Below are 67,517 nucleotides of genomic sequence, written 5' to 3' on the forward strand. Positions count from 1 at the left end.
ATGGGAGGCCACATTCCAGGAAAGGGGCCCTAGTACTCCCTGATGCAGAGAAAAAAGTAAATTACTAGGGGAAAAAGTAAGGGGAAAAAAAACCCTCCACAGTCTGGGAGCACTGAAACAGCATTGCTCAGGCAGGGGCCTAGCTGTGCTGTCCTCAAAGAGATGGGCCCTGCTTGTAGCCTTCTGTGTGCTCTCCAAGACACAGTTAGAACCTCTTGAGTAGCCAGCTGAAGATGGTGATCATTAACCATTTAACATTACTTGAGCAGTTGACTGTGTGACAGAAACTATGATAGACATTGGGATATATGGATAATTCAGGCATAATTTCTCTTCACCAGGAGCTCACAGTCCAGGGGGGCGGAAAGCACATAAATACATTACATTTGGGAACTGACTGGAGTTCAGGAAAGAAAAAAATGGGGTGCTAAAATTCTGGACTGCCACTATAAATTGCACAGAGAGGTGCAGTTTATGTTTCCATGCCCTGGTTCTTAGGACAGTTTCCTGAGTTATGTTTGAGAAAAAAGTATGATACTCTCTGTAGGAATGACAATAAAGGATTTTTGTAATTAAAATGTTGAATATGTAGAGAAATCTGGTTTGGTATACACACAAATGGTAGGAGCACATTTGTAGTAACAAGTGGATTCTGTAATATGACTAGCCTGTATATATTGCTACAGGAAAAAAAAACCTTTATAAGAAACCCTAATCTGTATTCTTGGGTATGTGCTGGAGTCTGGCCTTTGAAAACATTTGCAAAAGCAAGAAGTTGTTTAGAAAAAAATCACTTCTGTGAAGGTCAAGGAAAGCAGTGCAACTGGGTGGGAAGAAAGTGCCTTTATCAGCAAAACATAAAATGAGTTCTAGTACCTCATCTAACGTAATCAGATATCTTTGTACAAGGGTATAAAATGAGGTGTTACTGAAGAAGTATAGAAAGTAAAAAAAAAAAAAAAAAAAAAAAAGCTACGTTCTATTGTCCCTGAAATAATTCAGAAGAGTTCTGGGTTTTTCTGTTTTGCTTTTAGTCTTACCTGCTACACACTGTCTACTTCCTACCCTAGCTTTTCTTTGTCTATCCTCGGGCCTCAGAAGGCTGCTGCCAGCCTGGGCAACAGTGAGAAGCCTGGGCAACAATGAGACCTGTCTGTATAAAGAAAAGTTAGCCAGGGGGCGTGATGGCACATACCTGTAGTTCCAGCTACTCTGGAGGCTGAGGCAGGAGGATCGCTTGATCCCCAGGAGTTGGAGGTTGCAGTGAGCTATGATGATGCCACTGCTGCCCCTCATCTGTTCTCTCCCTTTTCCGTCCCACTTTTGCTCTCTTATGCTTGTTTTTAGTCAAGATTGAAAACTGTTGTCAATGCTGTTTTCACCAACTCCAGGCTCATCTGCTGTTGTTATACTAATCTGTTTCTTTTCTGCTTCCTGATAACCCTGTGTCACTCTCTGAGAACCCAACAAGGAAAACTTGAAACAAAATGAAACTGACTGCAAGAAATGTCATAATCCAAGAAAGGGAATGGAGCAGATGGAAAACTGCAGATGGAGCTCCCCTTAGCATGTGCTGGGTGTGGTGGTTTGGCCTTACTTAGAAGGCACTGCTCAATTATCTCAAGTAAAAGAGTAGGAATCCAAATAATCCAGAAGTGCAAACAATACTGAAATAACTTACTCAGGGATATGTTAGGAAAGGGATTCTGGAGTCAATTCAGCAAACCACAAAATGTCAGTCCTTAAGGGAGTCTTAAAAACATATAGTCAAGTGGTTTCTAAAACCACAAAAATCTAATTACCTAGAGAGCTTTTTCTTAAACTAATACATATGTGATAAACAAAGGACATACCATGAAATAGAAGTCTTCCTTCCTCCCATTCCAGATCCTACTATCATTTCCCCCAAATATCCCCATCAACACTTTCTTGTATATCCTTCCAAAATTGTTACAAATATATCTATGACCAAAAAACAAAAGAAAAACCTGGGATCATTCTCTTAGACCCTATTCTGTATCTTGCTTTTTTAAAATATAACCAAATGTTTAAGAGTATTATAGTATTACAGTCTTTAGTATAGTTCTTTGGTTTTAAGCAACAGAAACTTATTCTGGTTAACCAGAATAAAGCGATTTTATAGGGAGGATAAGGATTGAAGAGAAGATTGAAGAACCACCAGGCGTGGAAAGATAGGAATGAGGAAACTCCAGGGGGTTTTATTAGGTGGAAATCCTTAAAAGTCTTGCCCCAAATCTACTTTCTCCCATCATCACTCTGCTTAAAATTCAAAATCCCAGACAAGTTTAGTGTCTCATACCCCCTCCCAATGGAGAGATTAACTCTCTTAGAGTTGAAAAGATCTTCCAAAGACCCTTTCAACTTAACTATTGGGAGGGAAAGCATTTGGATTTGACATTCCCCCTAGCCACCTCTGACAGTACATAACAAGGAAGAGATGGTTCACAAGAGGAATGGGATACTATTAGGAAAATGGGAATGGATGTTAGCAGGCAAAAAAATGAAAAACATTCACCACTGAGATTTCAGGACTTGAAGACCTCTACCACTGTGCATAGTTGCACAGACTTCCATAATTTATTTATCCATTCCCTAATGATGGATAACTGAAGTGGCCAAGAAGAAGGAAAACAGAGCCATATGAGGACAGGCTAAAAAGAGTAAGATTCTTGAGGCTGTAAATGGCAATGCCTCATTCTCATTCATTAACTTCACTTTTAAGAAAAAAAATCCTGTACCTTTCCCAGTGCTCGGGCAAATGTTCAATGCTCAGTAACCACATAGTCAGTCAGTGAACAATTGTTTGGTTGAAGAGGACTACATCTCTTTTTCTCTGGGTCTGGTGCAGCAATGGCTTTGGCACTGAGAATAAGTACTCTCCTAGCACCACCTGCTGGCAGTGGAAAACCATTTCCTGAGTCCAGGCCACCAATCGCATTTGCTAGTATTGTTAACCCTAAAATTCCTCCTCCCCTTAACATTGTCGGTACCACAGAATCTACCTTTTATTCACTGGCGAGAGAAATCACAAAATTGACTTTTGTTTTTTGCTTACTATCTAACGGATGCTTTACACTTTGGTGACCCTTCTGTTCTGCCTCTTTAAAAATAAGACACGTGGTGAGGTGCTTAAAGAGTGAGAATGAGCCTCCCTTTTAGAGTGTAACCCTGAAGATTGTATTGCCCTTTTGTTACTGAAAGCTTGGCACTTGTCTTCGAGGCCACATCAGAGGAACAAGGACAAGCGGTTTGAGAATGAAAGAGGAGTTTATTAATTTGCTGGCAAATGAGGATGGAGACTCCTGTCTAAAATACCATCATCCTCCTAATAAGCAGAAATACGGAGCTTTTTAAAGGGAGGCCATTCAGCTTCAGGCAATTGCTGTTCAACTACAGTTGATGATTCTGATCCTCCCATCTCTTTCCCATTTCTCCCAAAGACAAGACCTCCGCCCAGGACCTCTGCTCGGACAGTTCCATTGACCCATCTCCAGTAGCACAAAGAACATTCCTTTGCCCCTCCTGACCAGTGGCCTAAGGCAGGGATGCAGGTTTTAGCTCTCCAAAAAGAGTGGAGGATATTTTAAAATGACAGAAAATATTTTTGCCAATTTTTTCAGGTCATTTCTTCTGTTACATATTCCCCACTGTCAGTATTACCCTTGCATAGCCATGGGAGGAGGGGTGACTACTCTGTTACACTGCCATTTATTCATCAGGTAGCGAGCTCTGTCCATGGCACTCTTTTTTGTTGGACTAGTTACATAGCACATAACAATATGATGCCTTCAGCCGCTGACCCTTAGATCACTGATCCTAAAGGTCACTGATCCTATGACTCTTAGGATTAGTGATGAACAAGGTAAGCATAGTCCCTGCCTTCCCAGTATTAATATAACGCGGAAAAAATATTTAAAATATAATAATGTGCTGAAGGAATTAGGTGAAAGGAAAGAGACTAGAGTCTTGCTAGTCAAAGTGCAGCCCATAGACCAGCAGCACCAGCATCACTTTGAAACCCGTTAAAAATACATAATACCCAAAACACCGCACCCCCTCCCCCGCACCTTCTGAATAAAAAAATCTGTATTTTAATGAGATCCTCAGGTGACTCCTATTCATATTAGTATTAGCTTGAGAAGCGCTACTCTGGAAGTTTCCAGAAAGGACAAGACTTGAGTTGTTTTTGAGGGTTTTATGCAGACCGGGAGAGAAAGAAGCATATCCCAGGCCGTGAGGGCGCCAAGGGAAGGTTCTGAGATGGCAAGAATGCATTTCGGGTTTGCAGTCCAGCAGTAATGATAACCCGTGTTGACTGCTTACTATCGGACACGGTGCTAAGCGCTTTATACAGGCACTCTCATATCATCCTCGTAAGGCTGTTAAGCAGGTGCATTATTACTGTACATCCATTTTATGGGTAAGGAAACCGAGGTATGGAGGGGTTAAAAAACTTGCTCAAAGGACTCACTGACAGAGCCGAGCAGACGGAATCGCAGCCACCTTCTTTACCACTCTAAGTCGTCCACAAACACCTCCACTCACACAAAAAAGCCAAAGCCATAGCTTCCAGGTCTCTCCAACGAGTGAAAACGCTGTACTGAGGTTAGACAGTCGCGCAGCACAGCGCGCGCCGGAAGTGCGGCGCCAAAGCTACAGCGGAAGCCGTAGGGGCATTGTGGGAAGCCTTCCATTGTTTACAGCCAAGCTACCAGCGGGATGAGAAAATAGCTTAAATGAAAAGGGCTGGATTTTGAAAATGACACACGCTCTGAAAAGTTTGGAAGGGGTGCAAAGGAAGCTTTGTGCAACTTGTGGTAGAAATCAGGGTTAGCAAGACCCCAAGCGGTTCACTGCTGCCAAGTAGGCTCTGGTTGTCTGGGTCCTCCAACGTGAGCTAGAACGGACGCCTCTATGGTCAAGTAAACAGAACGATTCCTCTCGTCCCCGTGTGGTGCGAGTGCGCATGATCAGTAGCTGCAACCCTAGGAAAATGGCGGAGCAAGAGTGAGTGCGTGGGTCTTTGACTTTCTGGAGTGGGGCCTTGAATATCTGTTGCCATCCACAGCGTTTATGTCTCGGTGGCGGAAAATAGGGATACTTGTGGACTGTAGGAAGAGAAAAGAAAAGGGTCCAGATTACAGAGGGTAGGGGTGAGAAGCCATAGGGCTGGGGGGCGGAGAGGACCGCGGTCAAGTTCGGATAATCTCGAAAATTGCCTTCAGGCAGCGGGCTGGAGTACCGGAGTCTGGGTTCACACAGCCTAACTTCAGCATTCTTCCTGCAGCTGAATCTGCAGCCGCCCGAACCCCCCGAGGTTTTACTAGACAGTCGTCGCTACTAGCGCCCATGAAAGGCTGTGACAGGAAAAGCTCTATTAACGTATTCGAACCCAGTGGCTGAGGGGTTCATAACTTTTTGAGGCTTTGGGGACAGGCGAATATTAGAGCTCCATTTTGAGGACGAGTCAGAGACCACAGGTTTCAGGAGAATATCAGTCCTCAGGAATTTGAAGATAAGTAATGTTATCTAAAGCCCAGGGTATTGAATTGGTTTGGAAATCCATTGAATGTTCGTTTCCTAAATATCGTTGTCACTGATCTATTTTCTGTATCAGGGAAAGGAAAAAAATCCCTTTGGTTCCAGAAAATCTCCTGAAAAAGAGGAAGGCTTACCAAGCCCTTAAAGCCACCCAGGCAAAGCAAGCACTTTTGGCAAAGAAAGAGGTAATGGTGGGGATCAAAAAGGAATGGATTAGATTTGTATTTGGTGAGTTGTATCCAGCCTGTATTGAACTAGATTGGTATCGATGAGCCTTCGCCTGTCGGTTTGATATACCAGGTATATAGTCATCTCTCAGGTATCCTCGGGGGATTGGTCCCAGGACCCCCATAAATACCACAATCTGAGGATGTTCAAATCCTTTATATAAAGTGGTACAGTATTTACATATAACCTATACTCCTCGCATATACTTTATGTCTAGATTACTTACAATATCTAACATAATCTAAATGCTATGTATTTTTTAAATTTGTATTGTTTTTTATTGTTGTATTATTCTTTTTTACTGTATCCGCCCTCAGCCCTGAATATTTTCCATCCAAGGTTGGTTGAATCCACGGGTGAGGATGATTAACTATATGTGGTTCTCGTCTTCATTTAGCAAATATTTGTCTATCTAACACCTTTTGCAGGCAAAATGCTGGAGTAGAGTTTGTTAAGGAAAAGTGGGGTGGAGATACCTTCTCGGTTCATGTTGAGTAATTTGAGAGACTATACCTGACAGAAAGCAGTTTTTTAAAAAAGTGTGCTGAACAATTTTTGCTTTCTGCTAAATTTCTTTGGAGAAAAATAATGTAAATATTTTGGTGACAGGAAACAAACTCATGCTTTTTTGTACTTTATAGTACCTAGCACAGTGTTAGGTTCCATAAACACTGGTTGATATGAATTAACAGTATGAAAACTAATTTTTTGTTTATTTAGAGACTTTTATGAGTTATTCCCAAGTTTTCTCAACTGTACCTTTGGTTGGGTTTCTCACTTTTTCCTTACATAGAAATAGAACATGCTCATTTTCTCCCCTTCTATCAGTAGTCACTCATGAATTACTGTTCTGGAAGTAAAAATGAATGGAGGTAGAAAATGGTGATAATGGTCTGTCTTCTCTATAGCAGAGGAAAGGAAAAGGACCCAGGTTTAAGCGACTGGAATCATTTCTACATGATTCCTGGCGGCAGCAACGCGACAGGGTGCGTCTCAGACGACTAGAAGTGAAACCTCATGCCTTGGAATTGCCAGATAAACATTCCTTGGCCTTTGTTGTACGCATCCAAAGGTAGGGAACTGGTGTCTTTCGGGTTCCATGAGGCTGAGGCAAAATGGTGATTCAGCTTTAGATCTCCGTCTAGGGGGATGAGATAGTAGGCCCTAAGCCACTAACACAAGTTGCGGGAATTCGGGGTTGAGCACAACAAACATAATTTTGTCTGCAAGGTTAGGAAGACCAACTCTGTAGATAGACTTGCAAATAGGTGCTATGAGGATGAGGGGGGTGGGTGGTGAGGGTGGCCACTGTGTGAGGACACCCTCTCTAAAGCGGGAGCTTCAATCTGAAACCTGAAAGACATCAAAGGAGTTCACCAGTGTAGGGAGAGGGTTTTCCAGGCATATATGCTAAAGTCCTAAAGTGGGGCAGAGGCGTCTTTCTGGGAACTGAAAACAAGGTCAAATGGATGAGGTGTATTCAGTGCAGGGGAGACATTTTTCCACATTTAGTGGTATTTTCCTTTAGCTGTCCCCACCCTCACATACAACTCTGCTTCTTGCTGTTTCCCTTACCCAAACCAGAAACCTGTGGCTTTTAAATACTTACAAGCTCTGTCCTCTAGCTTTTCTGCCACTACCTGTGATCTTTTTGCTGGACTATTGCATTAGCTTTCTAACTGGATTCCCCTGCCAATGATGTCACGTTCTGAGATCTGTCCTATGCACTGCCCTTGGTGATTGTCAGGAAGAAATCTGATCACGGCTCTTTTACTTAAAATCATCAGTAGCTTTTACTGCCCATAGAAGCAAGTGCAGCTACCTTAGTGGGACATGCATAGCCCTACATATCCCCCCACCCCCCACACAACAAAAATCCAGGGACCATCTCTGTGTTCCCGTAAGTATAGTCTGTGTCTTACTCTCTGGATACCCAGTATAGTGGGTATCCCAGTATTTGTGCTTGCTAGACTTGACATAAATTGAGGGGCTGACTTCTGTTACTGTTCATTTCAGGATTAATGGGGTGAGTTCACTGGTGCAAAAGACCATCGCAAGACTTCGCCTAAAGAAAATTTTCAGTGGTGTCTTTGTTAGAGTCACCCCGCAGAGCCTAAAATTGCTGCGTATGGTGGAACCTTATGTGACCTGGGGGTGAGTAAGGTTTTCCATGTGAATTCACGTTAGATTATATCGAAATGTGTTAGGGTGCACAGGGTATTTATTTGTTCTCCAAGGCTTGTATTGCTGTGACCATGTCAACCAGAAATCATCTGGTCATGATAACCTTGGGACGTGGGGATAGGCAGAGGGGGAGGGCTGCTAATGATGGTCTGAACAGTACCGTAGGGCTCCTTCAGTTGTAGGCTAAGGCTGAGTAAGATGGGTCAAGGAGAGATTAATTCCTGGAGTCTTGAAGTGGAGCTAGGGGCAGGGCTGTGTAAGTGTAGTATTCCTCAAACATTAAAACCCAACAAAGACTTGGATTTAATTTCCAACTCTTGGACTATCTTGAGTAGAGGGTCACATAAGGCCAGAGTCCTAGACTCCAAGCCAAGACATGGTTTTTATTTTGTGTTGGTTTTGCCTGGGAAATAAATTTTTTTGCCTGGTGAACATTTATATCCACAAATTTAAATTTCTAATTACATAGCCAGGACCACTTTGGTTCTTTATCTCCTCCTTCACTCAAGTATTCTCAAGCATCCCAGCTGGAATGTGATGACAGGACACTTCCTGGGTGTGGGAAGGGGTGCATAGGAGGGAGAACCTCTTCTCCTCACCAGGCTGTAGGAGTGTTTCGTAGTGTGCCACGTGCTGGTGAAGGCTGTACTTCATTTTGCTTCACACAGATTTCCAAATCTGAAGTCCGTCCGTGAACTCATCTTGAAACGTGGACAAGCCAAGGTCAAGAATAAGACCATCCCTCTGACAGATAACACAGTGATTGAAGAGCACCTGGGTGAGTGCTGCAGCTTAGGGGTCAGTTGGGACAGGGAGCAAAGGTCTTTGCAGTGTTGCTGTGGGATGCAGGTTGTGTCCTTGTCGGTGTCCCAAGAACCTGCCAGAGTGCCCTGCTCTGGCATAAAAGAGCTTCTCAGTAGATGCTGGATAAATGATTGAATAAAGCAATCGGTCTGTGCCCTTATGTTTCTTAGGGAAGTTTGGTGTCATTTGCTTGGAAGACCTCATTCATGAAATTGCCTTCCCGGGAAAACATTTCCAGGAGATCTCATGGTTCTTGCGTCCTTTCCAACTCTCAGTGGCCCGTCATGCTACCAAGAATAAAGTGGGCTTCCTCAAGGAGATGGGCTCACCTGGCTATCGAGGTGAACGCATCAATCAGCTCATCCGCCAGCTGAACTAGACCCAGGTGAGACAAGGCTGAAAACTGCCCTTGGGCCGACTTTAGAGGGGCCATGCCTTGACACTTACAAGTTCTTTTAGCATTTATTAGTATTTAGTAGTAACCATGAGATTGGGAGGAAAGAGAAGGGCTGTACAGGTCTGATGGATAGAGTCCTGCTTGGAACAATGAATGCCTGATTAGGGTATGGAGCTATGTATATCTTAACAGTTACCAGCTAGAAAATGTTAGTAATAAAACTTTTGCATCGCTGTGGTCATTTAAGGTGGAAATGGGAAAGGAATAATACTAATAACTAATTTCAAAAAGGATTTGGTAATCTCATCCATTTTGTAGAAGGAATCTTAACTCTTTTTGAAATTACTTTGTACTGCCACTGTTGTCACTCTTAGGTACCAGATTGTAGTAAATTGTATTAATGCAATTGTGTTTTTCTTCCTCAGAATATCTGAAAGCACAGTGCATTGGAGCATGTGTTTTTGGGTTTTGGAATTATCAAGTATCTTCAGAGAAGATTATTTTCTGCTCTATCTTCAAAAACGAAGGGAAGGGTCAGGGAAAAGACAGTCGGTTATGCTCATGGCAGGAACGTCTCTTCACAGTCCAGTTCCAAGGAAAAATTCCAGTGTTTTCCACTTTGGCTGCTGCCACCTCTGAAATCACATGCCATGGAGAAAGCAGTCCTGCTTTGTCAGATCTTGCTTTGTCAGATCTTCTATCCTGCAGTTAAACGTGAATGAATGACTCAAGCATGTGTATGAGGATCTTTGAGACTCCTGTAACAGTGGACCAAGCCCAGGGGCATACTTGAATCTGGGTATTCCCTGGGCTTTGTTTTGAAGATTTGAAATACAATTAGAAAGGAGAATGCAAAACCAAGTGCTCATCTTTGAATCCATGTTCCAAGTTTTCAGTGATGGCTTTGAGAACTCTCAGACTTGGCTGGCTCTAAGTGCATCTGGTGGCTTTTGTATCCTAGTCTGCAACTGGTTTAGTCCCTTTCTCTAATTCAGGATTTGAGGATGAAGGACCACTTTGACCGGTACATGCATATACTCAAAATTTTGCTTACAATTTTAGGGTGTTCATAGACTCTTCTCCCCATGGACTGTAGCACTTCCTGTGAAGAAGTCCTCCTTTTCCCAGGATTGGTCACCCAAGCCCTGATCTTGCTAGTCTCTGGTTCCATTATCTTGTGGAAGACCAAAGCTGACCGAGATAGCTTTTCCCCTTCACAGTGGCAGACTGTGTTGCCCCTGCACCTTGAAATCTGGGAAATGCCCACCATTCCTCCCCCTCCCCCTAGGGTTCAGGATGGAATTTCCTGGTTTCTGTGATGATCATCTCCTTAAAACCAAGATCAGGAAGGAATGAACCATTTTCTTGGTTTGGCATGGATGAACTTAGCGGTATTTGGTTTTTTGGGCATCTGGCAGGCAGCTTAATTGACCTTTATCTTGCATATTCGGGACTCCAGAAGTATTGCCCTTTGTCCTGGTGGTAATGTAGACACCAGCAATAGGCTTTCTGAGGATGTTCACCTTAAAGAAGTCAGTCTGATTCTCCTTGTGTTTTTTCATCAGTGTCCACTTCTAAACGGGCCTTCACTTGGTTGCCTCAATTGGTGAGGATGTGCCAGGCCTAGGTTAAATTTGGAAATAGGCTTGACCATTGTGTTCCTGGTCCTTTCAGGTCAGCTTTGCTGCAATTTTGGCTCATGGGGCCCTCAAATATAGCTGTGAAATTGAGTTAGATGTATAACAGTGCCTGAAATGTGCCAGGTTATGAGGTAATTAATTAGGTTGGTTGGCTCCAGAGTTAACCTGCCAGCAATAGATGTTATAGATGTTACTCTTATGTTTTAAAGCATTGTGAAATCAGATTACTTTAAAATGATGTATCACAAAGTCATGAGAAAAAAGCTGTTGTGAGAATGGAAACTCAGGGCTTAAATCCCAGCTGTCTCATATAAATATGGGAACAGTATTTCCATTCTTGCCTGTGAAATGGAGATAATACCCTCTAGCGTGTGTGCCTCATGTCGTGGTTAAAAGGTTTGAGCAAAATAATAGTCTGTAATTTACAATTCTATATAAATAAAAGGTTATCACAAAAACTGTACTTTTGTATAATGTTGTTATCCAAACAAGTTGTGGGACTATCATTATTTCTTAGAAATAAGAAAAACTAGGCATAATGTATACTCTGTGGGTTGGGATATGCTAATGTGGATTGGTCATGCCAGTCAGCACACACCAGGTATGTTCTAGATTTTGTAAGGAGAGTAAAATACAGTTTTAGGGAGCAAGAGTGTCTAATGAACCACATGGCCTAGTAAAAGGACTGACTTCAGAATGTGGGCTGTGGGAACTTTGCCTCTGCTCTGACCTGTCCCTGCAGTTGGCTAGGGACTGGGTGACAGAACTTTGCCAACAGCCATTCCCCCACCACCACAGCCCTCCCCTCCACACACAAGTGTGTTGGTGGGGGGATTGTCTTCCCTGAAACTTAAGAACCAGGGGGCTGCACAGCAGGAGGTATATCTGTATTTACAGCCACTCCCCATCACTTCCATCACCACCTGAGCTCTACCTCCCCCCCAGGACTCCCCTCCATCCCAGGAAAAATTGTCTTCATGAAACTGGTGCCTCATGCCAAAAAGGTGGGGGACTGCTGCTCTAGCCCCTTGCTTGACCCAGCTGGTTCCAGGAGCCAAGGTTTCAAGGGTTTTTGTTAATTGGTGCTTTTTTTTTTTTTTTTTTTTTTTTTTTTTTTGTGGTTCTGAAACAGGGTCTTAGCTCTGTAGCCCAAGATACAGTGCAGTGGCGTGATCATAGTTCATGGTAACTTCAAACTGGAGGGCTCAAGCAATCCTGCCTCAGCCTCCAGACCATGCCTGGCTAATTTATTTTTTGTGGAGACTGGGTCTCTTGCTCAGGCTAGTCTCCAACTCCTGGCTTCAAGCAATCCTCCCTCCTCGGCCTCCCAGAGTGCTGATTACAGGCATAAGCCTTTTTTAAATGCTTTGGATTTCTTTTGTGTAGTATATCTTCAAAGTCGTTCTCGGGGGAAGTTTTTATCATCGAATCTTTTATTAACTGCCCATTTGGAAAATGGCTGTATAAAAGGAAAATGCCATTTGGATTGCAGACTCACTTTTCCACTACCACCAGAATAAACTGACGTTCTCAGGAATTGTTCCCAGTGGGTCAGACCCCCTTAGTGCAGCCTACTTAGCATTTTTTAAATGAAAACATACTGACGCATAGCAGGTAGTAAAAGTATGAGATTTATTTCAATTACACATCACAACTGAAGCAGGATTTTTCTTTTTCCTGAGAATCATGGTCCTGAAATACGAATACAGAACAATCCGGACTGTTGCAGGAGGATTAAGTCCAGATGAGACAGGTCACACAGCGAATGCCCGAAAGATGATTTAGAGTGGTGGGTATCCAGGGTCCTGCAGCCACGCCCTCCAAATCTCCCCTACAAGGAACCCCAGGAACCCACTGTGTGCCATTTAAGAAGGCGTAGTCGCTGCCTCCGCCGGGGCCATTCCTTTCTTGAGGGTCGGCGATGCCTGTGGTCCCGGATCTAGGGCTACAGCGCGGAAGGACTCGGCCAAAGCCGCGGCCTCCCAAGGCTTGGGCCTCCGCGGGAGCCGGGACGTCGTGGGTTCGCCATGGGTCGCCGCGATGTGGCGTCTTTCCAGGCCCGGGATTTCCCGGCCCTCCTGGACCAGCTGCAGGAGCTGCGCCAGCGTCACCGAGGCCGGGGCTGCGTCCGTGAGCGCGGTAGCCCGGCCGGGACTGCGGGGCTGCTCCATGTCGGGCTGCGAACCCGACCGGCGTGCGGGAAGCGAGAGCGAGCACTTCCGGGTGAGGTGGGTGCAACCACCACCGGCGGAAAGGAAGGGGAGGCCATAGGCCGCGCCACGCCGCCCGGGACTGCGGGGAGCGCTTGGCAACCCTGAGCGGCTCCGCGCAGAAACGCTTCAGACGCATACAAAATTCAGCCCACGCCAGAGCTCCCAACGTGGAATGTTTGTTTTAGAAGAAAAGGGACGGACACGCCAAAACTTGAAGGCTTGCACAGAATGGAACGTGCATGGGAACGCGGTGTTGCGGGCAAAAAGACCCAGGTTTGCGTACCGCGCAGTACCTACTTCCATGCATGCGGACAGGGAGTCGTTTATAACACACGGCAGGGGAGAATCCCCATGCCGGGCTGTGCAGCACCCGAAGGAAAATAGCTGTAGAGCTGTCGCCAGGGCCTCAAGAGAGAAACACCGCAGAGCTTAGCCACTCTCTTTCCATTTCCTGCCATCCCCGGTTCCCCAGTGCTTGGAGAGAGGATGCGAGAAGGTGAAGGCAGGGCAGGTGTGCTATAGCTACTCAGGCCACTTGGAAAGTCAGCGCCAATAATTTTCAGGTTTCTAAGTTATCAAAAGCTAGCCTGATCTAGCAAACACCACCCTACTCAAGGAACCAAAGCTTAATTCGTATTAATAGGACAAACTGGCATCATGTGCCTCTTAATGTGATGCACTGAGAAGGACACAGCATCTCTTATGTAGTATCCCTGCCAAAAATGTTTACTCTGAATCTAATCTTGAGGAAATAAGAGACCAACGTGAGAAGCAGTCTGCAAAATGATTGACAGAGACACTTTACAGATGTCATTGTCATAAAAAGAAAAAGAAAAGGCTGAGAACTATCCCAGATTAAAGGAGATACAAAAAATTAATGCAGTACTCACTTTGGCAGCACACATACTATAAAAAATAAATGCAGAGCTGGGTCTGGGCGTGGTGGCTCATGCTGTAATCTCAGCACTTTGGGAGGCAGAGGCAGGAGGATCACTTGAGGCCAGGAGTTTGAGACCAGCCTAGGCAACATGACACAGTTGCTACAAAAAACAAACAGCTGAGCATGTTGGCGCACACTTAGTACTAGCTACTTGGGAGGCTGAGATAGGAGGATCTCTGGAGCCCAGGAGTTCAAGGCTGCAGTGAGTTATGATGATGCCACTGCACTCTAGCCCAGGCCACAGAGTGAGACCCTGTCTATAAATAAATAAATGCAATGTGTGATCCTGGATTGGATCCAAGATGGGGAGAAAATCATCTATAAAGGACATTTTACTCTTGGGGAAATTTGCATATGATCTGTATATTAGATGATGGTATTATATCAATGTTAAATTTCTCAAATGTGATAATTGTATTGTGGTTATATATGAGAAGGAACTTGTTCATAGCAGATACATTGTGAAGTATTTAGGGGTGAAGTGTCATGATGAGAAAGAAAGCACATGTGACAAAATTGCTAAGAATCAGTGAATCCAGATGAAAATTTGAAACTTGTCAAAATTAAAAGTTGGGGTTGGCCGGGCGCGGTGGCTCACGCCTGTAATCCTAACACTCTGGGAGGCCGAGGCGGGTGGATCGCTCGAGGTCAAGAGTTCGAGACCAGCCTGAGCAAGAGTGAGACCCCCGTCTCTACTAAAAATAGAAAGAAATTATATGGACAACTAAAATATATATATATACAAAAAAAATAGCCGGGCATGGTGACGCATGCCTGTAGTCCCAGCTACTCGGGAGGCTGAGGCAGTAGGATCGCCTGAGCCCAGGAGTCTGAGGTTGCTGTGAGCTAGACTGACGCCACGGCACTCACTCTAGCCCGGGCAACAGAGTGAGACTCTGTCTCAAAAAAAAAAAAAAAAGAAAAGTTGGGGTTGACGGGTTGATGAGAAGTCAGTCTGGAGGAAACTGACCACACTGAGTATAATATAATAAAGTGTTTGACCTTTGTCCCTGGTGCTTCAGAGGGAGATTAAATCTTTGGAATTTCTCAAGTATTAAAAGTGATAATTCATAGGGGCCCCAATAGTGTGTGCTAATGAGGTGACTCATGGCAGCCCCTCAATAGTTTCAGGATGGAAGTTGACCATGCCAGAAAGACCAACCACGTGATTGGAGAGTTGGGGCTTTAAGCTACATGAGGTCTAGGGAGGGAAGATGGAACTCAGTCTGCAGCCAATGATCTAATCAATCGTGTCTATGCAATAAAGCCCAGATTTAAAAAAAAAAAAAAAAAAAAAAAAAAACCTCTGGACACAAAAGTCAGGGGAACTTCCTGGTTGATGAACCCCAGAGTGTCGGAGGGTGACAGGATGACATAACCTGATTCCATGGGGTTATGGAGCTTCCATGGGAGCTTGCATTCGGGATCCTCCCAGACCTAGCCCTATGCGTCTCTTCATTTGGCTGGTCATGCTGATTAGTATCCTCCTTAATAAAACTGTAATCATAAGAATAGCAATTTCCTGAGTTCTGTGAGTTGTTTCAGTGAAATTTTGAATCTGAAGGGGATCATCGGAACCCCCCAAATTTGTGGCCAGTCAATCACAACTGTGGGTGGCCTGGGTATCCCCTGAACTTGCAACTGGCATCTGAAGTGAAAGCAGTCTTGTGGGGCACTGTGCTCTTTAACTGATGGGGTCTGTACTAACTCCTAATGGTGAATGCCAGAATTGCATTACAGTACACAGTACACCAGCTGGTATTTAACAGAACATTGAATGAAGGAAGAACTCATCCTCTCTGGAGCCTGGGCCAGTTCCCTGGCCAGACTCCTGCAGGTCTTGCCCTAAGGATTCCCTCCTAACTCACCAGGTTCACTTTATTTTTCGGATGTCCTTGTCCCTAGTTCTACTCCCAGCATCCTCACTGGGGGGCTTTGGTTTTCTGCTCCAACATTGCCCTCTTTCCTGCCAGCGAAGTGCAAGATGAAAGCGTCTCTGTGAGGTCAAAACCAACCTTGTGCGTCCTCCCAGGCACAGGAAGGACCAAATTTGCTCAGAATTTGGGAGACTAACAGATATGTGTTTGGGAAGTGCCAAGTCAACTCAGTGTCATTCTTCTTCTCTCACATTCTTTCATTTTGTCCCCAGCACAACCCCATAAGATGGGCAGGACAAGCTTAGGAATTAGGGATTGTCAGGAAGGACCTCAAACACCACTGAGTCCAACACCCTTTATACAGTTAACCAAGCCCATGAAAGGGAGTGACAGAGCTGGGGGTGGAACCTAGGCCTCCTGACCCCTAACTCTATACCAGGCTGCCTCCGCCTTGATGGGGCCCAGAGGCCCCTGCGCTGTGGGAAGCCATCTGAGCCCTGTGCACTGCCATGAATGTGCATGTGGAAGGCAGGGAGGCAAAAGAAGGAAAACTGAATAAATGCAAAGACAGAGGCAAAACTACTTCCCACCTAGGTGTATCCAAAGCCTCTCCCTGAGCCAGCCAGGACCCTGGAGGCCAAGAGGTTGTTTCAGCAGGGGTGGCCAGGCCAAGTGTCAACCTCTAAGTCTAGAGATAGGCTGCAAACACCCCTAAGCTCATTTATAACTCATTAGACATCTTTTATCCGTGATTTAATTTTGTTTGTTTAGAGACAGGGTCTCACTGTGTTGCCCAGGCTGGAGTGCAGTGGCCTGATCATAGCTCACTGTAACTTCAAACACCGGGCCTCAAGTGGTCTTCCCCCCTCAGCCTTCCAAAGTGTTAGGATCATAGGTATGAGCCACTGCACCTGGCCATGATTTAATTTTTTAAAAAAATCCTATCTTGGAAGGAAATGCCCTTCCCTCTTCCCCAATTATTGAAACTCAATTCATACTTCAAAGAATTCTCCTCAGTGAGCCCACTGCCTCCATCGTTGCCATCAGAATTAATTGGTCCTTTTTCTGTGCTCCCACAGTCCCTGGTTCGTCTCAGTGTGCACATGCAGTCTCGTAGATTAGACCATGAGCCTTATTCGTCTAATAGCCATGTGCTTAGACCAGCACCTATAGAGACCTAGTAGTGCTCAGAGAATGTTAACTAAGTGACTGACTGACTGACTGAATCTATCCTTACAAACTCAAAAGAGGAAAGACTGAATTCAATCAATACAAGCACTGAATGAGAGCATTTGGCCGTGCACGGTGCCAAATGCTGGCACACAGATCTCTGTCCTGTCTGTAAGGGGCTCATGGCCTCCCCAGGGAAAAGGTCACTGAAGTAAGTTTTTATGATATAGACGTATCATATACTTTATTACATAAATAATCTAGTGTGGTACCTGGTACAGTAATAGTGTTTTGTGCCAAGTGAAATGAGGAGCCCACACATTATACTGGTTTTTAAGTGTATTTGAGCTGCTCTCATGGTCACCTTCTGAGCCTGCAGGGCTGGCCCACGCCTGGCTCTGGCGCCAGGCTGAGTCCAGGTCCTAATCCCGCCTTGGCACTTAGAAGCTGTGAGACTTTGGAGCAAGTTATTTCACTTACTTCCACTTCAGATGTCCTATCTGTAAAATGAGGGTGACGACAGTGCCCGCCTCACGGGATTGTCCAGCAGATTAAATGGGACGGTGCGGGATGCTCAACAGAGGCAGACATTGAGATTCTGATCAGCTGGTGGTCATGCTGGATCTCTTCCGCCGGCCCTCCAGGTCGTCTGTCCACCCTGTCCACATAGATCCCCGGACGCTGATATTTACACACGCCTTCAATCGGCTCCCTTGCCCTCTGGCTTTTGGGTTGGGTCCATGGCGGGAGGGGAGCAGAGGAAGCGAGGGGAAGTAGGTCAGAGTATTTCTTCCTCAGTTTCTCTCCCTGGCTTTGGGTCTGCCAGTGCCCCCTCCCCTCTCCCCTTCACACTTGTTACTGGTCCCAGCATGCACCGCCCCTGGGATTTCCCTTCACCCTGTCCACACCACTTCTGTAAGCAGACCCTTTATTAAATTCCCCTCAAATTACCCGATACCAGTGTGTCATCTGTTTCCTGCCCGTACTCACCAATAAAGAAGCTGGTTCCAGGAGCCCCAAACAGGATACTGGGATTAGGTTGATCATAAATTCAAAGAGTGCAGGGGATGCCTCTTTGCAGAGGGGAAATGTCCCATGTAGTCTACAGCATGCAGGGGTATCGCCGTAACCCAAATTATCTTTTGGGGCGGCATGGGATGAAGCATGGGGGAGAGCGGGGGCTCTTCATCACCATGGCATGGGGTCATTTGGCTTTTTCTGATGTCCACAGGGAATGCTTAGGGGAAAGGAGAACTGGAAGTTATCAATGTCTGGCAGGGAGTGTGAGTGAGCAATCAGAACACCCTGATGGCAGCTAGAAGGAGTCCCTCCCCTCCGATACGCACAGGGCACATGTGGCTGGGGACTGGCCCCAGGATGCCAGTGTAAAGGTTGCGAAGTTGCAGTGCTAATTAATTGCTTAGCCTTCCAGGTCTCCTTATGCTAAGGTAAGGGCCTTGATGGGTGAGGACTGGGACCCTGAAGTGGCATGGAGACATTTGGACAGACACAAACAAGGCTGAGGACTTTGAACTCCCAAATTCCCTTGACATTCTCCTGTCTGTGGAGACAGCCCCTCTTGTACCACTCCTTCCTCCCTCCCAGGATATAGCCTTAGAGCCCTCCCTGCCCCCATCCCTCCTTGGCCCCAGGCCCTTCATGAGTTAGATCCCAGCATAGCCCGATGGAGAAGCACAAGGCCCACGCTGAGAGGAGAACGCCCAGGCTGAGTTACAGGCCTTGCCAACCTGCCTTGGCAGGAGCTGCAGAGCAGGTGTGGGAGTGGGTTCTGAGGGAACTAGACCAAGGAGGGTGGAATGTAAGGCTCAGTTTGGCCAAACTCATTGCCTTGGATGCTCATCCAGGATTTGGGATTTAATGTGTTGGCCCAAGCACCTGGGAGGGTGTTAATAGACTGCTAGGTTGGTTAATTAAGGCCTGGATTTAATGGTAGCCTACAGTTAATAAGTTTGAAATGCCAGAACTTCCCTGGCATACTGTAGAAGAAGGAATCACAAGTCTCCAGGGAGATGGGAATGCTGGACTGGATTTATTATGTGCAACTTTCTTAGCCACCGCTAGCTACATATTTGAAGGGGGTCTGGAAAGCACTCCCTTTACCAAAGCATTAAGAAATGTGTTGGTGGCCTGGCCCGGTGGCTCATGCGTATAATCCTAGCACTCTGGGAGGCCGAGGAGGGAAGATTGCTTGAGCTCAGGAGTTGGAGTCCAGCCTGAGCAAGAGTGAGACCCCGCCAATACCAAAAAGAAAAGGAAAAAAAAAAAAAAAACCAGCCAGGCACTGGGGCATGTGCCTGTAGTCCCAGCTATCTTGGAGGCTGAGGCAGAAAGATCGCTTAGAACCCAGGGGTCAGAGGTTGCGATGAGCTACAATGACGCCACTGCACTCTACCCAAGGCAGCAGAGTGAGACTCTGTCTCAAAAGATGAACAAGGAAACTGAGCACCCCTCCTTCCCCAAAAAAAAAAAAAATGTGTTGGTGAGGACCACCAGCATGCTCACCTTGCTCTCATGACTGTCCTCTAGAGACTTGAGAGCTATCGTGGGGTGCTGGATGGATGAGTGGATTTGGATTCTCCGAACTCAGTAAGAATAATGGCACCCTGGTGGTACCTGCTGGTGCAAAGGCCAAGCGGTGATGTCTAACAGTCAAAGGCAAGCTGCTAACAATGGTCCACAATACAACAAAGGGACAAAGTGATCATCAAATGGACAAGATGACAGCCCTGTGGATGATGGTCAACTTCTTTCCCCAGCACCCCCAGGGCTTGTTCAGCAAACCTAGGTATAAAATGGCCTGGTGGCGGGGAGGGAAGCTATGTTTTGGCTCAGAAACATAGTCTTTCTCTCTCTGAGGTTGATCCGCCAGTGGCCAGTGCTGAGTATTCAACCTCCTTACAGCCAGTGCTGAGTCCCTGATTGGGCACCATTCTTGCCTGGTTGTAGGTTGATCTAATTGTACCCTCCCATCATGGAGGGGCTGTACTTTATCCTCACAAGGATAAACACATATTTCAGGCATGAATTTGCTTTGTCCACATACAATGCTTCTGTCAGCATCGCCACGCATGGACTTACAGAATGCCATATCCATCAGCATGGCATTCCACATAATATAGCCTCCACCCAGGGCATACATGTTACAGCCAAGGAAATGTACAAGTGAGCTCACACTCAGGGAATTCACTGGCCTTACCGTGTGCCCTGTGACCCAGAGGCAGCTGGCTTGGTAGAATGGTGGATTAACCTGTTAGAGCACGGCTGGGAAACTACACCCTGCCAGGCGGGGGTGCCACATTGCAGGATGCAGTATACTTTTAAAAATCATAACCAGAATCATATGTAACACCAAGAGGTAGCGGTAGCAGGTGCCTCCACACTATTATACCTAAAGTCTATAACACACTGGTAGAATTTTTGCTGCCCATTGTCATAACCTTGGGCCTAGGGGGTTTGGAGCTCCCACTGTCCAAGGAAGAAATATTTCCACCATGGGACAATAGCCTGGAAGCTGAGATAGCGCCTAGCCATTTTGGTTTCTCATGCTACTGAACCAACAGGCAGAGAAAGTGGTCACTGTAATATCTGGGCTGATTAATCCCAATTTCCAGAGGAAATTAAGTTGCTATCATATAACAGAGGTAGAAACTAGAACTGGAACCAAAGGGATTCACTGAAGTACCTCTTAATAATCCTTTATCCATAATCCTGGTCAATAATTAATTTCAGCAACCCAACAAATTCAGGACCACCAATGACTCAGATCCTACAGGAATAAAGGTTTGAGTTACCCACCAGGTAAAGAACCTTGTCCAACCAAGGAACCGGCAAAGAGTAAGGAGATTGTGTCATTGGCGGGTGAAAGGGGGCAGCTCTGACCATGAACTTAGGCCTCATAACCCCCATTTTCCTCTGCTAACTTATGTGAAGAACACTGGTGGTAGCTAACATTTTAGGCTTCAGTGGGAGTATGATCAAACTGACATTACCTCCCAGTGATACAGTAGCTGATGGGACACTGTGCATCTCTGTGCTGGGGACATGGGTTTTCACGTGGACAAAGGACATGAGGGGATGAACGATAAAGAACAGCTTCCCTGTGCCCCTCCAAATCCAGTCCCTCACCGCAGGCCCAGTGCCCTGGGAGGCTGAGCTGCGGCCAGCCCAGGCACCAGCCGGGATCAAAAGTTGGGCGGATGGTGAAATCAGGGAATTTATTCTCCTGCTTCCCTCGTTGCAGGATCACCACTGAAGGTCACAGCTACTGTCAGGCACCCTCTTCACACAGCTCCCTCTGGCTCTGGGTTCCTGTTGTTGCTCCCGCTCTGTCCTCTTCAGCCCTGGGTGCTGACACCACCATTACCAGCCCCTGTTGCAGCCTCTGGTTTCCCAGTACCCTGCCACACTGCTGTAAACGTCCCTTAATTAAACTTTCTTCCATCTGCTTTCCCACTAGCACCTTGGAACATACACTACGTGTTTTGTAATAGTTAGGATTAGTTTTGGCAGTGAGCAACAGGGAACCCAAAATAACAGTAGCCTACACAAGATAAAAGTTTATGCCTTTCTCATGTGAATTAAATTCAGTGTTAAGCAATCCAAGGCTGGTGTGATGGCCCCGGCAGCTCCATGAACATCACATCACACTACAGATACATTTCTTGTCCTTTCTTTTGTTTTGAGACAGAGTCTTGCTCTGTCACCCTGGCTAGAGTGCAGTGGCATCATCGTAGCTCACTGCAACCTCACACTCCTGCGCTGAAGCAATCCTCCTGTTTCAGCCTTCCCAGTAGCTGGGACTACAGGCATGAGCCACGACACCCGGCTAATTTTCTGTTTTTAGTAGAGATGAGGTCTTGCTCTTGCTCAGGCTGGTCCCAAACTCCTGAGCACAAGCAATCCCCCTACCTCAGCTTCCCAGAGTGCTAGATTACAGACGTGAGCCTCCACGCCCAGCCCATTTTTTATCCTGTTTAAAATTCACATTCACCCAAACATTTTTTCTACGTCATTACAAACGCTTCAGAAAGAATCAAGACTGGGTCAGCACAGTGGTGCACAGTTGTAGTCCTAGCTGCTTGGGGAGGCTGAGGCAGGAGGATCTCTAGAGCCCAGGAGTTGGAGGCTGCAGTGAGCTATGGTCACACCACTGCACTCCAGCTGGGGGACAGAGTGAGACCTTGTCTCAAAAAAACACAAAAAACCAAGACTGGGCTCAAGTATCACCTTCTAAAGCACTTTTCCTGATCCCCCTCCCAGGACCCACTTTCTACCTCTACACATGTGTGCACACGCACACACAGACACACACACACACACACACACGCTTGGTTATAGCTTGTTTTACACTCCTGGTCCCCTTCCTGTCTGTCTCCCTGCTTGACTGCTGAAAGCATTTCTTTTCTGTCTTATCATCCTCAGCCCCAATTCCTGGCATAAAGCAGAGACCAATAAATGGTTCTATATGAAAGAATGAATGGACATTTTAAGGCCTGCATAATGTTTCATCCTACAGATGCACCATAGTTTATTTAGCTACTTCCTTATCACTGAACATTTAGATGATTTTTTATTTTTTTATTATAAGTAACACTATAGAATTTTCATTTCACCTATTCCATAGAATGGAATAGGTGCCCCTGTCAGGATTCCCCGAAAAGACTTCGTTTGCTATTTCAGTGCACCCACATGCTGGGCCCCTAGTCGCCCCTCTGTTTACAGTCTTCTCATTGAATATGTAAGATTTACAATCAATAATTATTTGGTAATATCAGCAATCTTCTCTAATATGTACTGAAACTTTTTCTTAATTTTTTCACATCCTATGTGGCTCATCTCAGCTTAACAAGGGCCCCCAGTTTTCCATCTGTACATATGAAAAAAGGGGGGAGCATAAATTAGAGGGAGCACCTGCTGTGCGCTGGGCTGGGCGCTCAGACTGGTACTCGCATTTGCTTGAACTCTCCCAGCAGCTTTGTGAAAAGCGCCTTGGAGGGAGACAGACCTATAGACACATCCCGAACTCCCATCCCACTGCTTGCCTGCTGGAGGGTCTTCAGCTGTGCAACTTAGTTTTTCTGAGCTTGTTTCCTCAGCTGCCAAACAGGGATGATAACACCTGCCGGGGTGGTTGTGAGGATTAAATGAGATGTCTACGCACAGGGCCTGGCTCTCAGTGATGGACCAGCACATGGTAGGTGCAGCCAAAGCCAAGGTGAACAGCTCAAAGGCCATTGTGCCAGGGCATCCTCACCTTGGGCAAGGTGTCTTCAGGACCGACAAGACTGTGAGCTGCCAGGGAGATTCTTGGAGCTCCTAGAAGGAGGGAACCCGACGTGAAGAGCAGGCAAGAAAAGCTTCCAAGCTGACCCGTGGCAAGGGACACCTGACCTGACACGGGAGCTGGGAGCCAGTAGGTGGAAGGGTTAGGGTTAGGGTTAGGGTTAGGAATGGCAGGCTGAGGTGGCCAAGCGGGCAGCCGCTGAGGGGGTCTTCCTCCTTCCCTTCCCTGGGAAGATCCTGAAACCTAAAAGAGGCCAGAGAGCTCGCTCCCCATGTGTAATGTGGTAACAGCACCGGTGCCCGCACTTCCCCAGGCTGGAGGGCGGGAGAGTCGTTAGGGACACCTGCCTCCCTCCCTCCCCCTCCCGGCGGGAACCCACCAAGACCGAGCCACTGAGTGCACCTGGCGCCAGCTGTGCCTGGGAACACGTGGAGCCCACGGCCTCCAGGCGGCCCTTGGGAGTGAAGGGGCTTCCCTTTGGACAGCCAGGCCAGTGCAATCAACATGATTATTAAATAACCACCCAGACGGAAATTGGATGAGGCTGGCACCAGAATAAAGAAGTGGAGGAGCCAGGAAGAAATAAACCTGCCTATATAAAAGTCGTTAACTTGTAATAACGTCTCTCTGTTCTGGGAACAAGAAAAAGAAACAAAAAAAATAATAACAACAAAAAAAAATGCAATAAGGAACGTTTGACAAACAATGAGGTCAAGAGGGATTATTCAATAAATACTGCAATCCCAGGATAAGTGCTTAGCTCTTTGGACAAACTATGTAATTTAGAGGCACATCTTCTACCATACACCAAAATTAATTCCTGATAGAGTTTAAGGGGGGTGCTGGAATTAAACCACACAAGCACAAAAAGCGAGTGAAGTGCGAATGTATCAATTCTCTAAGGGGGGAGAACTTTCTAGGCTTAAAAGGGATGTGAGGCCGGGCGCGGTAGCTCACGCCTGTAATCCTAGCACTCTGGGAGGCCAAAGCAGGAGAATCCCATGAGGTGAGGAGTTTAAGACCAGCCTGAGCAAGAGCAAGACCCCATCTCTACTAAAAACAAAAAGAAATTAGCCAGTTATTTCTTAATTTATTATAAAAAATTTTTAAAAATTTAAAAAAGACCCCAATGGCAATCACAGCAAGAATAAAAATAAATAAATGGGATTTGATTAAATTAAAAAACATCTGCACAGCTAAGAAAATAATCAGCAGAGCAAATAGACAATCTACAGAATGGGAGAGAATATTCGCAAGCTATACCTCCAATAAAGGGCTAATAACCAAAATCTACAAAGAACTCAAGCAAATCAGCAAGAAAAAAAAAAAAAACAGCCCCATTAAAAAATTGGCAAAAGTTGAACAGAAGCTTTTCAAAAGAAGATAGACAAATGCTTAATGTCACTAATTATCAGGAAAATGCAAATTAAAACCACAATGAGATATTACCTTATCCCAGTTAGAAGAGCTTTTATTAAAAAGTCCAAAAACACGGGAGGCTGAGGCAGGAGGATCGCTTGAGCCCAGGAGTTTGAGGTTGCTGTGAGCTAGGCTGACTCCATGGCACTTTAGCCCAGGTGACAGAGTGAGACTCTGTCTCAAAAAATAAATAAATAAATAAATAAAAAGTCCAAAATCAATAGATGCTGGCGTGGATGCAGAGAGAAAGGAACACTTATACACTGATGGTGGGGCTGCAAATTAATACAACTTCTATGGAAAACAGTGTGGAGATTCCTCAAAGAACTAAAAGGAGACCTACCATTTGATCCAGCAATCCCACTGCTGCGTATTTACCCAAAGGAAAAGAAGTCAATTTATCAAAATGACCCCTGCACTTGAATGTTTATTGCAGCACAATTTACAATTGCAAAGATGTAGAATCAACCTAAGTGCCCATCAATTCGTGAGTGGATTAACAAGATGTGGTAGGCCAGGCAAGGGGGCTCACACCTGTAATCCTAGCACTCTGGGAATCTAAGGCAGGAGGATCGCTTGAGGCCAGTAATCTGAGACCAGCCTGAGCAAGAGTGAGACCCTGTCTCTGTAAAAAAAAAAGAAATTAACAAAACAAAACAAAATGTGGTATATGTATACTATGGAATACTACTCAGCCATGAAGAAGGATGAATTAAGGCCTTTGTAACAATTTGGGTGGAACTGGAGGCCATTATCTTAACTATCCTATCCTATCTATAGAATGGAAAAACAAGCAGCACATGTACTCACTATCAAATTGGAACTAACCAATGGGCACACATGTGCACAGAGGGAAGTAAAACTCGGTGGAAACTCAAGGCGGGGGGACGGGATGGGCAAAAACCTACCTAACGGGTACAGTGAACACTATTTGGGTGATGGGCACACTTGTAACCCTGACTCAAGCATAACAAAATTTATATCTGTAACCAAAATCATTTGTACTCCCGTAATATTTTGGGGAAAAAAAAGATGGTAAATTTTATGTTAAGAGTATTTTACCACAATTTAAAACATTCTAAAAAGTTGAACAAACAACAAACAAAAAATTACAGAGGGCTTTTAGCCAATAATTTTAATGAAATAAATGTAAATTTGGAAAAGACTTTATGAATAAAGATATGCATTGCCCCAAACTGGAAAACCCAAATGTCTACATAAACTACAGTATACCTATAATTTTATTTTGTAATACTGTTTATTTTCCTGATTTTTAAAATAACACAAGTTCCTGCAGAAAATTTGAGAAATAAACAATTATAAATATATAAATAAAAACTATCCAAAATCCTAGTGTACAGTGATAACCATTGTTAGCATTTGGTCTGCTTCCTCCAGAAATATTTATATGTTTCTTATACAAAATTGAGTGTATATTTTTTATTTAGATATGTATCTTATTTGTTTAAACTTTCTGCTGTATGTTACAATGTATACACATTCAAAAAAGAACATTTATTGACTTTTTACTCTGTATAAAGAACTGTGCTAAACCTTGTTATGAATAATCTTGTTTAAAAATCACAGGACCTCTTTGAGGTCTCATCCTCATTTACAGATGAGGAAATTAATGATTAGGGAAGTAATTTGCTGAAAGTCCCATAACTACTAAATGACGCAGTCAGGATTGAAACACAGGTGTTGTGGCTTCACTGTCCACCCTCTGAACCAAACTCTATTCTACATCCCATGTCATTACATAGTCTTTGAAAACAGAATTTTAAAAGGACAATTCGGTTTTTTCCAATGTTTTATTTTTATTTTATTTTATTTTGATTTATTTATTTATTTATTTGAGACAGAGTCTCACTCTGTTGCCCAGGCTAGAGTGCTGTGGCTACATCACAGCTCACTGCAACCTCAAATTCCTGGGTTTAAGCAATCCTCCTGCCTCAGCCTCCCAAGTAGCTGGGACTACTGGCCCATACCACCATGCCCGGCTAATTTTTGTATTTTTTGTAGAGACAGGGTCTCACTATGTTGCTCAGGCTGGTCTCGAACTCCTGGCCTCAAGCAATCGTCCCACCTCTGCCTCCCAGAATGCTAGGATTACAAGGGTGAGCCACCGTGCCCGACCTGTCTTGCTTTTTAAATATGACACTTAGAAGAACATCTTTGTGCATAAATCTTTGTCTAATCATGACTGAACAACTTATTATTTCATTAGAATATATGCCTAGATGTGAAATTTCAGGGTCAAAACAACAGCTATAGCTATAATTTAATGGAGTCACTGAAAATGAGTTATAAAGTTTATTTTGGCCAGGGGCAGTGGCTCACGCCTACAATCCTAGCACTTTGGGAGGCTGGGTTGGGAGGATTGCTTGAGGACAGGAGTTTGAGGTTGCAGTGAGCTATGGTGACACCACTGCATTCTAGCCCAGGCAACAGAGTGAGGCTCTGTCTCAAAAAAACAAAAAAATGTTTATTTTAGAAAGAGGTTTTGTAAGAAGTTATTGGACAACTTTTTGCCTATAAGGCCCACCACAGGAAACAGTTTAAGCCCTGGCTCTGCTACCTGCCAGATGTGTGGCCTAAGGCAGGTCATTCAATGTCTATGAGCCTCAGTTGCCATACCTGTGAAATGGAATTCACAGTGGTTGGATGGATCAAATAAAGTGCTGTGTGCCAAGCCCTTGACATGCAGCCACCTGGTGCTCTGTGTCCTGCGGATGACAGTTGCCCTCTAGCGAGGCCAGTGACTGGGAAAAGGCTTTGCAGACTGAATTGCTATTCAGACGGGAGGGAATGTGGGCATCTGGGTCCTGGTGTGGGAGTGGCACCCTGAGCTCCCTGGCCCGTGAGAGAGGATTGGGTTTGGGGACCAGGGTGGGTGCGGGAGGGGCCCGTCACCCAGGGAAACGGCTCTGCGGTGGAGCAGCTGAGGCGCAGCTGGGCCTGTGGCCTGGGAGGCAGCCTTGTGGGTGCCTCCTCCCCCAGCCCACACCTCAGGTCTGCAGCTGGGTCCTGCCTCCTTCTGGGTGGGCCATGGCTGGGACATGGCTGCTGCTTCTCCTGGCCCTGGGGTGTCCAGCCCTGCCCACAGGTGAGCCCCCTCTTTTCATCCCTCTCTGTCCCCCTTGGTCTGCCCAAGCCCACCCTTCACTCTGGGCCTCCCTGGGTATTGATGGGATTCAGGGAGGCAGGATAGGAGCCATTTAGGGACCCCTGGGGAAGATCTCACCAGAAGCTCACTGTCCCCTTCTCCTTGTACTCTACCTCCAGCCACCTTGCTCTGGGGCCCCCAAGTCCTCCTGCCCTGGAGTCCACAGTGTTGGTAGGAAAGGCAGTTCCTCTTGGAGAGGTACAGAAATAAGAGCAAACGGATGGGTATCCGTAGAAGTTGGGGGTAAGGGTAACCAGGACTCTGTTATGTGACATGGAGGGATGGGACATGGGCAACATTGTGAGGTCCCCTCTTTCCTGCACTCAGGGTGCCCCAACAGGACTCAGGGTGTCTCAAATTTACTCCCAGCCCCCCCTTATTAGTGGGCTCAGGAAAGGTCCCAAGATCCCTTCCCAGGGTATTTATCCCTAGCCCTCCAAAGAGCAAGGCTGGGGCCAAAGGACTTAAGTTTTGAGGGGAGATTTCCAGCTTCCTCTAGAAACACATGCATGTTTGCATGTGTGTGGTGGGGGAAGGCCCTTGACTTTTGAGTCAGGGAGTCTCCTTGACAAAGCTGGCCCCCAGTATGTTACAGGCGCACTCTCGCTAGGGAGATAAACCACACCCATGTGGAACAGGGAGAGCCCATGGCTCCAGGGTGAGGAGGAACAATCCTGGGAGGCTTCATGGAGGAGGTGGAACCTGAACTTAACTTGGAGGGTGTCTCTATCTGTATAACAGAAAAGGCTCACGAGGTTGAGGGTCCTGGATCTCACTCCCAGCCTTCTTTACTCCTTTCATTTGCAAAGCCTTATGAATATTAATATCGATAATAGCACTAATGCTTACCTGCCAGGTCACTTTACATTTATGATCTTTACTCTTCACAGCAATTTTACTGGGCTAATGTTATTAACCCCTTTATTCTGATGAGACCATTGAGACTCAGAAAATTAAGTGAATGAGTCTGGAGTCAACCGTAGCTTGGTCATGTCCTAGCCTGTGTCACAGGGCAAAATCTTAGTCATTTTTCAAGGTGAGGTGATCTATGGGATTTGGAGTCAGAGATCTGAGTTCAAATCCTGACTGGACAACTTATCATCCATGTGTTCCCAGGCTAGTTATTTGACCTCTAAGAAATTGGCCAGGCACAATGGCTCATGCCCGTAGTCCTAACTACTCAGGAGGCTGAAGCAGGAGGATCACTTGAGCCTGGGAGTTTGAGGTTGCAGTGAGCTCTGCTGATGCCACTGCACTGTAGCCCAGGTGACAGACCAAGACCCGAAAGAAAGAAAGAAAGAGAGAGAGAGAGAGGGGAAAAAAGGAGGGCTGAGTGAGGTGGCTCGTGCCTGTAATCCTAACACTGTGGGAGGCTGAGGCAGGAGGATTGCTTGAGCTCAGGAGTTCAAGAGCAGACTGAGCAAAAGCAAAACCCCATCTCTACCAAAAATAGAAAAAATTAGCCCGGCATGGTGGCATGTGCCTGTAGTCCCAGCTACTCGGGAGGCTGAGGCAGGAGGATCGCTTGAGCCCAGGAGTTAGAGGTTGCAGTGACCTATGATGATGACACTGCACTCTACCTAGGACTCTTCACCCCTACTTCCCTATAGGATTCTCTGGCCCCCTTCCCTGCACTCTAGGGTACTTCTTTAGCCTGGCTGCATCTAACTCATGGTGTGAATATGTTTGTAGGTTTTAACATTGGAGATTTATTTATTATGAAAAAAACCCAAATATTCAGAAATAACAATTTGTTATATATTAAATGAATCATATTTAATGAAAAGATTGTTGAAAATCAGGACCATGATGGAAAATATGGGACAAATGTTTGCAGTACGTGTATGACATAGTTTTTAAGATAATTAAATAACAGACCTGTACTTTAAGTGAGTGAATTGTATGGTATGTAAATTATATCTAAACAAAGCTGTTTTTTTTAAAAAAAAAACCACTTATAGACCTACAGAAAAGAGCTAAGAATAATACAACAAATACCCATTGCAGATTCTACCTAGAGTAACAAATGCTTAACATTTGCCATATTTGAATCAGGCCTTTTTTTTTTTTTGATACAGAGTCTCACTCTGTTGCCCAGGCTAGAGTGCCATGGTGTCAGCCTAGCTCACAGCAACCTCAAACTCCTGGGCTCAAGCGATCCTCCTGCCTCAGCCTCCCGAGTAGCTGAGACTACAGGCGGGTGCCACCACGCCCAGCTAATATTTTTATTTTTAGTAGAGACGAGGTTTCTTGGTCAGTCTGGCCTTGAACTCCTGACCTCAAGCAATCCTCCCACCTCGGCCTCCCAGAGTACTAGGATTACAAGCATGAGCCACCGTGCCTGGCCAAGGCCTTTTTTTAAAGAAACAAAAAGTTTCAGATATATTTGAAGCCCCCTTTGATCTCATTCTGGGTCCTATTTCCTTCCCTTCCTCACTCTTCTGAGGCTGGCACAACATCATATTATAAGTGTTTGTTTATGTATTTGCCATCTTTCTTATGGGACTGAGTTCCTTGACTTACCCAGTGTTATATCCCTAGTGCCTAGCACAGAAAGGGGCTCAGAAATGATAGACAGATGGACAGAAGGACAGAAGGATAGATGAGTAGATGAATAGACATATAGATGGAAGGTAGAAAGAACAGATGGAGGATAGATGGTTGATGGAAGAAAGGTTGGATAAATAGATGAGTGAATGAAAGGAAGGGAGGGTGGTTAGATGGGTAAGTGCAAGTGGGGAGGGATGGGTAAGTGGGTGGAAGGTAGGTAGATGGATGATGGAAGGATAGATGTAAAGATAGAAACCTAGAACCCTAGCCTGCAATGAGATGCTGGCCTGGGAGGGCACAGACCGGGCTAGCACCCATAGGTGCATACTCTTTTGCAGGTGTGGGCAGCATGCCCTTCCCTTCCTTGGCCCCACCAATCACGCTACTGGTGGATGGGAAGCAGCAGATGCTGGTGGTCTGCCTGGTCCTTGATGTTGCACCCCCCGGCCTTCACAGCCCCATCTGGTTCTCAGCTGGCAATGGCAGTGCACTGGATGCCTTCACCTACGGCCCTTCCCCAGCAACGGATGGCACCTGGACTAGCTTGGCCCAGCTCTCCCTGCCCTCTGAGGAGCTGGCAGCGTGGGAGCCCTTGGTCTGCCACACTGGGCCTGGGCGCCACAGCAGGAGCACACAGCCCCTACAGCTGTCAGGTGAGGATGGAGCCTGGGACCCTATGGATGCTCCCTGTCCCCTTCCACACACTCTAGAACCAGGATATGGTTCCACGGAGGGCAGACTTCAGTCCACAAAAGCATGATGAAGGGTGTCCAAGTGCTGACCATCCAGGTGAGGTAACACCTGGGCTCAGGGCAGAGTAGCCTCAGGGCCATGAATCCTGGGATTTGCAGCTGTAATATCTGGTTTAAACCCAGGCTCTGCTGCATGACTTCTAAGAGATGATGATGCCTCCTTCCACCTGGGGTTGATGATACACACACATATATATCACCCTACATGTATATATTCTGTAAAGACCAAACACTAATTAAATAACAGATCACTATCATTTACTCTGTTTATTCTGTGCCAGGCAATTGCTCTAAACATTTTACATTTATGAGGTAGCTCATATTATTTCCCCAATTTTACAGGCACTGGGAGTTAAGTAACATGTCCGAAGTCAGCTATTATTGGCACTGACCAGACAACTTACTTCCTCTTTCTGGATTATCTCAGTTTTGTCATCTTCCAAATGGGAATGTTTGTCGAATGAATGCGCTGACTTCCAAAGAATGTTGCTAAGAGAGTCAGTTCCTTATGTGAAAGTGCTGAGCCACCTCAGCCTCCCAGGGCTCAGAATAGGGGACAGTGGAGAGTGAGGGATATTTGGGTCCCTCAGAGGACTTACAGCAAATGGGCTCAGGGTTTCTGCTGCTGGCTCTTTTGCCCATTTATCCAACATGCCTTGAAAGCCGCCCTGTGCCAGGGCCTGGGCATAGCACTGGGGATGTGGGGACACAGTGGCCTGGCCCTGCCCTCCAGAGTGCATGGCCCATCCCAAAAGACTCACTCCCTTATCTTTGGCCCACAGGAGAGGCTTCTACAGCCAGGACTTGCCCCCAGGTGCCTCTCAGGGGTGAGTACTTGGGATGAGGGGTGGGGAATAAGAGCCTGGGGACCAGGACCTTGGGCCTAGAGGGTGGGGCATTCAGCCTGACCTGATGGGTCCCATGCAGGGGGTTGACTTGTATCCCATGCAGAGGCTGCCTTGCTAGGTTGGGGCACCGGATAGCCTGGACCTCAGTCTACCCTAGGACAAGATGGGGTAGATCCTCTGATCCCAGCCTAATTCCTGGACATCAGTTGAGAAGCACAGGTGACAGCTAACAGGAGGGTCTTTTAATTTAATTTTTAAAAAATCCAGTCAAAGTTAGCAATGAGGGGTTGTAAACCAATTTTAGTGACACTAATGTTCATAAGTTCTGATAACCCACTACCATCAGACCAGCCCAGCAGGGTCTTTGAAGCCCTCCTTGTGCAGCCCAGGTAGATGTCAGCATTAGAGCCTGTGTAGATGGGAGACTGTCTGGGGTGGTGGAAAGAGCACTGGAAGGAGAGACATGAAGCCAGTTTCCATCCAGCTCTGTTTCCTGACCAAATAGAGAATTTTAATCAGACGCTAATTCCTGCCTGCCTCCCACCCCTCCGCCCCTGATTGTTGGGGAATAAAATAAGATGAAGGCTAGGAAGGTACTTATTAGCAGTAAGAACTGAGGTTAGACACCAGGAAGGACTTTCCCTGGAAGAGGGAGGCGATGGGGAGAGGGCGGGGAGAGGGCAGGGCAAGGGCAGACAAGGCCCCTCTCTGGGGGACACTCTTCCCTGTCTGGGCCTGGGACCTCCTGCAGGCTCCTAACCGGCTCCTTCTGGCGCAGGGATGCCAGGCCAGGCGCTGCGGCTGGGGGCGCTGCGGGTGCTGCTGTTCAAGCTGCTGCTGTTTGACGTGCTCCTGACCTGCAGCCGCCTCCGCGCCTGCCCGCCGCCTTCTCCTCCCGCGGCGGCCCCCCGCCTGCGAGCCCTCCGTCCCCACCGGCTGCGCCCGGCCACGGTGACCGAGGGACGAGGGGCCGCCGGCTCACCCAGCCCGCTGTGGGCGCTGCAGCCCCGCGGCCGCCGCGGCGATCACACCCGTCCGGGTCTGCAGCCCCGGAGCTCAGTCTGGCAGGAGGGGACGTTCTCTACCAGCCGAGCTTGGGGCTGTTGCACGTGATCCCTCACGACTCCTTCCTCAAGTCTAGGAGCATTTTTTATACTTGACCTGCCTCCTCCTGCAGACCCGAGCTTCCTGGGGGCTGGGCTCTGCCTCCCCGCAAGACGGAGGGCTTTCCGAGGAAAAAGGCTGTGTCTCTCCCATCAGACTGGGAGCCCCTCGAGGGTGGGGATCCACCCAGGTACTGGGGCATTTGGGGTGCAGAAACTGAGAACAATTAAAGAAGAACGTAAATGACACAAGCAAATGAAAAATACTTGAATTCACATCTGCCCTGGGAGGAAGAATTTGGCAGTCAGAGGACGCAGAAATCGAGAAGGCTGCCGTGAAGAAGAGGGCTTCCTGAGAGTGAGAACTAGGGAACTGTGGAGTGGGCTGGCAGCTGGGGAGGAAACTGTCCCATCTCTGACTCCTTCCCCCAGAGCCAGGCCCTGGACAAGGCCCTCTCTCTGTCTCCTCACCCTGGCCCAACCTCCGTGAAAGGTCAAGGCAGGGAGCCCAGGAAGCCAGGAAGGTGGGTGCCGGGCCTGATTGTGAAGTCTTGTACGGACTTGACAGAAGTGAATAGGGCCAGGATTCCCAGGTAACAGGATTGTTTCTAATGCCAAAAGCATGAGATGGTAATTCCAAACTGACAGGTTATTAATCAACTAAGGGTCATTATTCATTTGACAAATATTCGTTGAGCATCAATTCTGATCCAGGTACTAAAGAGTTTGGCTTTTTGGTTTTGTTTCTTTTCTTAAACAAGATTCTTGCGAGGATAGAACATGAGGCTCCCACAGTAGACTGTAACCTGTGCGTCCCAAGCGCTGGCAGGAAATCCAACCTTTCCCCAGGGTTCCTCTCCAGTAATTATCCCAAGAATCTCTGGGTGCTCTCGTGTGAATCCAGTTCTCCCCTGGGTACCACAGGACAGTCTGCTGGATCAGTGGCACCACCTTAGTACCTTCCCCCAAGATGGGGGACTCAGACTTTCTCCAGCCATGTCCCTTCCCAGCAGTCAGCCCAGATGCTGAGCCCAGGCCTCCTGCCAAGCTAATTCTTGCCTCCATAACTGTCCTCTCAGAGGCCCATTTGTCCATTCCAGAAGCAGGGCTTCCCTCTTTCCCCATCATGCCCAAATTCCCCAGCCGTACTCTACCCCAGCCTCTCCATCCCCACTGTGGCTAGCTTAATGTTATTTTCCAGGAGGGCTTCTGAGCCTAGGTAAATCAAGGGCCATGGACAGGCTTTGGGCCTATCCAAGTCTTATCAAGCCTAGAGAACACGAGGGCCTCAGGAGGGTGTTCTGATTCTGGATGCTGTGGAATTCCACATGCCACAGCCCCTGCCTATCCAATATGCCTTGTTTCCAACACAGTTGTTTTGAGCAAGAAGCTAAGATCAGAAAATAATAAGTCATGGCATAGGCCTCAGTCCTTTGAAGTCTTCATAAGATAGCATAAATGTCCAACCTCTGGGAAGGAAACATAGGTGTTGGGGAACAAAGTTTTATGAGCAATTTGCAGACAACTTCCCAGAGAAGCAGCCTTGGTCTATGTGTGTCCACAGGACACTAAGCTCAGGCAGCCTGAAGCAGCCGCAAAGACCCAGAGAGTGCTCCTCTTTTTTTGAGACAGAGTCCCACTCTGTCACCCTGGCTAGAGTGCAGTGGCATGGACACAGCTCACCAAAAGTTCAAACTCCTGGGCTCAAGCAATCCTCCTGCCTCAGCCTCCTGAGTAGCTGGGACTACAGGTGCACGCCACCACGCCCAGCTAATTTTTTCTATTTTCAGTAGAGATAGGATCTCGCTCTTGCTCAGGCTGGTCTCAAACTCCTGCCCTCAAGTGATCCTCCTGACTCGGCCTCCCAGAGTGCTAGGATTGCAGGCATGAGCCACTGTGCCTGGCCGAGAGTGCTCCTCTTAATGACACAGCAGATGGGAGTCTTACTGGGTGTCTCCTGTGCCAGGCAAACTGTTGTTGCTCGGGAGGTGGAAGGGAAATACAATCGTTTATCAGCCAAGTTCCTGCCTTCTGGGAACTCAGTATCCAAAGAAATAAATAATAGAGCAGTAAAAGGGACTTGGATTATATACTAAAAAGAAAATTAGGGCCGGGTGCAAAGCAGTTAGGAGGATCACTTTGTCATCGTACAAATAAAAACTGGAGCTTTTAGAGTAAATTATTTGTTCTAGTTCTCATTAGGACGAATCTAGGGTTACTAGGCTCTGAGAAAGCTTGAAGGCTGGGGACTGAGTTGTCCTCCTCTCACTCTAAGCGCCTACTAGAATGACTGGGTGTAACAACAATACAATAATAATAAAATTTAAAAACAGGTGTTCAGTAAATGTTGCCGCGTTATGACCCCAGGAGGGAAGTGACGTTCAAGGAGGCGGCCTTACCCCCTATCTTCCAGGAGCAGGGCCCCTAAACCCATCCCGATCAGGCCAGACCCGGGCTTTCCCCTGGCTCCTGCTCCTCCATCCTCTCCGTTAGTGGGTGGGAAAAGATGTTGCCATAGGTCGCCGAGGCCACCATCCGTTCTCTTACTGGCCGAGGCTGAAAAAAGATCGCCTTCCCATTCGCTAGAGGGCAAACCCCGAGAAAGCCTATTGGCTGCGTCTCCCGCAGCCCTTCGTCCGCTTTGAAGGCGGGCTGAGGCCGCGAGAGGAGGGGGCGGGCTAGGGGCTCGCTGTTGCCCTGGTTACGTGGAGGCACGTGTGCAGTCCCGGAAGCGCATCGGGGAAGCTGCTCAGCGCGCGCGGCCGGAGGAAGCGCCGCCTGGTCCGCTCGGGTCGGGGCCGGCTGGGCCATGGAGTGGCTGCCTGAGCCCGCGCCCCGCTGTCTTCTGCTTCTCCCCTTGCTGCTGATGCTGCTACTACTGCCGGCCCCGGAGCTGGGCCCGAGCCAGGCCCGAGCCGAGGAGAACGACTGGGTCCGACTGCCCAGCAAATGCGAAGGTGAGGGGGCGGGGCCGCGGGGCGTATCCTGCCTGAGGGGCGGGGCTTGCGGAGAAGCGTTGGAGGATGGTGGGTCCTGAACTCTGGAGTCTTTTCGTTCATTGAACCTGCTGTGTGCTTGGCTCTGTGCTGGGCGCTAGGACACCAGGGTGGGCAAGGGATCCCGTCTCGGTACATCTGGAGTTCACAAATCTGTAGAAACGAGCAATTATAATCCAGGGTAGCAGATGCCGTGATAGGGGAGGTACTAGGCTCTGGGAGCCTGGAGTGGAGGGTAGCGAAGGCTGTGTGTGGACGGAGTCAGGGAAGGCTTCATATAGGAGGCCTGAAGAGTAAGTAGGAGTTAGCTGGTGAAGAGAAGTGGAAAGAGAGGGCCTACTCAGAGGAAGCTACAGATGTAGTTCCTGCAAGTAGGGCTTGCAGGCTAAGAAGCAAAGGATGAGTTTGAGGAACTGAAAAGGTCCATATGACTCATCTTGAGGCAAGAAGAACCCGAGGCTCTTCCGCTTGTGCCCTCACGGCAACCTAATCAGTGTAGTTGTCTGTTGCCCTCACTGACAGCTCCTTGAGAACAGGGACTTTGTCTCAGATAGTTATTCCCAGAGTATCCAGTAGGCACTCAATACATGTTTTTGCAATAAATATGATTAAGTGGGGGCTATGGGTGTGTGTGGAGAAGGGGGAGGGCCTGAGGCCTAAGGGGTCACTTTGGGAGAAGAATAGACCTGGGGCGAACTTGGTGAAGGAGGAAGATTTTAGGATTATGGAGTCCCAACATAGGCGTTGAAGTGAGGAACTTCAGAGAGAGAAACGGAGCTCACCAGTGATCGAAGGGCCTACTTCTTTTTCCTCTCTTCCATTTCTCCTTCCTTCCCACCTCCCACACATTTGGCTATGAATCCATTTCATCTGAATTCAAAGTTTACATCAGGCCAGATGTTCCCTAAACACTGGGAATTATGTGGTTGGAGACACATAATCCTTCCATTAGAGAGATTAAAAGTGAGCTGCTCCAGCGATAAGCTACTTCACTGGTAGAGCACCCAGTATGGGTTCTAGCTGTGCTTGCTCCCTTGCTTTCTCACATAGACAGATGCTTTTCTTCAATTCATCCTCTAGTCTTAACTGATATCCTTTGGGCATTCTGCTTCCTCTTCTTTTTGTTTTCTATCTTGTTCTGATACCAAAGCACCCATACTATGTCTCTTATTGTTCTCATAGCCTAAGAAGCTCACGTTTTCTTTTCCTTAGGAGGCATTCACAGACTCATAGAAGCGTAGAGCTGGCCAGGATCTTACAGATCATTCTAGTCTAACCTCATTTTGTAATTGATGAAGATTAATTTAAAAGCGATTTTCAGTCACAGGATGGCTTGGCAAGCTCCAACACTTAGGCACCTCTTAATATTTGTTTATATTTATTATTATTACACCTTTGTTATTAAGTGCTGACTGTGTCTGGCCCACAAAGCTTGCCTCCTGGCTCAGTAGCTGAGTGAAACAGGCCTCAGCACAGAGAAGGAGGACTTGCCCAAAAAAAAGTGTGGGTGGATGTCCATGAGGGTCTGGGGTCTGTGCCATGAGTCTCCTCCAAGTCTGGTTCTGGGCGGGATCCCCAGAGGAGGTCTTGAAGAGGTAATGTGTGGAAGAGTTGGAAAGCAAGGTTGTGGTTGATGGCTAAAAGAGAGAAACAGTGTTCTAAATCTTCTCTTTCCCCCCTCCTAGAGTACTACATGTTTGAGGGCATGGGAGAAGGGGGCGAAGGAGCTAGAAAAATGATGAGCTTGCAGAGTACAGGACAGAAGAGGGAAGGGAGCCCAGATGGTTCTGGATGGAGAGCCAGGGAGGTGAGACGTCCTCAATTCATTGCAGACTCTGAGATCAGCAGCTTATGACTTGGAATTTTCGTGTTCCAAGTTCTCCAAGCCTTCAATTAATGTATATGTTAAAAAATTTCACCAAGTGAGCCTTCAGGGCATAAATAAATACATTTTTGTGGTAAATTGGTTTTCTACCATACTCTGCTGTTAGTGTTAAAACTGCTGGCCTGGTGCGGTGGCTCACGCCTGTAGTCCTAGCACTCTGGGAGGCCGAAGCAGGTGGATCGCTCAAGGTCAGGAGTTCGAGACCAGCCTGAGCAAGAGTGAGATCCCGTCTCTACTAAAAATAGAAAGAAATTATATAGACAGCTAAAAATATATATAGAAAAATTAGCCGGGCACGGTGGCACATGCTTGTAGTCCCATCTACTCGGGAGGCTGAGGCAGGAGGATTGCTTGAGCCCAGGATTTTGAGGTTGCTGTGAGCTAGGCTGATGCCACGGCACTCTAGCCTGGGCAACAGAGTGAGACTTTGTCTCAAAAATAAATAAATAAAATAAAACTGCTGATGGCATTTAGCCTGCAGACCATATTTCATTCAGAGGCATCAGAAGCTGCTTGGCTGCAAACTCAGTCTCTGTCAGCATTATTTATCAAGTGTCCAAAATATATAGAGTCTCAGACTAGGGCAATACAGAAAAAAAGTCTAATACATGAGGCACACTTTGGGGACCCTTACAGTCTAGGTGGAGAGACACAGGAGATGACTGAAGGCCCTTAGGGAGAGCATGGATCCAGCAGAGGCCCAGAATGAAACCAAGAGCAAGCGGGATTAGTCCAGAATAGCTTTCTGGGCGAGAGGCTTTTAATGTACAGTTGGGAGAATGGGCAGAGAAGCCCCTAGAGGGCATTAAGCACTTTGCTAGGGCCTCAGGCACTTCACACCCTCAGTGGTGGCACTGTATTAATTGTTTACAGTTTTGTCTTCTCCCTTAAACTGAGTGTCTGGAAGGAAAGGACCTTGTTTTCATCTCTGTATCCCCAGGCAGTGCCTGACACATAGGAGTTGCTTAACTGTTTGAGGAAGAGTAAGAGGAAATGAGAGTGAGAGTACAGAAACAGCAGGAGCAAGACTTCTCCGGAGGGACCCGAGCAAATTAACTTGGTGGGAGTAGAGAGCTGGGGTTGGAACACATATGAAATCAAGTGAGAAAACAGCCATGAAAGACGGTTTGGGGACAGTAAGGGAAATTTGAATATGGACTATTAGATGATGTTGGAATTGTTAATTTTCTAAGTATCATGGTTGTCTTATGGTTATGTAGGAGAAGGTCCTCGTCCTCAGGGGATGCATGGTGACATATTTAGGGGTGAAAGATCATATTTGCAACTTACTTTCAAGATGGTTTAGCAAAAACAATGTATATATTGTTGAGATATATTATTATATATTATGTCTCGGAGAGATTGTAGCAAATCATTAACAACTGTTGAATACAAGTGGAAGGTATATAGTTATTCATGGTACTCTTTCAGCTTTTCTGTGTACATGAAATATTTTAAAGTCAAATGACAGGGTTGAGAGTGATGGGGGGGCGTGTGGTGGAAGAAATGAAGTCAGTGGGATAAGGGCCAAGAGTAGACGTGGGGGAGTGGGTCGTGGAGCCACGGTTTCACATAGTGGACTGCATTTGGTGGTCTGGTACTAACTCCTTCCTTACCGCGAGTAGTGGCTCGGCCCAGCGTAGGAAAGGATGCCCCACCTGGGTCTGTTTTGCTGAGCGCTTGCCTCCCATTAGACTCACGCGCACTCAGTAGACTGTGCCGTGTATCCCTCCTCCAGTGTGTAAGTATGTTGCTGTGGAGCTGAAGTCAGCTTTTGAGGAAACCGGCAAGACCAAGGAGGTGATCGGCACAGGCTATGGCATCCTGGACCAGAAGGCGTCTGGAGTCAAATACACCAAGTCGTAAGTGAATGGGGGCTCACTGGCCTGGCCTGCTGTGTTCCTGGAGGCTTTGGCGTTTCCTCCTCCCGTCCTGCTGGGCAAACCCACCGCAGGGGAGTCAGCTCCAACAGAGACCCACCTTTGCCTGCTGGTTCCTCCCCACCAACTAATTGTGTGACCTGCGTAAATTCCTTAACTTCTTGGGGCTTAAGATTTTCCATCTGTAAAAACAAGACTGTTGGGCTATATCAGTGATTCCCAGACTCTTGGATTTCTTGGACCAATGCAATTTTTAAAAATATTGGTAACGTATGAGTACCAACTTTTTATTTTGCCAGTTATAAATATTAAAAACAAACCAAAAAAAACCCTGTCAACTGTGATCATCCTTTCAAAATGAGCCGGGCGCGGTGGCTCATGCCTGTAATCCTAGCACCTGGGAGGCCGAGGCGGGTGGATCGCTCAAGGTCAGGAGTTCGAGACCAGCCTGAGCGAGACCCCGTCTCTACTAAAAAAAATAGAAAGACATTATATGGACAACTAAAAATCTATATAGAAAAAATTAGCCGGGCATGGTGGCGCATGCCTGTAGTCCCAGCTACTCGGGAGGCTGAGGCAGTAGGATCGCTTAAGCCGAGGAGTCTGAGGTTGCTGTGAGCTAAGCTGATGCCACGGCACTCACTCTAGCCTGGGCAACAAAGTGAGACTCTGTCTCAACAAAAAAAAAAAAAAAAAAAAAAAAAAATGAAATGATGTTTTACCATCAAAATTTAATATATTTTGCTTTATAAAAAAATCTAAATGCTCCCGGGTACAGTGGCTCCCACCTGTAATCCCAGCATTATGGGAGGCCAACTCAAGCATCACCTGAGGCCAAGAGTTTGAGACCAGCCTGGGCAATATATTGAGACCCTGTCACTACAAAAAAACAAACTTAAAAAAAAATCTAAATACTAGGCAGGAGGATTGCCTGAGCCCACGAGTTTGAGGTTGCAGTGAGCTATGATCATGCCACTGCACTCTAGCCTGGGCAACAGAGCCAGACCCTGTCTCAAAAAAAAAAAAAAAAAAAAAAATCTAAATACTGTATCATTTATCTTTTTTTTTTTTTTTTGGAGACAGAGTCTCACTTTGTTGCCCAGGCTAGAGTGAGTGCCGTGGCATCAGTCTAGCTCACAGCAACCTCAAACTCCTGGGCTTAAGCGATCCTACTGCCTCAGCCTCCCGGGTAGCTGGGACTACAGGCATGTGCCACCATGCCCGGCTAATTTTTTCTATATATATTTTTTAGTTGGCCAGATAATTTCTTTCTATTTTTTTAGTAGAGACGGGGTCTCGCTCTTGCTAAGGCTGGTCTCGAACTCCTGATCTTGAGCGATCCACCCGCCTCGGCCTCCCAGAGTGCTAGGATTACAGGCTTGAGCCACCGCGCCCGGCCTGAATCATTTGTCTTTATAAAAAATTCCTTCCCTTAGAGCTGTTAAAATATTGTCTCTCTGGTCTGCATTTCAGAGCCCCCAGACCAGATGCCCTATCTTCCTTCCAGCTCTGACTTCTCGTTGGTGAGATGCACAGGTGTTGGGGCAGCAGGGCTGGAGGGACAGACCACTAAGCCACTGGGTCTAGGAGAGGAACTCAGTTCCTCTCGTGCTGCTGTCTTGGCAGGGACTTACGGTTAATTGAAGTCACTGAGACCATTTGCAAGAGGCTCCTGGACTACAGCCTGCACAAGGAGAGGACCGGCAGCAACCGATTTGCCAAGGTTGGATTTGTGCTTGCCCTTCATCCCGTCTGCGGCCAGGCCTGCATGTGTCTGAGTGTGTCTGCTGGTGAGAGTGTGATGTGAAAACCATGCCCTGGGACCTTCCCTCCTTGCCTCTTCCCATTCTTTGATTACCGTTTGCACTCTTCCCCTCCTGAGTGGCCTGACGTTTCAGTGGCAGTAGACACATTCATGCTGGCGAGAGCCTGTCCCTGAGGGTCCTGCCTTAATCTCAGACACATGCAGAAATGCTCCAGGACGGCAACCCCCATGGGGACTTGAATGGGGAGAATTCAGCAAAGTCCAGGATGTGCAGAAATGTGGAGGTTTAAGGGAGATGTCAGAAGACACGCAGGGGCAATGATTGCCCCGTCCCTCATCTAGGCCCACAGGGCTCCTCGCTACATGCCTGCCACGGTGTCTGTGTGACATAGTGCACTCACTGTGCGCACGAATGCTTCTCTCCCTGGAGAATAAGCTGCTTACAGCAAGGCCATATTTCTTTATCTCTGTCAGTGCCTGGCACATGGTAAGATAGTTGCCACCTGCATTTTTCTTCTACCTGAGTTTCCTTCTGGCAGGGGAGATCAGTCATAAAACCCCTAGGATACCTAAGGCTATAGTATCAAGCAGCAGAAATTCATATGAATTTTGTACTGAATAATAAATCTGTATTTGCTTTAATAAAAAGTATTTAAGATCTTTTTCCACACTCTGGGAGGCCAAGGCGGGAGGATTGCTCAAGGTCAGTAGTTCAAGACCAGCCTGAGCAAGAGCAAGACCCCGTCTCTACTAAAAATAGAAAGAAATTATATGGACAGCTAAAAATATATAGAAAAAATTTGCCGGGCATGATGGCGCATGCCTGTAGTCCCAGGTACACAGGAGGCTGAGGCAGAAGGATCGCTTGAGCCCAGGATTTTGAGGTTGCTGTGAGCTAGGCTGATGCCACAGCCTCTAGCCCAGGCAACAGAGTGAGACTCTGTCTCAAAAAAAAAAAAAAAATCTTTTTCCATAGCAAAAAAAATTGGAAACAATCGAATGTCTACCAGTAGGAGAGTGGTTAAATACATTGATGTGGCCATTTGGGGGATTAGTATGCAGCTGGAAGACAAAGAATGAGGTCGTTCTTTATGAACTGAATTAAACTGATCTTCAAGGCGGAGTGTGTCCAGCCACAGTGAGCCAGGAGAGCGAAGAGAAACTTACTTCCTGGAAAAGGAGTATAAATTCAAAGTGCTCGGTGGCTCACGCCTGTAATCCTAACACTCTGGGAGGCTGAGGCGGGAGGATTGCTTGATGTCAGAAGTTCGAGACCAGCTTGAGCAAGAATTAGACCCCATCTCTACTAAAAATAGAAAAAATTAGCTGGCATGGTGGCGTGCGCCTGTAATCTCAGCTACTTGGGAGGCTGAGGCAGGAGGATCGCCTGAGCCCAAGAGTTTGAGGTTGCAGTGAGCTGTGATGATGCCATTGCACTGTAGCCAGGGTGACACAGTTGAGACCCTGTCTCAAAAAAAAAAAAAAAAAAAAAGATCAAAGGGCCTGAAGGCAACAGCTGATCTGTGTGAAAGGATGAAGTGTGGGGAGGCAGGTCAGCATGTGTATGTGTAGGGGTTATGGGAAACAGGCCAAAAATGGGAGAGGACGGTAAGGTCAAGGATGAGAAGCTTTAGAGGGTCGTGACTTCTCAGAGCTAGGTCCTCAGACACCACTGGGAGAGGAGGGCAGGAGGTAAAGAAGTTAGCTACGCCTCCCATATCTGGTCGCTTCTTCCAGGGCATGTCAGAGACCTTTGAGACGCTACACAACCTGGTACACAAAGGGGTCAAGGTGGTGATGGACATCCCCTATGAGCTGTGGAACGAGACTTCTGCAGAGGTGGCTGACCTCAAGAAGCAGGTACAGGCCCTTCAGCCCTTGGGGGCTGTTATGCCCAATGGGGAGGGAAGACGAGTGGGGATTGGTCTGCTCTGAGGAAGGCCATCAAAGGCTGGGTGACTTTAATCAAGTCACTTCACCTCCCCGTCTTCAGTTCCCTTGGGTGAATCACAGCCGCCTGCCTATCTTGCGGAGGGTCGTGAAACTTCTCTGAGCTCCTCTAGGAGCAAGTCAGGTGCTGGGGCTTTGCCAATATGGGGTGTTGTGGTTAACAGTGCGACGTGCTGGTGGAAGAGTTTGAGGAGGTGATCGAGGACTGGTACAGGAACCACCAGGAGGAGGACCTGACGGAATTCCTCTGCGCCAACCACGTGCTGAAGGGAAAGGACACCAGTGAGTCCAAGGGTTTGGGGAAGGCAGGGCAGAGACTTCATTGTTTGTTCTCCCTCTGGGGAGTGGGTCAGAGAGGATTGAGAGGGCATGGGAGGATCTGTGCCCCCGGGCCTGGGTGAGACGAGACGAGGTGAGGTAAGAGGCCCTGAGCCCGGTGCAGCGTACCATGCGGATAAGCCAGGGGCCCCAGGGGGCCTGGCGGCCACAGTGAGCAGGAAAGTAGGGATGTTGATGTCAGGCACCAGTTCCAGTTGCTGTTCCCTGTGGCACCCTGATCGGTGCCCCTCACCCAGCAAACCAGTCCTGAGGCACCTGTGTTGAGAGTATCTCTCCTCCTCACGCAGGCTGCCTTGCAGAGCAGTGGTCCGGCAAGAAGGGAGACACAGCCGCCCTCGGAGGGAAGAAGTCCAAGAAGAAGAGCAGCAGGGCCAAGGCATCAGGCAGCAGGAGCAGCAGCAGCAAACAAAGGAAGGAGCTGGGTGGCCTTGAGGAAGACCCCAGCCCAGAGGAGGATGAGGGCATTCAGAAGGCATCCCCCCTCACACACAGCCCCCCCGATGAGCTCTGAGCCTAATCCAGTGTCCCCTGTACCGAGACCCTTGACTTTGAAGCTGAAGCATCTGGGGCATGGCTCTAGCAGGCAAACATGGCTCTGCCACCTTGGCTGTGCCCTCTTCTGCCAAGGAAAGACACAAGCCCCAGGAAGAAATCAGAGCAGCCATGCTCAGCCCATGCCGGCCTTTACCCTCCGCCAAGCATTGCTCTCCTGACGCAGGCTTCAGGCAGGCCATGTGGTTTCCGGACTTCAAGGACTTCGGTGTGAGGCCGGGCGCGGTGGCTCATGCCTGTGATCCTAGCACTCTGGGAGGCCGAGGCAGGAGGATCGCTCGAGGTCAGGAGTTTGAGACCAGCCTGAGCAAGAGTGAGACCCCATCTCAACTAAAAGAAAAATAGAAAGAAATTAACTGGAAAACGAAAAATATATAGAAAAATTTAGCTGGGCATGGTGGCGCATGCCTGTAGTCCCAGCTACTCAGGAGGCTGAGGCAGCAGGATTGCTTGAGCCCAGGAGTTTGAGGTTGCTGTGAGCTAGGCTGACGCCACGGCACTCTAGCCCGGGCAACAGAGCGAGACTCTGTCTCAAAAAAAAAGGACTCTGGTGTGAACTCAGGATGGGCAGGGGTCAGAACTGGGCACCAGGACTGGAGTCCTTCCAGAGCCCGTGAGCCCATGCCGGGCCTCCACCTGCCCTCACTGCCACCCTCACAGGGAAGCAAGACTGCAGCACCCCATAGCTCGTCCTCCGTGCTCGCCCCTCCGTGGACACCTTGCACTCTGCCCGGCGTCTGCAGGGCTCACAGAGTAAAACCCTTCTGGCCTTTTGGTTCCTATTTCTGAGTCTTCAACCCTCAGAGGTACCTGGGAGCCCCTGTTGCTCTTCCCTGCCCCTCACCTTCCAGCCTTTGGGGCCGAAGAGGGGGAGGCTGCTCCCATCTTCCTCTAATTGAGGCTGACCCTGCCAACTGTTGGGAACAGCAAGTGCGGGGAAGGCCCAGTGTTGTTTAGGGTGAGGCCCAGCACAGTGCACTGACCCTGGCTCATGTTACTCCCTTGTGTCCTGGGCACCTGGCTGCCCTCCTTTCCTCCCTCTCTCCTGCCTCTCCTCTCTCCCTGAGGCCTCCCATTTGTTGTGTGAAGTGTTTACTGGGTGTCTGCCCCTCCCTGCTGCCTCCATCTGACCCTGCCTGTTGGTCTTGAACCTTGTTCTCTGATGACCACACTTGATCACTCTGCTCTTCCCAACTGTTGTACCTGGAACCCAGAGAAGAGGACATCCCAATCTCCCAACACCTGGCTACACCCTGTTCTTCAGGGACAGGGGAGGAATAGGAAGGCTGGCCTCTAGGGAGAGGGGTGGGAGGTTCAGGCCCCTCCCCAGGTTGTCCTGAGGGCAGGGATCAAGGCAGTTGGTAGCAATAGTGATGACAGTTGTATGTATTCACAGGACTTTAACCCTTACAACACACTGGTGAGGTGGATGCTGGTCATAGAGGAGAAAACAGGCTCAAGTCAAGTGATGTGCCCAAGGTCCTGCTAGGTTTTTTTCTTTTTTTTGTTTTCTTTCTTTCTTTTCTGTCTTGATATGATCTTACTCTGTTGCCCAGGTTGGAATGTAGTAGCGCAGTCATAGCTCACTATAACCTCGAACTCCTGGGCTCAAGGGATCCTCCCACCTCAGCCTCCTGAATATTTGGGACTATAGGCACGTGCTGCCACACCTGGCTACTTTTTAAGTTTTTTGTAGAGACGGGGTCTCATGTTGCCCAGGCTGTTCTCGAACTCCTGGTGTCAAGCGATCCTCCTGCCTTGGCCTCCCAGAGTGCAGGGATTACAGGCGTGAGCCACGGCGCCCGGCCGTCCTACTGTTAATATGTGGTATAGCTGGGACTCAGACTCTGGTTTCCAGATTCCAAGTCCATTGTATTTTTACTGTCTGTGGCTGCCAGCACCTCTTCCCCAACACCTGGCACTGACGGTATAGTTCACGTCGAACTGGTTTGTTTTCCTGGCCTTAATCCACCACCACCACCGAGACTCTTTTAAAAGGAAAATGGGAAGCAGCAGGTGCTTCTTGGAAGGAGAGAACGCCACACAGTTCCACCAGAGCTGCGCCCTCTTTGAGCACCCACACTGAGACTCCACACTTCCCTGGGCTGGGCCTGGTGGGTGGAAGTGGATCTACTGCTCAAGGCTCCCTGAGCCTAGTGCAGGGGCTCTGGGGTCCAAACTCGTGGGAGCGAGGGTCCCCCCTCATAGCGTGGGCCCAGCCCCCCTGTTCCCCCAGGTTAGGGCAGCCAAGGCCATAGAGTGGAGTGAAGCAAAGTGGAAGCTTTTTCTCCTCTGGCTGTTGAGGCTTAGAACAGGTCCTTGGAGGATAGTGTTTTGGTCTAGCCCCCATCTCAAATCCAGGACTGATGTCCCCCCTGTTAAAGGGGCTGACAGGCCGTCCTGTCCTGGACTTTGTTCTGAGCATGGCTGGGGGTTGGGGAGTGGGGAAGGGGTGGGACCCGGGACAGGGATCTGTTTTCAGCCCCCTGGGCTCTAGGAGTCTGATTCCCCCAACCTGTCACTAACCCACAGGACTTCGGTGCCTGGCTTACCTCTGTCCCCAGAGCTTCATTGATTCTTAACATAGGAAGAGGCAAAGACCCAACCCCTTAGTGGGGTGTTGGCCCGGTGGCCCAATCCCAGGCCCAGGCCCAGACCTGAGGGCAGGCAGCGCTGTGACTGCTCTGCTCTTTGGCCTATGGCTGCTGCATGACGAGCCCACCACCTGCTCCCGAGGGCCGGGCTGGTGCACACTCACTAGCTCTCCACGCAGCCCACCCCAGCAGGCAGCTTCTCCTGGCCCAGCCTAGAAAAGGCAGAATACAGGATCCGTCTTCCTAGGGTTTTCTGTTTCTCTTCCCACCACACATAAAAGCCTTCTTGACTTTGGGTATTGCCTCTGACTTTCCCACACCCCTCCCCGTCCATAAGGTAAGGGACTGTCTGAGCCCAAGTTAACCTGATTTCACTGCCCCCATCAGAAACCTTTTAGAACAAGATTTCCCAAACTCACCTGGACATGAGAGTCACCTGGAATGTTGGTTTGCTGCTTGTTTCTTGTTTGTTTTTTTTTTTTTTAAACTCCCATGACAGATTATGGAAGGATGTCTGGGCCCACCTCAGACCTGCTGGGTTGGGACCTGGGAAGCTGCATGCTTGACAGACATCTCTCATGGTTCCTAAGATGAGGGCAGCTGAAACCCACTTCACCTTTTAGGACAACCCAGGGAGTTGTCCTAAAAGGAGGCAGGACTTCAATAGAGTCAGATTGGATCAGGGTCTTGTCCTCAGAAACATGACTTTTCAGAACCCCAGAGTGGATCCATCTCTGTTGGAGACTTCCATCAACCAGAGCCACAAGAGCTGATGGACAAACCACAAGGCCAGTTTGTTCCAGTCCAACAATGAAAAGAAGCACGGGCTCAGAGGGAAATCGCAGGGGTTATCTCAGAGGAGGCTGCACCGGGGCCTCTATTTATTTTAAAGGCAGCTCCTGGAAGGCAGGCTCCTTATCTCCACGTTCCTAGGTATTATTTCCACACAACATCTTTGTGCAAATTAGAAAAATGTGCTCTTCACACCTTTGACTTTCATCTGTCAGAACGTTATTTTAATATACATAAGTTTTGTTAGAATAAGACACTTGACTGAATACCTGCCAGAAAGTTGTCGTAATAAACGTACAAACCAATGAGGTTTGTTGTGTGAATGGCAGTCCCTTAAATGCGGAGTCTCGGTTGCCCAAATGTTCCCAGCAGCCCTGCATCACTGTAGTTCCCAAGTATGACCAAAATTCCCCTTCTTACTTTTTATTCTTGAAAGAAAAGAAAGCCCATTTTTCACAGCAGATATATGGTCCGTGTTAAGACTCCTGTTTCAGTGAACGGGGCCCACCTCTCCTCTTCCTCCTCCTCGGCCTACTCAATGTGAAGACAATGAGGATAGAGACCTTTATGATGATCCACTTCCACTTAATGAATAGCAAATATGGCCGGGCGCGGTGGCTCACGCCTGTAATCCTAGCACTCTGGGAGGCCGAGGTGGGCGGATCGTTTGAGCTCAGGAGTTCGAGACCAGCCTGAGCAAGAGCGAGACCCCATCTCTACTAAAAATAGAAAGAAATTATATGGACAGCTAAAAATATATATAGAAAAAAATTAGCCGGGCATGGTGGTGCATGCCTGTAGTCCCAGCTACTCGGGAGGCTGAGACAGAAGGATCGCTTGAGCTCAGGAGTTTGAGGTTGCTGTGAGCTAGGCTGACGCCACGGCACTCACTCTAGCCTGGGCAACAGAGTGAGACTCTGTCTCAAAAAAAAAAAAAAAAAAAAAGAATAGCAAATATATTTTGTCTTCTCTATGATTTCCTTAATAACTTTCTTTTCTCTAGCTTACTTTATTGTGAGAATACAGTATATAATACATATAACATTCAAAACATGTTAATCGACTTTATGTTATCAGTAAGCCTTCTGGCAATAGTAAGGCTATTAGTATTTAAGTTTTGGAGGAGTCAAAAGTTATACACACATTTCTGACTTAGGGATAGATCCCCTAACCCCCAGGTTGTTCAAGGTTCAGCTGTCCTCACCAATGCTGTCTTAGTGTTTTGGATGTGATGGCATATGCTAAGTCACCTGTTTCAATGAGCAATGCTTAGCCTGTTATCAGGGCCCAAATAGGGTATAATTTTTATGTTGAAGAATAGCTCAGTGCGCAGATCTGTGTATACTGAAGATCTGAAGATACCTTACTGGACATTAACACTCCTTAAAACTGCTTTTAACAAAGTATGCAGGCCGGGCGTGGTGGCTCACGCCTGTAATCCTAGCTCTCTGGGAGGCCGAGGTGGGCGGATCGTTTGAGCTCAGGGGTTCGAGACCAGCCTGAGCAAGAGCGAGACCCCACCTCTACTAAAAATAGAAAGAAATTATATGGACAGCTAAAAATATATACAGAAAAAATTAGCCGGGCATGGTGGTGCATGTCTGTAGTCCCAGCTACTCGGAAGGCTGAGACAGGAGGATCGCTTGAGCCCAGGAGTTTGAGGTTGCTGTGAGCTAGGCTGACGCCACGGCACTCACTCTAGCCTGGGCAACAGAGTGAGACTCTGTCTCAAAAAAAAAAAAAAAAAAAAAACAAAGTATGCAATGATGGAAAAGAATCTTCTTACACATCACTGGAATTCTCATTGGTGCACTACTTAATAGTAATGTAGCCACCATTGTTAGTGTTACAACTTACTGATATAGAGACCTATTTTACACTGACTCAACAAGAGTTTCTTAAAAGAAAGATCAAAAAGGGACCCATTGTGATAATTCTGCTAGCAGAATCCAAGCAGGTAGGTGGCTTCCCACCTCTCCCTCAGTGTCCCAGTGTTCAGTATGGGGTAGATACAGTTAGCAGAGAAGAGTTTTATTCAGTACCTTGGTCTAGAGTTTGGCATTTGGCATCCATCAACTGAAAAATGAATTTCTACTTCTTATGAATCAAAACAAAAACAAACTGGGTGCAATGTTCACCTGTAGTCCCAGCTACTTGAGAGGCTGAGGTGGGAAAATCACTTGAGTACAGAATTTCAAATCCAGCCTGGGCAACAGAGCAAGACCCTGTCTCAAAATAAAGAAATAAACAAGGAAGATTATAAGAATTAGATACAATATTCTACCTAATGAAATGTCAATGAATAACATCATGTAAAGAAGAGTTGAGGGCCGGGCGCGGTGGCTCACGCCTGTAATCCTAGCACTCTGGGAGGCTGAGGTGGGCGGATCGTTTGAGCTCAGGAGTTCGAGACCAGCCTGAGCAAGAGCGAGACCCCACCTCTACTAAAAATAGAAAGAAATTATATAGACAGCTAAAATATATATAGAAAAAATTAGCCGGGCATGGTGGCACATGCCTGTAGTCCCAGCTACCTGGGAGGCTGAGGCGGTAGGATCGCTTGAGCTCAGGAGTTTGAGGTTGCTGTGAGCTAGGCTGACGCCACGGCACTCACTCTAGCCTGGGCAACAAAGTGAGACTCTGTCTCAAAAAAAAAAAAAAAAAAAAGAAGAGTTGAGGCTAGGCTTGGTAGCTCACACCTATAATCTTAAGCACTTTGAGAGGCCAAGGTGGGAGGATCGCTTGAGGCCAGGAACTTGAGACCAATCTGGGCAACATAGGGAGATTTTGTCTCTACAAAAAGTTAGAAAAATTAGCTGGGCATGGTGGCATGTGCCGGTAGTCCTAGCTATTTGGGAGACTGAGACAAGAGGATCTCTTGAGTCCAGGAAGAGTTCAAGGTTGCAATGAGCTATGATGATGCCACTCCACTCCCGCTTGGGAGACAGTGAGACCCTGTCAAAAAAAAAAAAAAAAAAAAAAAAAAAAAAGTTTCTGGATGAGAAAGAAATCAAACAACTACTAACTTGGGAACAAAAATCTTGTTTTTGAAATGGAAAGTATGTACATTTAGAAGTTACTCACACTGTTTTTAATGGAATGCTTCGCAAATTTGCATGTCATCCTCGAAGAGGGACCATGCTAATCTTCTCTGTATAGTTCCAATTTTTGTACTGGTCCATGGCCTGTTAGGAATTATGCTGCACAGTAGGCGGTGAGTGGCAGGCGAGTGAGTAAGCTTCATCTGTATTTACAGCCACTCCTCATTGCTCCCTTGCGTCACCACCTGGGCTCCGCCTCCCGTCAGATCAGCGGCAGCATTAGATTCTCATAGGAGCATGAACCACACTGTAAACTGAGCACGGAGGGATCCAGGTTGTGGCTTCTTATGAGAATCTAATGCCTGATGATCTGAGGTGGAGCTGAGGTGGTGATGCTAGTGCTGGGGAGCAGCTGCAAATACAGATTATCAGCAGAGAGGTTTGACTGCACAGAGACCATAATATATCAATTGCTTGCAGACTTATATCAAAACCCTATCAGTGAGTGGCAAGTGACAATTAAGCTGCCTCTCGTGGCAGACTGTATAGTGGCAAGCGAGTTGATGTACTTCAGTTGTACAGCTGCATCTGCTGGCAGGCTTTACATCAGAATCCAACAGTTGTTTTAGTCTGAGCGTGGCCCGCCCATTATTTTATTTACCACTTCTGTCCGTGCCTCTTTCCCACACTGTGCACTTGTCTCAGTCACAGTTTTGTTAAGCCCACAAGCTAACCCTAGCAAAAATGAGTAAAAAATCAAATGTCACTGAAGAGCTTCTTTGAAAAGGGGGGAAGACCCAATGATGAGACAGCAGGAGACTCTAAGACTGCCAACAAAAGAAAGCTGCATTTAAAAGAAAATACCAAGAGTCCTACTTAAATTACAGGTTCATTGCAACAGGTGATTCACATTCTCCAAGCCCACTTTGCATAATATGTGGCCACCGGCTATCCAACAAAGCCATGAAACCTTCAAAACTGCCTTACCACATGGAGACAAAACACCCTGCATTAAAAGACAAGCTTCTGGAGTTTTTCAAAAGAAAAAAAAGTGAACATGAAGAACAGAAGCCATTATTGAAGGCCACCACTTCATCAACTGTGTCTGCACTGAGAGCGTCATTCTTAGTGGCTAACCGCATTGCTGAAGCTAAGAAGCCCCTTACTATTGATGAAGAGTTGATCTTGCCTGCTGCTTAGGACATTTGCTGTGAACTTCTAGGAGAAGCTACAGTTTAAAAAGTGGCACATGTTCCTCTTTTGGCTAGCACCATAACTAGATGAACTGACAAAATAGCAGAGGATATTGAGGCACAATTGTTAGAATTAATGAGTCACTATGGCACACAGCCAGGTTGACTAGTCTACCGATGTAGAAAAAAAGGCAAAGATGCTTGTTTTTGTGCAATATATTTTTCAGGAGGATGTCCATGAGGATATGTTATGTGCACTTTTGTTGCCAACCAACACCGCAGCTGCAGAACTGTTCAAGTCTTTGAATGATTACACATCAGGAAAATTAAATTGGTCATTTTGTGTTGGTATGTGCACGGATGGCTGCATGACTGGACGGCTTTCTGGTTTCACTACTCGGGTCAAGGAAGTCACTTCTGAACGTGTGTCTACGCACTGTGTCATCCATAGAGAAATGCTGGCTAGCCGAAAAATGTCACCTGAACCAAATAACGTTTTGCAGGATGTGATTAAAATGATCAACCACATTAAAGTACATGCCCTTAACCCACGTCTGTTCGTGCAGCTCTGTGAGGAGATGGACGCAGAGCACACACGTCTTCTCCTATACACAGCAGTGAGATGGCTTTCTAAAGGTAGACCACTGGCCAGAGTTTCTGAGTTATGAGAGCTGCTCTAGAGATTTCTTTTAGAAAAACAGTCACCACTGGCAGCATATTTCAGTGACACAGAGTGGGTCACAAAACTTGCTTACTTGTATAACATATTCAGTGTGCTCAGTGAACTCAATCTGTCACTTCAGGGGAGAATGACAACTGTGTTCAAGTCGGTAAAGTGGCTGGATTCAAAGCCAAACTGGAATTACGAGGCGATGAGTGGACATTGGGGTTTTTGACATGTTTCAAACATTAGCAGAGCTTTTGAAAGAGACTGAGCCAGGGCCTTCTTTCTCCCAACTGGTGCATGACCACCTATCTCAACTTGCAAGAGAGTTTGAGCATTACTTCCCAACCACAAAAGACCCCCAAACTGGGAAGGAATGGGTCCACGACCCATTTGTGAATAAGCCAGGTGAATAGACTTTATGCTAGAAGAAGATCATCTGCTTGAGGCCACAAATGACGGTGGCCTTAAAAGTATGTTTGCAACAAATCTCCATACATTCTGGATTAAAGTCAAGGCAGAATATCCTGAGATTGCCACAAAAGCACTGAAAAGCCTGCTTCCATTTCCAATTTCCTGTCTTTGTGAAGCAGGGTTTTCTGCAGTGATGGCAACCAAGACGGGGTTACGTAGTAGACTGGACATAAGCAACACTCTTTGGGTGTCACTGTCTCCCATCACCCCCAGATGGGACTGTCTAGTTGCAGGAAAACAAGCTCAGGGCTCCCACTGATTCTGTATCATGGTGAGTTGTATAATTATTTTATTATATATTATGTTGTAATAATAATAGAAATAAAATGCACAATAAATGTCAGGCACTTGAATCATCCCCAAACCATTCCCCCCCCATTCCGACCCCATCCATGGAAAAATTGTCTTCCATGAAACTGGTCCCTGGTGCCAAAAAGGTTGGGGGTGGCTGCTCTAAATACTAATACTTTTTTTTTTTGAAGCTGGGTTTCATCAAAGAGCGCCTAAATCCATTCTTCTTTAAGTGGCCACATCCAAATGAAAGTGTGGGCACAGATGTCTAAATTTACAAATCAATGCTCTTCTCCCAGGTTTCACTATTATTTATGTGAATATTGGGAGAAGAAAGGAAAAAGGCCACAAACACCAAAATAACAAGAATACTTGTCCTTCTATATTGAGACCCAAAGAGTCTAGTACATCTCACAGCCTGTTGGTCATTCTAAAGGTGGCATTTCCCAACAGCTTTCTGAGCCAAGGGAAAAAAAAAAAAAAAAACAGGTTTACCTCAGGTGCTTTCAGAGAGAGTTAAAAGAGTGGCCCTACCTTGTTCAGCTTTCCTCCCCCAGGCAAGGCAAACGGAAAAGAAAGTAATAATATGTGGGGGGAAAAGATAATAAGTCGCCCTAAGCCACATAACTTTTCAAATATTTTATTTTATTTATTTATTTTTTGAGACAGAGCCTCACTCTGACGCCCAGGCTGCAGTGCTGTGGCGTCAGCCTAGCTCACAGCAACCTCAAACTCCTGGGCTCGAGCCATCCTCCTGCCTCAGCCTCCCGAGTAGCAGGGACTACAGGCGAGGGCCACAGGTCCAGCCCTGCCCGCCTGGGAGCTCAGCTCTGTGTGGATTTTGAAGTTTTATTCCCTTTCTTTCCGACTGGGGTGGGGACGGAGTGGACAGTCTCAGAGCTCCCCTCTGTCCTGGCCCCTCCCGGGTCCTTCCAGGGTAAGTGGGCAGAGGGCTGTGAGGGCGGCGGTCCCCTCCCGCCGTGGGATTGCACAGAGGGCTGAGTCCCCAAGGCCAGCAAAAAGGGCCCAGTCCAGGACTGCCAGGCGGAGCCCTCCCCGCTGCTGACACAGCCGTAGGCCCGGGGCCCAGAGCCTAGCAGGGGCGTGTCCCCGCGCTCACCTGCCATTGGCCAGGTGGGGCGGCCGGGCGGCCCGCAGCGCCCGCAACTATAAGTGCGGAGCCAGTGGCTACGGAGCCAGGCGAGCCTCAGGATGGTGGACAGCGTGTACCGGACCCGCTCCCTGGGGGTGGCCGCCGAAGGGCTCCCGGACCAGTACGCGGACGGGGAGGCGGCGCGCGTGTGGCAGCTCTACATCGGGGACACCCGCAGCCGCACCGCCGAGTACAAGGCGTGGCTGCTCGCGCTGCTGCGCCAGCACGGCTGCCAGCGGGTGCTCGACGTGGCCTGCGGCACCGGGTGAGCTCGCGTCGGCGGCCAAGGGTAGGGGGTACCCGGGTCTGGCTGAGCCGGGGCCGCCCCGCCACAGCACCGCGGCCGGGCACGTCGGGGCGGGTGGGACGCCAGGGCCAGGCACCGGTGCCTGCCCGGGCAGAATGGGCACTGCGCGTGCACGGGCGAGGCAGCGGGGGCAAGGGGCCCGGGAGCCTGAGGGTGAGAGAGGGTGTGGGCAGAGAAGTGAGGGGTCATGGGGCTTCCGGGCCAGGGACAGGCTCCTTGGATCCTGGCGCCAGTATGGCTCCTCCTGTGATGGCCTTGGGGAGCCTTAACAGTTAACGTTTGCTCAACATTTGCACATGCCAATCCTGCTACATCAGTTTCTCAAACCCTCACATAACCCCATGAGGTAAGGAGTGGTATTTCCTATATGCTATTGGAGAAATTAGGCCTCAGAGAAATAGAAGTTCCCAGTCCAGTGGAGAGGAGATACAGACCCAGGTTGGTTAGGGTCTGTCCCATGCTCTAAATCACCATGCCATACTGCCTCCTGTCCACAAGTTACTTAACTTCCAGGAGCCTCAGTTTACCTGTCTCTCAAATGGGAATAACACCATTTACCTTGCAGGGTTGCCATGAGGATTAATGCACGTTTGTAGAGGGCCTGGCTCTGAAAAGGTGCTTTAAAAAAAGTTGCTACGTGGTGATAGGAAACAGATTTGTGAGGTTATCTGAGGTCAGTGGAGAGGGCCTGGGGAGAGGAGGCAGAGGAATGGACTCTGGAGAGTTGAGACAGAAGGGTCCCGCACAGGCCCCCCTCCCTGTCCCTCTCTGCCTCTCATCCCTGCCCCCCCCCCAGGGTGGACTCCATCATGCTGGTGGAAGAGGGCTTCAGCGTGACAAGTGTGGATGCCAGTGACAAGATGCTGAAGTATGCACTTAAAGAGCGCTGGAACCGGCGGCACGAGCCCGGCTTCGACAACTGGGGTATGCGGGTCCAGCCCGGCCTCCCAGCCCAGCCGCCAGGAACGCTGTTCACTACCCCAGGCTCCTTTAGGTGTGGGCGTGGGGATTGAGGTGTTTTGTTTTCCTCAGGAGGACAGCAAAATTACTGTCATTTCCCTGAAAAGCGAGACTCTGGCACTAGGTGTGAAGAACAAGTTTTAACAGTGTTTATAGTGTCTTGTTCCTCCCCAGATAAAAACCCACAAGCACAGAGCCCTCCTTCCCAACCATGGCGCCCTTCTCCCTTGACCCCTCTTCCCTCCTCCTGCTCACTGGATGGGGAGTCCCTGTGTGTCCTGAGGAAGAAACTGAGGCAGGACTGCACTTGGTGGAGGTGGCTGCTATGGGTACCACGGTGCCACCCTGATTCCTCTTCCCCTTCCTGGCCCCTAGTCATCGAAGAAGCCAACTGGATGACTCTGAACAAAGATGTGCCCCAGCCAGCAGAGGGTGGCTTTGATGCTGTCATCTGCCTTGGAAACAGTTTTGCCCACTTGCCAGACTGCAAAGGTGACAGAGGGTGTGGCCTTGGGCATGGCCCTTGCCTTGAGCTATACCCCTTGCCACAGACCCCTAGCACCTGCTCTCCTGCCAAAGCAGACTCTGCCTTTTTCCTTCCTCTGCCTTGGCTCTGGCACCCCTGGGGAGGGGAGAAGTGGGAGGGGGACTGGTGCTGGGGCCCCTGAGCAGACAGAGCCTTTCTGCCCCTGCCTGGAGCTCAGGGGACCAGAGTGAGCACCAGCTGGCGCTGAAGAACATTGCAAACATGGTGCGCCCAGGGGGTCTGCTGGTCATTGATCACCGCAACTATGACCACATCCTCAGCTCAGGCTGTGCACCCCCAGGGAAGAACATCTACTACAAGGTGGGGCCCAGCGGGGGAGGGAGGGAGGGTCCAGGGCCCCCTGGTGGGTTACAGAGACTAATGCGGCCTGCATCACCACTTACAGAGTGATTTGACCAAGGACATCACAACCTCAGTGCTGACAGTGAACAATAAAGCCCACATGGTGACCCTGGACTACACGGTGCAGGTGCCAAGGACTGGCCAGGATGGTTCTCCTGGCTTGAGGTACCACTTGGCTAGGCAGGGGTGAGGTGGTGGTGGTGGGAGCTGGGGCCACCTGTCCTCATGGTTGTCCTGGGGCTCTGTTGCAGTAAGTTCCGGCTCTCCTACTACCCGCACCGTCTGGCATCCTTCACGGAGTTGCTCCAAGCAGCCTTCGGGGGCAAATGCCAGCACAGCATCCTGGGTGACTTCAAGCCTTACGAGCCAGGCCAAGCCTACATTCCCTGCTACTTCATCCATGTGCTCAAGAGGACAGATTGAGCGTGGCCTCAGCTCCCACCGCCCTCTGCCCAAGGCACTTCCACCTCCATCTGGGACATGGGAACCAGCAGCTTCTAGAGCAGACCACAGCTGGGGCACAGGGATGTGGGTTCAGGCGAACAGAGGGTAAACAATAGAGTCCATGCCTTTTCAGTTCTGGCATGCCGTGTGTTTGTGTCAGAAGGATCAGGCTGTCACAGTGCCCACCCCTGCCCTCCCTGACGGTTTACTCCTCCCACAACCCTGCTCCTCCCCACTCCACTCTTTCACACCACACCAGCAGGGGGAGGCAAACACTTTATTTTCAGCCACAGAACTGGCCCTCTCGGGGCCCAATCCCCAGAAGCCTAGGCTCCAGCCCTCCTCCTGACCACATGGGCCTTACAGCTGGCCTGGAAGGAGGGGCAAGAAGGCAGGAGATGCCTCTTGAGCTCTCGCCGGGCTCCCAATGCCACTCTGCACCCGGGGGATCTCCCAGAGGGAGAAGGCAGCCTTCAGGTGGGTGGGCAGCAGCCTGAGGAAGAGCCTTTCCCTCTCAGGTCCCTGTGTGGGGCTGGCTAGGTACCTTTAGGCATTGTGGGCAGGGTCCCTGACCGCAGGGGCTCCTAGCAGGCAGCAAACTTGCACTGGATGCGCTTGTACCGGAGCAGCTCCTGCTCACTGACTGAGGGCTGCAGCCGGGCGGCGGCGTGCAGCAGGTCCTCCATGGTGAGCAGCAGTGCTGAGCTCCCAGGCTCCAGCCCTAGAAGTGACAAGGGGGAGCTAAGGCCAGGGTCCCATTCCAACTGGGAACAGAGGCTGTGGTCTATGCCTAGGCAGGAAGAGCCCTGGGAAGGCATCTTCCTGCTCAGAATCCCCCAGGTGTCAATAGTCCTTCCTCTGAAATCTAGAACCAGGCTTGTCTCCCACTAGTTTTTTGGGGTCTTGCTACATTGCTCAGGCTGGCCTGAAACTCCTGGGCTCTAGCAATCCTCCTTAGGCTCCGGAGTAGCTGGGACTACAGGTACACCCGGCTCCCTACTAATTTTTTGGATGACCTCTGGGGCTGGCAAGTGGCTCACCTTCCTCCAGATCATGAACCCTGCGTTTGAGGGCAGCTGTCATGGCATCAGAGCAGAGAGAGTAGAGGTCTGCGCCTGTCAGCTGGGGCGGGCAGCAATCCAGCACGTTCACCAGGCTCACAGAGGGCTCTAGCTTGAATCTGTTTAGGGGTATGGGAAAGGAACGATTAGGGCTGGCATCACCACCCACCTCAAGAGCCATCGCTGACCAGCTCGTCCTGCATGTCGCACATATCCCCCAACCCTCCCAAGGCCCCAGCTCTGTGGGAGTCTTCCTCTGCCAAGGCATACTTGCGTGTGATGGCGCTCAGAACACGTAGCTGGGAGGCCCGGTCCTCGCTCGCCCCCACAAACACCAGCTTGTCAAATCTTTAGGGAGATGGGCAGGGATACGTGTCAGGGAGCCCAGCCAGGAGGGTGAAGGAAGCACAGGATGGGGGTGGAGGGACAACCCCAAATGGGCCTGGTGGAGGTGAGAGGTACAGGGAACCCACCTGCCAGGTCGCAGGAGGGCAGGGTCCAGGAGGTCTGGTCTGTTGGTGGCTCCGATCACAAAGACATCCTGAGTGCTGTGGAGCCCATCCAGCTCGGCCAGGAGCTGAGATACCACCCTGTAGAGGAGGAAGTGAGGGTGAGAGAGTCCTTGATCCACCCTCAGCCTTTGCGCCTGCCTGTGGTGCCTCTCCTTACTGGCCGTCTCAGCAGGGCCCGCTGCTCAGCTTGCCCTGTGCACCCCTCCAGGTAGGCCCCCATTCTCCTCCATGTTCCCTGCCCAACTTCATGGTCCCTTTTGGCTTCCATGTACTATCTCAGAACTGGAAGGGAAGGAACCTCCATCTTTGGGCTCTAGTCTGGAGAGTGCTGTGACCTGTGTCACATCCCTTCTAATCTGGACCCCAGACTCCACTCCCACTCAGACCCCCACCTGTCCATCACTCCTCCAGAGTCTCCACTTCGCCCCCGGCTTGGGGCCAAGGAGTCCAGTTCATCAAAGAAGATAATGCATGGCGCTGCAGCCCGGGCCCTGGCAAACACTGGAGAGAGAGAGGCCCACAGGAGAGGGAAGCTCAGGGGCATCTGAAGTCTGGGGAGAGGGGAGAGGGAAACGGGGGTCTGACAGTTTAGCACTGGCACTCCAGTACTAGATCCGGCTGGACAAGAACCTGACTTGTGGAAAGGAGGACTAGGAAGGACTGAGCAGCCTGGGGGTGGGGAGGGCACAGGGACCACTGGGGTTGCTCACTCACCTTCCCGAACATTCTCCTCACTTTGGCCCACGTACATGTTGATGAGCTCTGGCCCCTTCACGCTAAGTGAGATGACGTGGGAAGGTGAGACCCATCAGACACACACACACAGTCAACCTCTCGGGCAGCCCCTCCTGCTCCCCAGCCTGCTGCCGCCCCTGATCCACCCACCATCCCTTCCAGGGCCCCCAGGCCACCTGAGGAAGGTAAGGCTGCACTCCGTGGCTACTGCCTTGGCCAGGAGGGTCTTGCCAGTGCCAGGGGGCCCGTGGAGCAGAAGGCCCGAGCGTCTCAAGCCCAGGCTCAGCAGCTCAGGGTGCTCCAGAGGGAGCTGAATGGTCTCCAAAATCTCCTTCTTCACCTCCTGCAGCCCGCCCACATCATGCCAGGACACCGAGGGGATCTAGGAGATGGAAAGTGTGAGGTTGGCATACACTGGGGGAGGGAGCTCCTATCCCACCTCCAGGGACTTGGAGTGGCCACCTTGGGGGCTCCGATGGCCTGGGAGTGAGCTGTCTGCAGTTGCTCTAGCGCCTGCCCAAAGTCCTCAGCCAGGAGGGGAAAGCCAGCAGCACAGAGCTCCCCCTCATCCTCCTCGCTCAAGCTGCCCACCCAACTGCAAAGAGAAACACAGGGAGGCCTCTGGAGGACCTCGTGTGAGGCATCCTCCCCACCACGGTCCCACTCTCCCTTCCTCGCCGGCCAGCCATCCACACACGTGTCCTCTTGCGGCCTTTCCCCTCCTGTACTCAGCTCCCTTACCCTGAGTTCTTGATCCGGGTGCAGGCTGCCCGGCTACTGTGGGTCAGAAGGGCACAGAGATCCCCTACCACGAAGCCCTAGGGAATCAGGAAAGGACACATGAGCAGGCCACAGTAGTCAGGAACCCTTGGGGGACTGGTCCCCCAGCTGGAGCAGAAGCCCAGTGTTGACGCCTTGGGGGTTTCTACCCTCACTTGCAGGGCAGCAGGACTGAGTTCCTATGACAAAGGCCCTGTGATATCCCAGGGAGGCCTGATCTCTGATACTCACTGAGCACCGCCTCGCCAGCTGTGCCAGGTTCACCTCTTGGCCCAGGGGAAGGTGGGCAGTGAGGGCCCGCAGGACGCTGAGCCGCTGCCCCTCTGACAGCACGGGCACCTCTAGCTCGTGCGGAAATGCCGTCTGCATGTCAGCAGGCAGGTCCTGGGCCCGGCTTGTGGTGGCCACAACCATCAGGGGAGGGCAGCTGCAGACAGAGGAGTGGGCACTGAGGGCGGCGACGTGGCTGGTGGCTCCCGAGCACCGCGCTGTCCAGAGGGAGGTGAGAGGGCAGGGGAGGGGAGCGTGTGGGCATGGGATGGGGAGGTGAGCACCCACCCCAGTGCCTGCATGGGGGTCCCTGGGAATACCTCGAGAGGGGTCCTGTGTTTCCCCCTCACATGGGGCGCTCATCGAGGGCAGAGAGTGTGCTTTTATATTAACTGAGTGTTCTCCAAGAAATACTAGGCCACATCCCTCCTCCCAGACCCCGAGCTCAGGGCCGTCGAGAAGGCAGCCAGCTGGGTTGTGGGTGTCTGAGAAGCCACTGAGGGGGTGGGGAAGACAGGACTGCAAGGCTGAAGAGAGGTAGGAGGGCTGAGCCTTGCCCCTTGGCCCAGCCCGTATAAATACCTGCTGAGGGGGTCCTCGCTGAGGAGGAGGTGACGCAACGCGGCCACCACACGGGCATCCTCACCCAGCCCGTCACGGTCCCGACCCAGAAGGTCCACGGCCGTCAGCAACAGGACCGCAGGCCGGCAGCGGCGGGCCCGGGAGAAGGCGGCCTGCAGCTTTGTCTCCACGGCTGCGCTGCTGTCTGCACACAGGCTGGAGCAGGGCACCTGGGGAGGGGACCCAGTGAGCCTGTGAGCAAGGGGCAGGCATGATGGTGGGAGGAGAACGGGGCGGGGGGTGTCATCTTTTCCCTCGGAGGGCAGGGATAGCGGAAGAAGGTACACTGGCCAAGTCCCATCTCTCCTTTACCCTACCCCATTCCCCGGACTGTCCACCAAACTCTTCAAAGCCCCTCCTTGAAAGCACCTGTTAGTAGCTGAGCATCATGGGCACGAGTCTGACCCACTGGGGTGAAGTGTTAGGCCCCAGCAGTAGATGGAGAGGAAGGGGAGAGGCAGGATCTGAGCTGGGGAGGGGAAGTAGGTGGGGGTCTACTCTCCAGAGACCCTCACCTTCACTAAATGGAGCCCAAGGCGACCGCAGGCAGCGGCAACTACCGTGGTCTTCCCACTGCCCGGGGGGCCCCGTAGAAGGGTGCTGCTCGTCCCAGTCAGTAAGGCACCCCTGCAACCAGAGAACAGACACTTACCTCCTTCATTCTGACCAAACTTTACAGCAGCCGTCCCCAACCTTTTCAGCACCAGGGACCGGTTTCATGGAATGGGGGGGTGGGGATGGTGAGTGATAGGGAGCGGCTGTAAATATAGAGGAAGCTTCATCCCCTCTACCCACCTTTCACCTCCTGCCATGCGGCCCAGTCCTAACAGGCCACAGACCAGTACCGGTCCACGGCCTGGGGCTTGGGGACCACAGCTTCAGAGTGCCAAGTAACACAGGGACCCTTGGGTCTAGAAAGCAAACACCCTGTTTCTTTCTCCTTGAGCCCCCCGCTCCCTGCCCTCCTCTGCCAAGCTCAGGGCTGTCTCCACCTGGTGAGGCCACATCTCCCACACCACCTCCGATGCTCTGGCAGCGGCTAGGAGCATACCCTACAGCTAGAGACTAGTTCCCGTGTGTTATCACTGTGCCCTCAATAAAGCCTTGACTGTTACGTCTGGTCTGGATGGTGCTGAGCGGCGTTAGGGAGGGGTCTGTGTCTACACTGGGGCCACGGATATGCAGAGCTGTGTCCTGCAGGGCCAGGGTGGTGAAGCCCAGGATGATCAGTAGGCTCCCTGGGGGGAAGGGCCGTGTCAGAGACAGCTGCCCCTGCTAGAGATTCTTCCTGCAGAGCCGACCTTGGAGGATGGGGGCTATCTCAGGAAAGGAGCAGGGGAATTTGCTTACAGAAAGAGTGGCCTAATTGGACATACTGGTTTGAGGAAGGTCCTCCCAATCCCACTCTGGCCAGAGCATTAGGAACTACTCGCCTGGGATGTTCTGAGCAGGCTTTTCTCACAGCCCAGAGCTATGGCCTCACTCACCCTGGCTGGAGGCGGGGCTTCAGGACAGCACAGAGCTCAGTCACCAAGGCCTCCAAGCCCGGAGGAGACAAACTGTTCCAGACAGTGGAGTCTCCTGAAGGGAGCCTTGGAACAGGGCTCAGGGTCGAACCTACCTGTGAAAGGCAGGAGAAAGCTTTAGTTTCTAAAAATTGTTTCCATCCCCTTCACCAGCTCTACTCCCGCCTCTGGGACCTCACCATGTACAAGGACGTATGGGTGGTGTCGGCCAAGTAGGCGCTAGTTGGTCCACCTGGAGCTTCCCCAACTGTTTTCTTCACTTTAAAAAACATCTCCTGCCACCTGCAGGAAAGAGGCCCAATGAACCCCAGATCCAGAGTCCACACACCTCCCCCGCCCAAGGACAAGGTGGCTTTCCCAATCATAGAGGACAAATTCAAGAACAGCACAATGAGTGCCCTGAGACATGGTGGGGGCTAGGAAGGTAGGGGAAAGGGAACGTAGATGGTTTTTCCTATCTGCCTGACTGGATAGTACACGTTTTGAGAGCAGGAGCTATGCCTGTGTCTCCACATCCATGACAACCATCAGAGAGCTTTGGGGTGTTTCTCCAGGCCCGTGGCCTACCCACCCGCTCCAATGAGAGAGACCACTGCTGCACTAAGTGATGAACCATCTGATCATTTCCACTGGCTTCAGAATATAGTCTCTCCCTCAAATGCATACCCAATAATGATTCTCTATTCTGTCTGCATATTAGAACTATCTGTGAAACTTTAAAAAATTGGCTGGACGCGGTGGCTCAAGCCTGTAATCCCAGCACTTTGGGAGGCCGATGGGTGAGCATCATTTGAGCCAAGGAGTTCAAGACCAGCCTGAGCAATATAGCAAGACCCCATCTCTAAAATAGAAAAAAATAAACAAAAAAATAAAATTTCTCACATATGATATGATTCCATTCAGTAGATTAGTGGTTGCCAGGGGCTGGGGGAGGGAGGGAATAGGGAATGACTGCTAATGGGTACAGAATTTCTTTTTGGGTGATAAAAATTTTCTGGAATTAAACAGTGATATTGGTTGCACAACCTTATGAATATAATAAAACCACTGAATTGTATACTTTAACAGTGTGATTTTTTTTTTTTTTTTTTTTTTTGAGACAGAGTCTTGCTCTGTTGCCCAGGCTAGAGTACCATGGCATCAGCCCAGCTCACAGCAACCTCAAACTCCTGGGCTCAAGCGATCCTTCTGCCTCAGCCTCCCAAGTATTTGGGACAACAGGCATGTGCCACCATGCCCGGCTAATTTTTCTATACAGATTTTTAGTTGTCCAGATAATTTCTTTCTATTTTTAGAGACAGGGTCTCACTCTTGCTCAGGCTGGTCTCGAACTCCTGATCTCGAGTGATCCTCCCGCCTCGGCCTCCCAGAGTGCTAGGATTACAGGCGTGAGCCACTGCGCCTGGCTAACAGTGTGAATTTTATGTTAGGTGAATTATCTCTCAATTTTTAAAATTAACATTTTTTCTTCCTTTGTAGGGGGTAAAAAAAAGACTGCACAGGCTCCAGCCTCACCCTGATTCTGCTCCAATAGGTCTGAGGTGGGGCTTAGGCATCTCTATTTTTCAAAATCTCCCCCAGCAATTCTGATGCATAACCAGGCTGTGCCATTATTGGCCAGTGTCATAGTGAGTTAGGGTTATTCAACCTACTAACAGGGAAGAGGGCTGGTAGCAGGTAGCAGTCGCTAACCCAATTTTCCAGATAAGAAGTGATGAACTACTCCCTTCTTTAATTCTCAGGCAGCAAGCAATGATGGAGCCAGACTATAACCTGGGCCTCTTTCAGGTCCAATCAGGGTACAAAGTCCTTTGCTTACACTGTCCTGTAGTCACAAAGCTGCTCCCTCTGGCAGCAAAGAGAGATGGGAGTGCCTCAAGGTGGGGGGAAGCATACCAGGATAGTATTATGAAACTCTTGTAAGCATTACAGTTGGCAGTAACAGCGGTGAAAACTAGAACATAAGGAAAACTGTATCTTGCTGTAATTGATTATAAACAAGCAACATGTCGGTCTATAATGTAGACTCTCAATGGAGCTGGATATCTTGAGTCAGTGCATATGGCAAGCACTGGATGGGATGGGGAGCAGCACTGCGGGGGTTAGGAAGAGGCCACCTTCTTTGGTGGAGGGTGGTTGGACCACCTCAGTGAGTAAAGGGCCAGAGCTCTGGAACCTATCTGGACATTGCTGAGCAACACTGGGTTGTGTTCCAGAGAGCCAGATGGGCGACAGTGGAGCTGGCTCCCATGCAGCCTGGTTTTGGGAAGTGGACGGGGGAGAGGCTGAAGAGGCTATACCACCAACAGTGCAATTCCTTTCCAGGGATCACAGGAACCTCTGCAGGGCTTCCCAGGGCACCTAACGCACTCATCTCTATCTGTCCTTGGACCTACCTGCCCACCCACCCCAACCCTGCTTTCCTAGGGACTTGCTGAGGGGGAAGAACCACATGCTCAGCACCCAGGAGGAAAGCGGGTTTCTACAGGGTTGGGACAGCAGAGGTTCAGGAATAGAACTGGCTTGTTAGTCTGTCTCAGGAGGTCTCAATGCCTATTTTCCTTTGAAAGTACAAAGGGTGGGCATTCTGTAGTATTCCTATAGAAGGCTTGCTCATAGGCATTTGCCAAATTTGAGATGGGGGATGGAGGTGGGAAGTGACTGCTAAGTGCCAGCCTGGCCATTTTCCACTAGACCCCAGTTGTGGACTTAATGTGGGAAACCCCAAAGATGTGCCATGGAGCCTAAATGGGGTTATAAAGGGTACTACCCGGCCCTTGATCTGGGCACCACTGCCCTGACATTAGGGGGACTGAGCCCTGGCCAGAACCAAGCTCTGGATATTGACCAAGGATAAATCAGGCACTCCAGACAAGGCATCTCTCTCCTGGCAGAGGACCCAGGCTGGTGTGACCAGAGACCTTGAACATGAAGGCTCTTAAAGTTGGGTTAGTTCTTCCATCAGTTGTGTTCCCTTTCTAGTAAACCACTACAGGAAATCAGTCCAGAATAGAGGGACTGCCTGGGGTACAGGACAGTCCCTCCTCCATTCACATAAGGCCACAGCAGTCTCTTAATTCTTTGTCTCACCATTTTACATGGAACCTCTCTGGTCAGAGTCAACAGGAGGAGGAGAAAAGCTGGACTCCTTGTTTTGGGTTCTTGGCTCAGTTATGCTCTATTCCCCATTTTCTGTTGAGGACAGGAGAGAGAGTGGGCCTCTCAAGGACCGCAGCAATCCCTCCCTCCAGATTTCAGAGAGAGGGTCGAGAAGCAGCTTGTGCACACTTCACCAGTTAGAGCAGAAATCAGAGCCTGTGTATCTTTACATTGAGATATAGTTGGTATGAGTCCTGGCTCAAACAACACAGTGGCTGAGAATGGAAAGGAAGGAATTCCATCTTGGTCTAGGCCATTAAACTATTCTTATTGCTTTACTTTACTTTACTTAGGACCACTGACCAGTTGGAGGATGAACACCTCCCAAAGCCAGCAGGCAGTGGTTCTTTTTTTTTTTTTTTTTATTTTATTTGAGACAGTCTCGTTCTGTTGCCCAGGCTAGAGTGCCATGGCGTCAGCCTAGCTCACAGCAACCTCAAACTCCTGGGCTTAAGCAATCCTCCTGCCTCAGCCTCCCCAGTAGCTGGGACTACAGGCATGTGCCACCATGCCCGGCTCATTTTTCTATATATATTTTTAGCTGTCCATATGATTTCTTTCTATTTTTAGTAGAGATGGGGGTTTCGCTCTTGCTCAGGCTGGTCTCGAACTCCTAAGCTCAAACAATCCATCCGCCTTGGCCTCCCAGAGTGCTAGGATTACAGGTGTGAGCCACCGCACCCGGCCAGGCAGTGGTTCTTAATCTTTCTTCAGTTACACACCTGCTTGGGAACCTGAAGAAGGGATGGACCTTCTTTCCAGAAAAATGTACATGCAAACAACAAAATATTCTTAAGCACAAAATTATTACATACAACATGGGGGGAGGGGATTGCAGAATTCCTGCACCCAGGTTACCAATCCCAGCTGTAGGACAGAAGGCAGCTGCATACCTGGGCAGTTTCTCTGGACTTCCTTCCAGGATCTCTACTTGCCCAACTGTTGGCACACACAGAACGTCCCCTTCCTGGACTACCCTGCAACACAGCAGTGGCCCTGGTCAGCTCACAATGGGAGTCATCCGCATGTGCCTGACATCTCCCCCCTACCCACCTCCAACATGCAGACTACTCCTTAGGAGTCTACTGCCCACCAGAGATCCCAAGCAATTCTCCAGGGAACAAGTCAGACTTAGGATGAGCTGGGGGAAATGGTAGAGAGACTAGCAAGGAGGATCAGAGACCAGTGAGGGGCAGAGTGAGATCCTGGTTCTTTTGGAGGCCTTTTTAATCAAATAGGTTTCTGTTTGGAGTGTCCAAATTCACCACAGCATTTCGATTTCTCTTCTGTGGTCTGCCTGACACACTGAGAGGCCTACCTACAATTTGCCTAAAATGTGGCTTCTTTTAACCAGAACCTCTGGGGTACCTGGATCTAAGGCATGGGACAGGAGAGCGATGAGGGTGAGACGCCATTCTCTTTAAAGGGGTAGGTAGCTAACCTGGGTGTCTGAAAGTGCCGGTAAAGAACATGGTCATAATTTCCATTAGTGCTGTAGTGGGGAGAGGACACAATTTCAATGTGTAA

The 67,517-nt window shown here is 48.9% G+C and overlaps 6 protein-coding genes and 1 pseudogene across 11 annotated transcripts in view; 4 read left to right on the forward strand and 3 right to left on the reverse strand.

Annotated features, from left to right (window-relative positions):
* Positions 1-4,788: 4,788 nt before the first annotated feature.
* RPL7L1 (ribosomal protein L7 like 1) lies at positions 4,789-11,234 on the forward strand. Of its 2 annotated transcripts, none has more exons than XM_069487615.1 (7): positions 4,789-5,028; positions 5,639-5,747; positions 6,702-6,862; positions 7,807-7,944; positions 8,643-8,752; positions 8,949-9,163; positions 9,601-11,234. In XM_069487615.1, the coding sequence occupies exons 1-6, from the start codon at positions 4,988-4,990 to the stop codon at positions 9,155-9,157; spliced, it is 768 nt and encodes a 255-aa protein (XP_069343716.1). In that variant the 5' UTR covers positions 4,789-4,987; the 3' UTR covers positions 9,158-9,163; positions 9,601-11,234. The 2 variants fall into 2 exon arrangements, with proteins under 2 accessions (XP_069343716.1, XP_069343715.1); XM_069487614.1 differs by having other exon boundaries at positions 4,791-5,028; positions 6,699-6,862.
* Positions 11,235-12,434: 1,200 nt separating this feature from the next.
* PEX39 (peroxisomal biogenesis factor 39) lies at positions 12,435-13,010 on the reverse strand. The gene has a single exon (XM_069488583.1). The coding sequence runs from the start codon at positions 12,984-12,986 to the stop codon at positions 12,681-12,683; it is 306 nt and encodes a 101-aa protein (XP_069344684.1). The 5' UTR covers positions 12,987-13,010; the 3' UTR covers positions 12,435-12,680.
* A 14,776-nt stretch (positions 13,011-27,786) lies between these two features.
* On the forward strand, positions 27,787-33,167 carry PTCRA (pre T cell antigen receptor alpha). Its single transcript, XM_069488508.1, has 4 exons — positions 27,787-27,844; positions 30,793-31,107; positions 31,989-32,033; positions 32,833-33,167. The coding sequence occupies exons 1-4, from the start codon at positions 27,787-27,789 to the stop codon at positions 33,165-33,167; spliced, it is 753 nt and encodes a 250-aa protein (XP_069344609.1).
* A 2,377-nt stretch (positions 33,168-35,544) lies between these two features.
* CNPY3 (canopy FGF signaling regulator 3) lies at positions 35,545-45,306 on the forward strand. 2 transcript variants are annotated; one of them, XM_069487966.1, is made up of 6 exons: positions 35,863-36,114; positions 39,777-39,900; positions 41,545-41,641; positions 43,421-43,543; positions 43,798-43,915; positions 44,260-45,306. In XM_069487966.1, the coding sequence occupies exons 1-6, from the start codon at positions 35,967-35,969 to the stop codon at positions 44,481-44,483; spliced, it is 834 nt and encodes a 277-aa protein (XP_069344067.1). In that variant the 5' UTR covers positions 35,863-35,966; the 3' UTR covers positions 44,484-45,306. The 2 variants fall into 2 exon arrangements, with proteins under 2 accessions (XP_069344068.1, XP_069344067.1); XM_069487967.1 differs by lacking the exon at positions 39,777-39,900 and having other exon boundaries at positions 35,545-36,114.
* A 5,692-nt stretch (positions 45,307-50,998) lies between these two features.
* LOC138396141 (U6 spliceosomal RNA) lies at positions 50,999-51,096 on the reverse strand (annotated as a pseudogene).
* Positions 51,097-54,746: 3,650 nt separating this feature from the next.
* Positions 54,747-57,458, forward strand: GNMT (glycine N-methyltransferase). 2 transcript variants are annotated; one of them, XM_069487969.1, is made up of 6 exons: positions 54,747-54,991; positions 55,830-55,957; positions 56,369-56,485; positions 56,698-56,840; positions 56,926-57,047; positions 57,134-57,458. In XM_069487969.1, exons 1-6 carry the CDS (start codon positions 54,786-54,788, stop codon positions 57,303-57,305), a joined length of 888 nt encoding a protein of 295 aa, XP_069344070.1. In that variant the 5' UTR covers positions 54,747-54,785; the 3' UTR covers positions 57,306-57,458. The 2 variants fall into 2 exon arrangements, with proteins under 2 accessions (XP_069344070.1, XP_069344069.1); XM_069487968.1 differs by having other exon boundaries at positions 54,758-54,991; positions 56,755-56,840.
* Positions 57,459-57,533: 75 nt separating this feature from the next.
* The window catches only part of PEX6 (peroxisomal biogenesis factor 6), a 12,482-nt gene continuing 2,498 nt past the window's right edge, over positions 57,534-67,517 (reverse strand). For 2 of the 3 annotated variants that reach the window (XM_069487963.1, XM_069487962.1), the window contains exons 2-17: positions 67,432-67,517; positions 66,884-66,967; positions 63,011-63,113; positions 62,793-62,926; positions 61,821-61,932; positions 61,267-61,475; positions 60,646-60,841; positions 60,376-60,452; positions 60,097-60,229; positions 59,811-60,016; positions 59,614-59,675; positions 59,292-59,400; positions 58,861-58,977; positions 58,658-58,735; positions 58,367-58,506; positions 57,534-58,047 (exon numbers count right to left, since the gene is read on the reverse strand). The exon at positions 67,432-67,517 is cut by the window's right edge and continues 78 nt beyond it. In XM_069487963.1, coding sequence (XP_069344064.1) covers positions 57,911-58,047; positions 58,367-58,506; positions 58,658-58,735; positions 58,861-58,977; positions 59,292-59,400; positions 59,614-59,675; positions 59,811-60,016; positions 60,097-60,229; positions 60,376-60,452; positions 60,646-60,841; positions 61,267-61,475; positions 61,821-61,932; positions 62,793-62,926; positions 63,011-63,113; positions 66,884-66,967; positions 67,432-67,517 — 1,983 coding nt within the window. In that variant the 3' untranslated portion in view covers positions 57,534-57,910. The remainder of the gene's footprint in view (positions 58,048-58,366; positions 58,507-58,657; positions 58,736-58,860; positions 58,978-59,291; positions 59,401-59,613; positions 59,676-59,810; positions 60,017-60,096; positions 60,230-60,375; positions 60,453-60,645; positions 60,842-61,266; positions 61,476-61,820; positions 61,933-62,792; positions 62,927-63,010; positions 63,114-66,883; positions 66,968-67,431) is intronic. The other variant, XM_069487964.1, reaches the window with a different exon arrangement.

This window comes from Eulemur rufifrons, chromosome 15 (assembly GCF_041146395.1).
Source record: "Eulemur rufifrons isolate Redbay chromosome 15, OSU_ERuf_1, whole genome shotgun sequence".
NCBI lineage: Eukaryota > Metazoa > Chordata > Mammalia > Primates > Lemuridae > Eulemur > Eulemur rufifrons.

Coding starts and splice junctions, on each gene's coding strand:
- PEX39 (XM_069488583.1), bottom strand. CDS start 12,986: ATGGAGCAGCCCCGCAGTCCCGGCCGGGCTACCGCGCTCACGGACGCA.
- CNPY3 (XM_069487966.1), top strand. CDS start 35,967: ATGGAGTGGCTGCCTGAGCCCGCGCCCCGCTGTCTTCTGCTTCTCCCC. Junction 36,115..39,776: donor ACTGCCCAGCAAATGCGAAG/GTGAGGGGGCGG, acceptor TCCCTCCTCCAG/TGTGTAAGTATGTTGCTGTG. Junction 39,901..41,544: donor GGAGTCAAATACACCAAGTC/GTAAGTGAATGG, acceptor CTGTCTTGGCAG/GGACTTACGGTTAATTGAAG.
- RPL7L1 (XM_069487614.1), top strand. CDS start 4,988: ATGATCAGTAGCTGCAACCCTAGGAAAATGGCGGAGCAAGA. Junction 5,029..5,638: donor AGGAAAATGGCGGAGCAAGA/GTGAGTGCGTGG, acceptor TTTCTGTATCAG/GGAAAGGAAAAAAATCCCTT. Junction 6,863..7,806: donor TTTGTTGTACGCATCCAAAG/GTAGGGAACTGG, acceptor TGTTCATTTCAG/GATTAATGGGGTGAGTTCAC.
- PTCRA (XM_069488508.1), top strand. CDS start 27,787: ATGGCTGGGACATGGCTGCTGCTTCTCCTGGCCCTGGGGTGTCCAGCC. Junction 27,845..30,792: donor GTGTCCAGCCCTGCCCACAG/GTGAGCCCCCTC, acceptor ACTCTTTTGCAG/GTGTGGGCAGCATGCCCTTC. Junction 31,108..31,988: donor ACAGCCCCTACAGCTGTCAG/GTGAGGATGGAG, acceptor TTTGGCCCACAG/GAGAGGCTTCTACAGCCAGG.
- GNMT (XM_069487969.1), top strand. CDS start 54,786: ATGGTGGACAGCGTGTACCGGACCCGCTCCCTGGGGGTGGCCGCCGAA. Junction 56,841..56,925: donor GGAAGAACATCTACTACAAG/GTGGGGCCCAGC, acceptor CACCACTTACAG/AGTGATTTGACCAAGGACAT. Junction 57,048..57,133: donor GATGGTTCTCCTGGCTTGAG/GTACCACTTGGC, acceptor GCTCTGTTGCAG/TAAGTTCCGGCTCTCCTACT.